We start from the raw sequence: 71151 nt of genomic DNA, 5'->3' as shown, positions 1-71151 counted from the left end.
ATATTTTCACTTTGGAGTCCACTGTAATCACATATTCTCTGTAAATTCGCAGAGCCTGGCTTAGACCAGTTCCTGCCCATGGAATCTTAGATGGCAAAGGGACCTTGAAGGGCTAAGGAGTTTCAAGGAGCTGGAGTGAATATGAGCTGGGATTTCCAGTTAGAATACTTGACTGGCACATCCTGTGAGGAGAATGGCTCTGAGCTCTCCCTGCTGAAATGCTGACAGCAATCAGTTTGTCTCTCCTCTTCCCCCTTCCAGCCATGGATTCCCTGAAGTTGCCTTCTCTGTTCAGGCCAGGGGATAGACACCAAGGAAGAAGAGGCCCTCAGACTGGGAATCAGTAGAGGTGACTTTGAGTCCTGGCTCTGCCATATGGCCCTAGGCAAGTCTTTGGTCCTCAACTCCTCCTTCTATAATGTAAAAAATCAGGCTAGATGACCACTAAGGGACCTTCCATTCTGACACTTTAAGGAAGTCCAAAAGTTCAGAGGAAGGAGAAATCAGGAGGAATAAAGGTAGATTGCCAATAGGTGGTTAGGAAATAAAAACACTAATAGTTAATATTTAAGCTTATCATGTGCCAGGCACAGTACTCAGTGCTCTTAAGTGAATTATTTCATGCAGCTCTCTTAAGAACTGTATAAGACTGGTACTACTATTCTGCAAAAGAAGAAATGAGGCTTCTAGTGAGTTAAGTCAACTGCTAATAAATGGCACAAGTAGAGTTCAAACCCAAGTAATGTCTCCAGCGCGCATGTGGAGGAGATGAGACCTATGCTGGATCTTAAAAGAGGGCAAAATTTGGATATACGCAAGGAAACTCTCACGGGACCACTCTTTTGATACAAAATTATCCAGCCCTACCTCACCCATTTTGACATCTTTGGTCTTGCTGCTGATGTTGTAGGGACAGGATTGGGCCAGTCTCTTAAAAGCTATTTGATACTTATTTAGGGAATGAATGAATTTGACTCTGTGAGTTTCCTGGTTCACCAATTCTGTTGAAAGTTCCCCAAGGATAGAAACTCTTCATGCCATTAGCCCAGGATTTGCAGATTTCTGGACCCCATCATAGAGCTAAGAAATCAGACTCTCTAACGAGGGGATCCCGAAAGGCAGCAGTTTAATTAAACTCCCTGATACTCCCTATAGAGTTTGAGAAGCCAAAACTCTCTGAGCTGGATCTTCCAACTCCAAAGCTAGAATTATCTGCTCACATATAGGCAGCCAGGTCGAACTCACTGTCAGGAACCTGAGGATGCGTTCACTTCTCTGAGTCACCCAAGCATGAAATCTATGATTTTTTCAAAGTCCCACTCAAGCCAGTGAAGTTACCTTCTTATCTGAACTTTGAGGACAGGCAGCTAGAAGAGGTCAGAGAATCACAGTTTTTCAGATGTCTGCTGGCTCAATAGCCTACCCAGAGCCAGCACATCCTCCCCCACCATTGGCAAGTGGTCAGTCAAGTTTTGCCACCAAACTTCAATGACGGAGAGCTCACTACCTTACAGGTAGTCCATTGCATTGTCAGTTGGCTCTTATTTAAAGCTCAGGTCTGCCTTTTTCTCCTTTGGATGAGTGCCTACCAATGGCTGACAAATTCTTCCAAGGCCATTCATGATCTAGCCTCTACTTACCATCCCTTTCCACTCTAACCACCCCTAAGGGTTCCTCAAATGTGCAATGGTGCAATCTCGGCTCACTGCAACCTCCGCCTCCCAGGTTCAAGTGATTCTCCTACCTCAGCCTTCTGAGTAGCTGGGATTACAGGCACGCACCAACACGCCCGGCTAATGTTTTGTATCTTTAGTAGAGACGGGGTTTCACCATGTTGGCCGGGCTGGTCTCGAACTCCTGACCTCATGATCCACCCACCTCAGCCTCACAAAGTGCTGGGGTTACAGGCGTGAGCCACCATGCCTGGTCTTCCTTTCTGCTTCTTTTGGCTTCCTTGCATGTGCCTTGGCCGCTGGCTGTAGCACCTCCCCCCACTGTGCCCTTCACCTGGCCAATGCCTACTTATTTTCTCTGTCTCGACTTAAGTGTGCCTCTTCTAGGAAGTTTCCCTGACCTTCCCCATTCCTGCACTCCCCTCCAGACCACAGCAGGCCCCTCGTTCTGCATTTTCAAGCCCTCCCTTTCTCTCTCTCTGCAACTAGTTGTAATAAAATGATTATTGGTGCAGTTAATTTAGCATCTGATGAGAGAAATGGTTTTCAACCAGGGATGATTTTGGCCCCCACAGGACAACTGGCAATATCTGGAGACATTTTTCATTGTCACAACTGAGGAGGGAGTATACTACTGGCATTTAGTGGACAGAAGTCAGGGATGCTGCCAAGCAGCTTACCATGCACAGGACAGATCCCCATAACAAAAAATGATCCAACCTAACACATCACTGGTGTTCTCAACATGTCCATAGAGAAAACTTGTGCTGGAGTACAAGCCCAATGTAGTCAGGGACTATTTCTTCTTTGATTGTCACAATTTCACCAGTGCCTAGCAAACAGCAGACAATCCATGAATGCTTGTGGAGGGAAGGAGAGAAGAAGGAAGTGGGTCATAGAATGAACTGCTAGAATCCCATCGAGTGAGGCTGATGCATACAATGTCCCTGAGGTTGGGGAGAGTAGAGGACTGGGGAGACACATGTAAAGTGAGCTGAGACTGGGCAGACAGACCTCAGGAGCCTTGAACACTGGGTTAAAGAATGTTGCCTCTGGCCGAGCGTGGTGGCTCACGCCTGTAATCCCAGCACTTTGGGAGGCTGAGGTGGGCGAATCACAAGGTCAGGAGATCGAGACCATCCTGGCTAACATGGTGAAACCCCGTTTCTACTAAAAATACAAAAAATTAGCTGGACGTGGTGGTGGGCGCCTGTAGTCCCAGCTACTTGGGAGGCTGAGGGAGGAGAATAGCGTGAACCCAGGAGGCAGAGCTTACAGTGAGCCAAGATCATGCCACTGCACTCCAGCCGGAGCAACAGAGCAAGACTCTATCTCGAAAAAAAAAAAAATTGTCACCTCCATTCAATAAGCAATGGGGAGGCCATAGGAGTCTTTCTTTCCACTAATATTAACAAAATATTTTTGTGGCCAAAAATGATCTGATCAAATTGGCACCTCAGGAAGAGATCTGGGGACAGTGAGAAGTATGTCTTGGGAAAGGGGATTTGAATTGTTAGTGACAGAGGCAGGTCTTAAATCCACAAATATCCCTCCTTATTTTACTGGTGCACATGGGGTAACCCTGATTGCAAACAGCTGTCTGGAGAGCCGGCAGCACCCTTTTTCAGACTATGAGTAAATGGACAGGTCTCAAACTTTGAGGCCACAGGCATCTGCTTGGTGCCAGGCCAGCTGCTGTTACTGACTCACCTTGTGGCCTCATCAGTACTTCCTCTCTCCATCCCTCACCTTCCTCATCTGTAAAAGGGAGTACATTCTCTTCGCCATTTATAACACTGAGCACAGCTGTGTGCACACAAGGGCATCCATTAGGATAATTTCATAGAGAACAGTATAGGCCAGGGGTTTGTTAACTTTAGTGTCCTTTTACGAGGGGTTCTCAGTCCTGACTGCACATTTAAATCACCTGGGGAGCTTTCTAAACACACAGCCCCTCCAGGCCCCACCCCAGATTAATTAAATCAGAATCTTCCGGGGGTGTGGCCTGGGCATTTATTGATAAAGCTCCTCAGGTGATTTTAAGGTGTCAAGTTGTGACCACTGACCTAGAAGTTGCCTTTTTTTTTTTTTTTTGAGACAAAGCTGCCCTTTTAACAGCTGGTTCTGATGCAGGTGATCCCAAGACCTTACTGTCCTTGAGTCACTGTGGTCTCCCAACTTGTTCCCTCTTTTTGTATCAGGAAGGTGACTTCTCAATACCAGGATAGGGACAACACATTTCAGAATGTAGAGAGAATCCCTCTTTTGGGGAGTCACAGAACATATGATGAGTGTGAAAGGAAAAGTTAAAACGCAAGCTAAGCCACTAAGTGGAGAGGAGGTTTGTGTAATTCTATCAGCATTTGAAAAATGGGATTCAGGGAGGCATTTTGCACAATTGTGCTTCCCAAGGAAATTGATAGAGGGTGGTATGTTGCAAGATTCTTGTCAGAGGAAGAGGATCCAAGTACAAATGTTGCAACACTGTGCAGCCAAAGGAAGTGGAAGCAAAGGAAGTGGCTTCTTAGTCTATCAGATCAGGAACAAAGCTTAGAGATTATCTCGACCAATCTTCTCACTGGATAGAAGGGGAAACTAAGGTTCAGAGAAGGGAAGGCTCATGCCCAGGGGCAGCCAGGGAGTTACTGATGAGTTCAAATTGCAATCCAGGCTTCCTATCCACCACCTACCTGCTGCCCTTTCCTCTTCTCCCCCAGTCTCTATCCGCTCACTGTTTTACTCTGGGTCCCTAGCCCAGCCTCCACATCCCCACCCTCTGGACAGCACCCAAGGTCAAAGGATGAGCCTAAATCTGTGTGCCGGGATCTAACTCTGCCAGATGTCAGGGGCGAAAGCCAGCGGTGACAGTGGCAAGCTGGAGAGGAAGGAGCAGTGTCTGATGATGTGGCCTGACCTCAGAAAGGAAGCCTGGTTGGTCACCAGGGGGAATTTCCCCGGGTGAGGTCTCATGTCTATGCAAATATGACACTGCAATTAACCTGGACTCTGGGATGGCAGAGAGAAAAGAGGAGAGAGGACACTGGGAAAGACAGAATGGCAGGTAATAGGACCTGGACATCCCCAGGGTACCAGGCACTGTGCAAGGCTCCTCATGAAATTAATCTCCTTTTGCCTCTACAGTATCCTCCAATGCAGGAGAATTGAGAGTCTGAGGCCCAGTGAGAGGGTGTGTTGCCCAAGCAAAATCAGCACATTCCTACCCCAGTGGGAGACCAGGCCTTAGGGAGAAGTGATGATGGTGATGATAGATTTGGTGCTGCTGCTGCTGACAAAGGTGACGGTAATGAGGCTTGAGTCCGGGAGTCTAGCAAGGTTTCATTTTAGGTTTCCATCTCACTCACCAGGGGAGTTTTATCCTGGGAACAGCCAAAGGCAGCAGGAAGGTAGTGACCCTGACTCACCTTGGGCAAATCCCAGCACTCTGGTTTTTCATAGCCTTATGGGGGCAAGGGATGTGGTAGCTGTCACAGTTAACCCCTTCACCACCAGTTTCTAGAATGCTCCTGGAAAAGTGAACGGAATGGGATCCATGCTTTTGAAGGAGAATCAATCTTTCTCTGCTACCTCTTTAAATTTCACTCACTCTGTGCCTCACCATATCCACAAAGCCTTCCCTGGGGACTTCGCTCCTTTCCCAAGGCTTGATCTCCATTTACTGCCTGGTTCTCCAGGGAGCTAATCTTGTCTCCCAGAACAGGATGCCAAGTAGGATCAGAGTTCAAGTTAGGGCTGTTGGGCTCAAAGTCTGCCCTCCACACAGCCTGGTTGATTGTTCTCCTCCAATGGGCCTACACAACAACAGGCAGACTCCTGATTTCTGGAGGTGTGTGGGGCACACTAAGGCTGTGCACTAAGAAAAGTGTGAGTGTGCACATGCCTCAGTGTGTGTGAAGAACAAGTTAGGATATATACGCGAGGTGTTTCCCATGCGGACAGCAATACACACACACACACACACACACACACACACACACACACACACACACAATGTCTGTATTTTTGGATGTTATCAGCAAATTTAAAAAGTTATTTTCTCTATATGGTCAACAATGTGTGTCTCTGTATGTGTTACCAGCAGAATACCTTACATTCCTTTGTATTACCGGCAATGTGTTTCTCATTCTACTGTGTGCTCTGCGGGTATGGCTGGCAGTGACTGTAATTCTGTGTGTGACAAGCAGTATTTATGGGCCTTGAGTGGATAGCAGGCACATGGGAAAGTGGGGGAAAGAAATGTCAGTTCCCCACCCTCCCTGCTTTCCTTTCAGACCCTGCCAGGTCAAGGTCCATGGCCTTCAAGAGGGCCAGGGAGGGGTTCTGCATGCAGCTGGCAGCGCAATAGCCAGATGGTGGTAGTTGGGAGGAAGGGGCGGGGCCATCCCACAGAGGGAAATGCATGTTCTGGAAACTTTAACAGCTGGGCCTGTGTGTGTGGTGGGGGGACATTCCCAGATGGCTCTCGTTTAGGGTTTTGTCAGTCCTTACCTAGATGAGAGGAGGGCAGTGGGACAGCCTACATCAGGGACCTCTGTTCTCATGTCCTTCTCTGGGTTCTTAGGGAATGGAACCTGGTTTCACATCTGCTTCCTCCCCGCTCACTCCCCATAGCACTTTAGGGCCCTTTTCCCTGTTTTCTTGCTCCCCAGTGTCCCTCTCTTTTCTCCATCTCTGCTTCCTCTGTGCTGGCTTGTGTCCTCATCCTTCTCACACCTAGGGACCCCAGCTGCTGGTCCTGTCTCCTCCACACTGGTCCCTGGGGACATCTTTTCTAAAGGACATCTCTGATCATATACTCTTCCTCCCTAGCATATTCAGGGGCTAGCCAGTGCCTGGAGGATAAAGTCCACACTCCAGCCTGGACTCAGTGACCTTCCCAGAGGGCGTCCTCGCACAGCTGGTGATGGGCTCGCACACTCCCATGCACCTCTCCTTTCCCAGCTCAGCACCTTTGCTTCAGCCGTTTCCTCTGCCTGGACCCCACCTCCCTCCTTCAGTAGTTTCTAATGTGAGAGCTTCTCTAACCATCTGTTGAGGGGCTCTCAAATGTCCCCTTCTCCAAGGAGCCTTTGTTAGTCCTCCCTGTGGTTAACTCATTGCCTGTGCACTCAGTGTCCCTTGCTTGGTTGAGATTTTTCTTTTTTTTTAAGACAGTTTTGCTCTTGTCGCCCAGGCCGCAGTGGTGTAAGCTTGGCTCACTGTAATCACCGCTTCCCGGGTTCAAGCGATTCTCCTGCCTCAGCATCTCAAGTAGCTGGGATTACAGGTGCCTGCCACCACACTCAGCAAAATTTTTTTGTGTTTTTAGTAGAGACGGGGTTTCACCATGTTGGCCAGGCTGGTCTGGAACTCTTGACCTCAGGTGATCCACCCGCCTCAGCCTCCCAAAGTGCTGGGATTACAGGCGTAGCCACTGAGCCTGGTCTGGTTGAGATTTTTCTAATAATCTTTCCCCACTTAGCTCTCCATGTAGCAGGCATAGTGTAGAGCATCAGACTCCCCACTCTGACCCTGACTACTCTTCTCTAAAATAGAATCCTGCCTACTATTGATAATAAAGAGCTGATATACTTACTGAGTCCTTCGTATGTTCTAGACAGTGTGCTCAGAAATAAATGTGTATTGCCAGTACAGACAGGTCAAGTTACTTATTTACTTCTATTAATAGCGGTGGATGGGATTTGAACCCAGGCCTGCCTACTTCCAGACTTAACCACTGAGCAGAGGGCTCAGTTATGTAACTACAATTTCCCACTTGCCTCATACCAACGCTAAAGTGGGGAAATCTGTAGGAAACCCAAGTTCTGGTGGGGAATGAGGAGGCATGTTAGAGCGCTGGTTTACCGTTTCTGGGTTCCAAATTTCAGGTTGAGCAACCCGACAACACTTCTCCCTCCCATGCTCAGCTCAGTCTGGCTTCCTCATCAATAGGTAAAGGAGGAAGTGTCAGCAGAGAGAGCAGAGCCTGGAATCAGCACAGCTGCATTCCAGCCTCAGATCTGGCCCTTACTACCACCATGGTCACAGTCCTGTCTCTGGCCTCAGTTACCAAACCTGTGAAATGAGAGGGTTGGTTGGCACCATCTCTAAGACCATTTCCAGCAGGCCAATCCCCGATGCACTGCCTATGTCTTCAGGCAATTTGTTTCACTGCTTGGAGCCCAAGTTTCCTCAATGGTAAAATGAGGTGATCACCCCTTTACTACAGCAAAGGAAGTAATGGCCATGGGAGCAAAGTTTCTCAAGCGGGATTATTCTGGTGGCGACTTATTGCTTGCAGCTGTGCTGGGGCACCATGAATATAGGGTTTGTTTTTTTTTTTTTTTTTTTTTTTTGAGACACGGTGTCCCTTGGTAGTCCAGGCTGGAGTGCAGTGTCACGATCATGGCTCACTGCAACCTCGGCGTCCTGGGCTCAAGCGATCCTCCCACCTCAGCCTCTCGAGACTGCAGGCATGCACCTCTACTTCCAACATTTCTTTTTTTCCTATTTTTTTTTTTTTTTTTTGTAGAGACGGGGTTTTGCTACACACAGGCTGGTCTTGAACTGGGTTCAAGCGATCTGCCCACTTTGGCCTTCCAAAGTGCTGCAGTTACAGGCATGAGCCACTGCACCTGGCTATAGGGAAATTTTAAACGGCCAGTGGTTCCACACCACCGCCACGGGCAGGAGGCTGAGCGGCAATTCCCAAATAACTGCTCGCTGCTCAGGTTAAAAGGGCACCCCCCTCCCAATGGGCAACTTCCTTCGGATGTTTCCTAGTGGCCCCAAAGACCATGATCGGCCTATCCCAGTCCAGAGCTTGGGAACAGTTTGCCCTAAAGGGAAAATGCAAGGCTCAAGGCAGGCTGGGGAGCAGTGAGGCGCTAGGGAGTATTGAAGCCCACCTCCATGGGTGACGACACAAGGAGAAAACACAGGCTGCTTCTAAAAGCACCGGCCCTGGCCGGGATGGCAGTGCCAGTTCTGTCTGCTGCTATCTTGCTACGTACCCCGGGCCGGTTGCTTCCTCTCTGGAAGTGACGGTTGTTTCATCGGCAAGTTAGAGAGGGAGGTGAGAATTTCTGAGGGCCCCTTCCACCCTTAGAACATCACAGCCATCCTCCCTTTCTCCCACTTTGAGACAGCAATGGTTTGGGCTTCTGCTTTCTCTTTCCTTTTAGTTTTAAATTAGCCCCCATCACTTCTCCCGATTAAACTTTGGCCACAGAAGCACTCTCCAGTGTCATTTTGGAGAGAGCTGAGCAGGAGGGACACTCAGCGGAAGCTCCTTAAGCACCAGAACACATTGGTTTGTATCTTTTGCACCTAGCACGTGACAGGGAACAGAGGAGTCACTCATTAAGTGTAAACTGCATGCATGCACAAATGGGGTGCTCCGGTTCAGAGCAGTGGCTTCTCTCCTCCTCTGCTACAACTCTCCGAGAAAAAAATGTGGTTTGTTCAGCAGGCACCTGGCTCTTAGTAGGACTGTTGCAAAAGGTTCCCAACGGGCACCCTGCCTTCCTACATTTGTCCTGAGAGCATAGCTAGACGCACACCTTCCCCACTCAAGAACTCCAAAGGCTTCCCCTAGGTTATCAGAGAAAATCCTGACATTTAAAGTCCTCCTTAATTGGAGACACACTGTCACTTCTCATCTTGTCTATCTCACCTCGCAAACTCTTAGGGGTTTCCTTCCTGCTACCGACTGGTCCCAGAACACAACTACCTTAACTGAAAATTATGTGGAAAATGCATGTTGAGGTATTAGGGCGGCATCTGATACACAGCGAGTGCCCGATTTTAGCTGTCCTCAGTCCTGCTTTCTAGGCCTCCTCTTCCGTGTTCCCCTCAGCCCCATGGGCTCTCCTCACTTCTATTCCCTGATTCCACTCTTCTTTCCTTTCTGTCCCAAGCCCATTTCCCTCAGTATATATTTTAAGGCACTTTTCTTTCTGGGTTCAAATGTCTTTGTGATCTGCAGCTGACTGATTTCATGAAATCAAAGCCATAAAGCATCATGGCCTCCACCTTTCAGCCCCTACAACTGAGCCTGGTTCAGGGCAGGTAGTGACACTGACTCCGAGCCAGGCAGGCACCCTGCCAAGCACCTCCAAGTGGTACCTCCTTTTACTCCCACGAGGCTACAGCACAGGTGGAATTGGAATGAGGAACCCTGTTTTACAGAGAAGGAAACTGACGCTGCTGTGCTCACCGTCAGTTCGTTCCAAAGGTCTTAATCCAAAACTCTGAACCATTTTGTTAATTTATCTTTCAGTAACAGTTCAATGAAGTTAGACAAATATCCCAAAAAGCTCTTAGCTGGCCCTCAAGGCACTTGAGTTCATAGCCCAGAAGAAAGGAAGTGAAGACACGGTAAGGTAAGTTTTCTTTGTTTCAGACTCATTATGTCAGAGATTAAGAAAGAGCTCTTCAAAATCGTTGGATCCAACCCCCAACTATAAAGATGGAGTAACTGCGGCCCAGTGAGGGCAATGGCTGGTCTGAGGTCACAAGTGAGGGAGGGACAAGACCAGATTCTCTCACCTGCCTGTTGCTGTCTTCACAGCTATGAAAACAAACACACGTTGGCCGGGCGCGGTGGCTCAAGCCTGTAATCCCAGCACTCTGGGAGGCCGAGACGGGTGGATCACGAGGTCAGGAGATCGAGACCATCCTGGCTAACATGGTGAAACCCCGTCTCTACTAAAAAATACAAAAAACTAGCCAGGCGAGGTGGTGGGCGCCTGTAGTCCCAGCTACTCGGCAGGCTGAGGCAGGAGAATGGCGTGAACCCAGGAGATGGAGCTTGCAGTGAGCTGAGATCGCGCCGCTGCACTCCAGCCTGGGCGACAGAGGGAGACTGTCTCCAAAAAAAAAAAAAAAGAAAAGAAAACAAACACACGCGCCGGGCACAGTGGCTCACGCCTGTAATCCCAGCACTTTGGGAGGCTGAGGCAGGCAGATCACCTGAGGTCGGGAGTTTGAGACCAGCCTGACCAACATGGAGAAACTCCATCTCTATTAAAAATACAAAATTAGCCAGGCGTGGTAGCGCATGTCTGTAATCCCAGCTACTTGGGGGGCTAAGGCAGGAGAACTGCTTGAAGCCGGGAGGCGGAGGTTGCAGTGAGCCAAATTCGCGCCATTGCACTCCAGCCTGGGCAACAAGAGCGAAACTCTGTCTCAAAAAAAAAAAAAAAAAAAAAAGAAAAGAAACACACACTAACCTTCAATAAACTAGTCTGGTCAGCCAGGGTAGGGAATTGCGCCTTTTGGACAGCAGCCAGCCCCATGCCATGGTCATTGGACAATCTGAGACCGAAGCCACAGACCGGAAGTAGGGCTGGGGGCAGGAAGGCAGAGGAACTGCAGTTGCGCCTACTTGCTGATCAGTGACCTGCATGAAGGAAACTTTCCATGCATCTCTCCAGATCAAGATCGCATCGGGTGCCCTTGCACAGTTCAAAACAGGAAGTTTGGGCTTGGTTGAAATGGATGAAGAGCATACAGAAATGTCCAGGCAGCGAGAGGGGATGAGGGGGACCTGAGGCCCAGAGCACAGCTGGGCCAGCCTTCCCAGGCTTGCTGCAAACTCAGATTCTCCTGTGCGCTTCCCGGGAAACACCTTGCAAGAACTGAAAGACATGACTCGCTCCTGGACAGACTTTACAACCTCAAGCTCTGATGAGGAAAATCCTGTCTCCTGGACAGACTTTACAACCTCAAGCCCTAATGAGGCTCTAGGCAGAAGACACTGGAAATGTGTTTATGTGTTTGTGCATCTCTTTTTATTTCTTCCTTAGAAATAAAAAGTGTCAAGGGAATGAATTGGAGGCATACTTTAGGGTGTTAATGTTAGAAAGGAAGCCAAGATTTTTTTGTCCAACTCTCTCATTGTAGATAAGAAAATAGAGACTCAGGGAGGGAAAGGGGCTGGCCTAAGGTCAGAAAGCAAGTGCATGACAGATGCAGATTTGAACCCAGGCATCCCAATGCCTGGTCCAGTACTCTAGCGTGGCCTGGAAGGGGATGGGTGGTGAAATGGATGGGAAGATTTGTCAGTTTGCCCCAGCACATTTACTACCCTTTCCACCACCCCGCTTAGCACATTCAGCTGGCCCCTGCCACCACCCGCATCAAAGTACGGACACAACTCATTTTACAGACAGAGGTTCAGGATGTTTTTGGATCTGACATAGCCCAAACCAGGGCAGAGGCTGTAGCAAGGGGAGGAAGCTGGGAAAGGCTGAGGAGTCAGAGGGGAGTGGAGGTGGACAGGATCTATGGCTACGGTTTTTCAGTCGCTCAGTCGTGCTGGGCCCTCGATGGCCCGTGGGAGTGGGAGCCTCTCCTAAGCTCCACTGAAGATAAGAGCCCAACCCCAACCCCTCCCCCCACCCCTGCCCCTTCCTTAGTCTCTGGAGCTGGAACAATCAGGCTTGGCCGTGGCGGCTGGTGCTGATGACCATTTCTTGGCAGAGGTGCCCACCAAAGCTGTGGCCCTAGTCCTCGCCACCACAGAGAGCCAGCAAGGCCTTCAGGAAGTCTCCGGAGGTGTCACCCTGGCAGAGGCAGAGAGCAGAGTGAGTGAAAACAGTCCTTCCAGCCTCAGTGCCCCCTCCTCCCGGCTGCCCATCTGTCTGGACATCTCCCTCGGCTTCTCTCCATGGCCAGCATAACTGCCACATGTAGGCCAGAGGGATCTCCCTGACACATAAATGTGACCACATCCCTTTTGTTTATCCCCAGGAAGATGTGCAAGCTCTCGGCCTGGCTTCAAGGGCCTTTGGGATCTGACCTGTGCAGAGCTCTGCGGCTTCACCTGTTCCTTTCCCCCAGGAGCATCTCAGTCCTCTCTCCACCTGCCACTCCCCTGTCCAGCACGCCCCTGTGCACCCCCAATACCGTCTGCCAGCGGGGCCCTCTCCTCTGAGAAGCACCCTGACCACTCTCTTGCCTTGGGAGGCAGAGTGAACTCCTGCCTCCCGTGGTTCCTCTGGCACTCTGCTGATACCCTCCACCTTGGCATATCGTGTTAGGTGATTCCTTATTTGAACAAACACTATTGAGCACTAACTGCCAGGCCATTGCTGGGAATGGGTGCGAACACCATCATGCTCACCACACATCACAATGGTCTGCCATACGTTCAGACTGGGGAGGCCAAACTTCCTGACCCATATGGTATGGATCTCCTTTCTGAGGTACTCCCATCGTTGCTATGAGACATGGTTTTTGGGATTTTGTTTGTTCTGGTATTTTTTGAGTTTTTGGGATTTTGTTTGTTCTGGTATTTTTTGATGTATGATTTTAAAACATAATATAGTATCAAAATGTGCTAACAATTTGCTGACATTCCTACTAAGTCTAAGAGACTGCCTGTGAGATGCCCATAGTCTTGTTAGCCAAGTAGAACCAAGCATCAAACTTTAAGATCTTGGCTGATCTCAAAGAACAAAAATATAAGCTCCATATGTCAAAAAAGTCAGACACAGCCAGGTGTGGTGGCTCACACCTGTAATCCCAGCACTTCGGGAGGCCGAGGCAGGTGGATCACTTGAGGTCAGGAGCTAGCAACCAGCCTGGCCAACACAGTGAAACCGTCTCTACTAAAAATACAAAAATTAGCCGGGCGTAGTGACATATGCCTGCAGTCCCAGCTACTCAGGAGGCTGAGGCAGGAGAATCACTTGAACCCAGGAGGCGGAGGTTGCAGTGAGATGAGATGGCACTGCTGCACTCCAGCCTGGGCGACAGAGCAAGACTCCATCTCAAAACAAATAAACAAACAAAACAAAACAAAACAAAAGTCAGACACAAAAGGTCACATATTAGGTGATTCCATTTATATGAAATATTCAGAAAAGGCAAATCTACAGAGACACAAAGTAGCTTGGTGTTTGCCTATGGCTGGGGATGGAACTAGATAAACAGGTATGAGAGAGCTTAGTGGGATGAGAGAAGTGTTTGGAAACTGGCTGCATTATGGGGATGGTTGTATAACTCAGTAAATGTACTAAAAACTGTTGAATTGTACCCTTAAAATAGGTGAATTTTATGATTTGTAAGTTTTTTGTTTGTCTGTTTTTGAGACGGAGTCTTGCTCTGTTGCCCAGGCCAGAGTGCAGTGGCATGATCTCAGCTCACTGCAACCTCCACCTCCTGGGTTCAAGCGATTCTCCTGCCTCAGCCTCCCGAGTAGCTGGGATTACAGGCATTAGCCAACACACCCGGTTAATTTTTGTATCTTTAGTAGAGACGGGGTTTTCACTATGTTGGCCAGGCTGGTCTTGAACTTTTGACCTCAAGTGATCCACCCGCCTTGGCCTCCCAACGTGCTGTGATTACAGGTGTGAGCCACCGCACCTACCCATGATATGTAAGTTACACTTCCATAACATTGTTTTAAAAAAAGCAAAAAATGGGCTCCTGTTTTATTTGGAAATCTTTAATTATAAACCTTTGATTCTTCTGGAATTGATTTTGGTATAAACAATGCAATACAGACCCCCTTCATTTCAATATCATGGCTGTTCTAAGCAGTAACCCACTGGGAGAAAGTCCATGGGAATGAAGACTCCTAATCTTACATTAGGGATCTGACAGTCATCCCCTTCTCGCTAACCTCTAGCCCCTCCGCTTACCTCAATGGCTTGGTGGAGAGACTTGTCGTATTTCTCAATGAATTCCCGCCGGATGTTGAGCAGGTCAATCTCACTGCGGGAGACCATGATCCTGGTGAGAGTTTTCTCATCTGTGCCAGCACCCTGGTGGAGCCAGGCAGGAGGGAGACACAGGCAGAAGGAGAGACAGAGCCCAGTCAGGCAAGAAACAGTGGTATCCCATCTGCCTCTCTCCCTTGTTCCTTCCAACAACAGGGTGTATGTTCTCCCTCTGTCTTCTGCAAATAGTCCTGACCAAAATCCCCCCGTGCCCAGGACTGGCCAGACTGACATGCAAAAAAGACGTGTATGGGTTGAATAGTGTCCCCTCCAAAATTCATGTCCACCTGGAACCTCAGAATATGATGTAATTTAGAAATAAGGTCTTTGCACATGTAATTAGTTAAGATGAAGGCATACTGAATTAGATTGAAGCCTAAACCAATAACCAATATCTTTATAAGAAGAGGGAGAGCATAGACATACAAACAGCAAAGAGATGAGGTGAGGATAGAGGCAGAGACTGGAGTGATGCATTCACAGCCAGGAAACACCGGGGACTTCTGGCAACCACCAGAAGCTAGGAGAGGCAGGGGAGAGTTTCTCCCCCAGAGCCTCCAGGAGGACCCAACCCAGGCAACACCTTGATTTTGGACTTTTGGCCTCCAGAACTATGAGAGAATAAATTTCTGTTGTCACCCGATTTGTGGAATTTGTTATACCAGCCCTAGGAAATTACCACCGAGCCCAAAGAGTAGGCACAGGGCATGGAATGTGTAGGCAGCCAGAGCTGCCTCTGCCCCCAGGGAGCTACAAGCACCAGCCTAGGAGTCAGAGCTAGGTTCGAGTCCCAGCTCTGCCTCTTAGGAGCTGCGTAAATGTGGGCTACGTTTTACCCTACCTAGGCCTGAGTTTCCTCCTCTATCAAATGAGGATGCTACCACAACTTCACAGGACTGCCATGAGGGTCAACTGTGGTCAGAGAGATGAAGCCCTTAGCACAGGCTTGACGCACAGTGAGTGCTCAATGAATGGTTGTCACATTTGGAGACAGTAGGCTGAGAGTCTCAGGCTCCTTCCTACCCTCCTGCCTGCCCAGGCTGTCAGCAGTTGAGACTCCAGTGGTGGAGAGGGTGGTCAGTGTGGCTTGGGCTCTCCCGGAAGGGCAGGCCTAGACTCAGAGGGGAGCGCCTGTGACCTCTGATGACTATTTGTCATAGGAGATCCTGTGTCACCTGGTAGGCTGTGAGCTCTGAGAGGGCAGAGACTATGTCCTACCCAGCCCTGTGCAACCAGAGCACATTTCTCAACTTTGGCATTTGGGGCTGGATCATTCTTTGTTGCGCAAGCTAATCCTGTGCGCTGAGGCTGTTTAACAGCATCCCTGTTCTCTCTCCATCAGCATCCCTGTTCTCTCCCCGCCAGCATCCCTGTTCTCTCCCCGCCAGCATCCCTGTTCTCTCCCCGCCAGCATCCCTGTTCTCTCCCCGCCAGCATCCCTGTTCTCTCCCGGCCAGCATCCCTGTTCTCTCCCCACCAGCATCCCTGCTCTCTCCCCACCAGATGCCGGTAGCAACACCCTCCAAGTTGTGATGACCAAAAATGTGTCTGGATATTGCCAAATATCCTCCGGGGGGGAAGGCGGGGGAAATCACCCCCAACAGGGAAATACCATCCTACAGCCAGAAAAGGGCAGATGCTGACAAATGTCAAATGGGAAGAAACAGCTGCCAGGAATCCTGATCTGGGGGACGGTGCACATCTGCGTGTGTGTACATAAGTCAGTGCTTGAAGGGAAAGGAACGCCAGCACGTTTTCTTACCTTCATGGATTTGTAAAGTTTGTCGGCAAAGAAGAGAGGTTTGTTCTTGACACTTTGAACTGGTAAGAAGAGCAGAGAGATGCGGGGAATGTGGTCAGAGGCTGTGAACCCAGACTCTGGACTGGCCTCCCCCATCTCCCCACCTCGTCTATCCTTTCATGGGTCTGCAGATCATTGTCAACCCCAGGGTCATGCTCAGGCAACACCTTCGCTCCCCTTCCCCATGCTTCCTCCTCTGGCTCATCCCTAGGCCTGGCTCTCACTTGGTCGCAACTCTCTTCCTTCTAAGGTGCTTACAGCTAACCAAGGTTAGGAGAGGATTCAAAGGTAATTAACTCCTTACGAACCCAAAGCATAGGGCCTCAAAACTTTTAAATGCGTCGGAATCACCCAAGAAGCTTATTTAAAACTCAGGGTTTAGGCTCCACCCTGAAGACTCAGATTTTAGAAAGATCTTGAGCAGTGGTTCTCAAAGTGTGGTTTCCGGACCAACAACATTAGCATCGCTTGAAAACTTGGAAGGAAGGCAGATTCTCACGCGTCACCCCAGATATGCTGAATATGAAACTCTGGAGGTGAGTGACCAGCTTGTCCTAGTTTGCCTGGGACATTCCAGGTTTTGTTAGGTTGGTGCCAAAGTAATTCCAATTTTTGCCATCACTTTCAATGGCAAAACTGCAATGACTTTTGCACCACCCTAATAGCACTGAAAGCCTTGTGCGAATCAGGATGGCTGGCCAACCTGCGTTGGTGCAGCCTAATGCTTGAGAGTTACTGATGTAGAGACATACTGCTCCAAAGAATGGCTGTCCGCTGGTAAAACTTAAGGGACCATGCAAATCCCTGGGGCTGAGTGTTGCCCCAGGGCCTGAACAATCTTGCAGTATTGGCAGCTGCTGCTCCCTACCTTGACCCCAGATAATGCCTGCCTGGTTTCACCAACCCCGCCCTTTCTCAAGGCCTAGGGTTCTCTAGCCCTTCACAGCTGCTTGACTACAAGGCTCCAGAGCCCACGCACGCGTGTCTCAGACAGCTTAGAAAGGAGAAACCAGACACCAGTACTATAGCTGGAATGACTCTGGATATAACGAGAAGAGATGGCAAGAGGCTGGAGTTGTGTAGTCCAGTGGCAGAGTCAAGCAAGAGACTCCTCTGCCACAGGCTCAGGAATCCTGTGGGAAAGATCACATCACACATCTCCCATCTCCAGCTCCTTACATATCTCCCTACTACCTCCCAAACAAATCCCAAGCTCCTTGGCTTGAACGTCAAAGCTCCTGGCCTCCTTTGCAACCTCATGGCCCTTGCTCCTCCATTCCCAGAACTGCAAATTCCTGTGTCCCTCTGTCCTTCCTGGATAGATGCATTTCCTATCTGTCCTTCACTACACTCTCTCTCTAAATCAAGTCCCATCCTGCAAGGCTGTACTTGATGTCCACGTCCCCAGTCATGGCACCACCTCCAGGAAGCCTCCCCTGACTTCAGACCTAGGGCTTTATCAGTCTGGCTAAGAAGCACGCTGGGCAGAAACTTCTCTCCTTTGTAACCAACCCCACAAGCCATCCTAAGAACTGAGCCTGTCCATCTGTCACAGGGGACCCTGATGCCTGACACTAGATGGAGGGGTGTGAAATGGTGTTGTGGTGTGTGTTTGCATGTGTAGACCTGTTCAAGGTGGGAGGAGAAAGGAAAGAGGGAAATACACGAGGAGGGTAGGAATCTCAAAGTGTCTCCAAAGGCTACAGAACATGAGCTTTGGATGTAGGCAGCCTGTGGTTTGAGGCCTGGTTCTACTACTACAAACCTCTCTGAATGCAGTGTCCTCTTTGTAAGATAAGCTGGTAAGAGCACCTGGTGAGAATGCAACTAAACCTGTGTGCAACTAACTTTGCACAGGGCTTGGCGTGAAACAACAATAAAAACTAACCCTTGCCCAGTGAGTATTACATGCCAAGAGGCACCGTTCCAAGTGCCTTACGTATAATTAGCTAATTTCAGCCTTACAAAATCCACCATATGGGCTGGGCACTATTGTTATCTCCACTTTACAAAGGAGGAAATTGAGACACAGAGGTTTCGTGACCTGCCCAAGGATACACAGTGTGGAAGTGGCAGAGCAGAGATTCAACCTGGAGTCCATGCTTTTACCCACTGGGCTATCCCGCCTCCTAGATATTGGTCCTGGGTGGTAAAGGCCCATCACATGCTAAACAACCCCCTACCACCATCTCTACTTCACCCAATCTAACACACCTTTCCCCCACATTTTAGTGTCTCTGAAATCAAGATGTGTTTTATAATTGATGGCAATTATGTGAAAATCTTCCCCCGACACCTCTTGGTAAGATTTTAAAAAAGTGCATTGATGCAATGCGTTTTACAGTAAATGAAACAAGATACCACTAATGATGAATACTAATGAGAATAACTTCAGCCCCAACCCATATCCACTCATCCATATTTATACACGGTGAAATTAAGATCCAAAAGGAAAAAACCTTTTCAAAGTCAAGAGCTCAAATTATATAAGTGTAACCAAAAAGCCAGGTACTGAGACGAGGGTGTGTGTGTATGTCGTCTGCATCTAACGTGTATGTGTCTTGTATGTGTGTGCATGTGTGGTGTGTATATGTGGTGTGCATGGGTCATGTGTGCATAGTGTGTGAGTGGTGTGTGTGTGCAGGTGTAGTGTCTTGTGGGGGCGTAGCATGTATGTGTATGTATAATGTGTTCTGTGTGTGAAGTATGTGTGTATGTGATGTGTGTATGTGTGGTATGCACCTGTCACATGCATATGTAACGTGTTTTATGTATAAGTCACATGTGAGAATGTATGTACAGTATGTGTCTTGTACATGTTAAGTGTGTGTGTCAAGTGTGTGTATGGTGTGTGTGTGTACACACCCTAGTTGTGCAGGACAGCGTGCCCCTCCCCTGCCTGCCCCAGTCTTCCTGGTCCTTCCCCAGCAACAGCTATTTTCTCACCTTCTCCTGCAGCCTGGAACAGACCTCATGACACTCCTGCACAATCACACATTTGGCAGCACCCCTGGAGGTGAACTGTGGCAGTGTTTACTTTCCAGTACTAGCTTCGGAGGCTGCCAAGGTTCTATTCTTCCAGAGAATCTGGGCAAGTTGCCAGTGCCCCCAGCCCTTCCCTTAGTCCCTGCCAGTTACCAATGGCCACGAATGCGTCCCTGACATCCCCAGACATCTCCTTCTTGATGGTGTGCTCCACGTCATAGTTGGTCATCTTGATGAACTCCTGGAAGACTGGCCACAAGAGAAGCCCCAGAGGTGGGGGTGAGCTTCAGTGCAGGAGGGGGAGGACCCCTACTCAGCCCCACCCAGTGCCTCCCACAGGCTGTGCCTGAGAAAGTGGAAGGGCAGCAGATATGGCCACAGCCCAGGCCTAAATGCACTGGGCAAGATCATCCTGATAGAGAAGCTCTGACATCAAGGCTGCTGTGAGCTCAGAGCCAAATCTGTCCCAAGTCAGTCCCCGTGCCTGGCCAATGGCCTCAGAACCTCGGCCAAGTTCTGGCAACCCAGGCTGGGGTAGTAAAAGGAGCATGGGTCCTAGTCATGGTTCTGCCCCAGCTCACTGAGGGACCTTGGGTGAATCCTCTCCTTTCTGGGCCTCCTCTTCCTCCCATGTCCAGTTGGGATAAAGACACAACGATAATACTCAGGAAACACTCACTGAGTCAGGCATTGCGCCAGTGCTTTATGTGTGTTGTGTTTTTTGTATCTTCACAACCGTCATGTGAGGTGGAACTAAAACCCTGATTCCTACGTAAGGGAGCTCAGGCGCAGAGATTTGGTAACTTGCCTAAGGTCACATGGCTGTTAAGTGGGTATTCAAATCAAGGCGGTCCAGTGCCCAAGTCCATTCTTTTAGCCACTATGCTAAAGCACCTTAAATACTGCAAAGTGCTAGACAAATGCATATTAAAATGTAAATGTCTCAGTGCAGGACACTTCATGATCACTGAGCACCAGGGTCACTGCATACAGGTGTGCCCTGTGCATGTGGCAGTCTGTGGTTCAAAGACATCTATGTGGGTCTTGTGCCGCCACCACCTCTCACTGCCTTGCTCCTGGCAGGCATCGCCAGTGAATCATGACGCGGGGTCCCAGAATCCTTCTCAACCCAGCATTCTAGGCAGCTGCTACCACTCTGTCAGAGTTGGCCTTTGAGGTGAAATCCAGTTGCTATCCCTAATCCCCGCCATCCCACCTGCTTCCTTAAGGAGGAGAAGGAAGGTGAGGTATAAGCGGTAGAGCCAGGACTAGAATCCAGGGCTCCAGAGTCACCGTCACCCATGATACACTACTGCTGGGTTAAGGAGGGGGTGGGTGGGCAACTGGCTCCTCTTGCCACAGAGAGATGAGAGGCTCTCATCAGATTCCGGGCTCTTCCTGCTGAGCTGGGAAGGGAGGAGGTCAGGCCTCACCTCTCCGGAGGTGCGGATAGCTCCGGGTACACAGGATCGTCATGAACCGTGTCTCCAAGGAAGTTTTGTCTCCGCTGGGTGTGTCTGCTATTTCCTGCAGAGCCCCGGTTGGAGCAAGGATTTGGGAGGGGAGACATGAGAAAGCCTTGGTTATTATTCACTTTCATGTCTTTGCCTGGGCTGAGGGCAATCAGAAGCTGGGCTCACACAGCCATCCAAGGGGGCTGAGACTGGTCCCCTCTTCCTTCCTCAAGCACAATGGCTTCTACATTCCCCTCTCCAGTTCACAAGGACCCTGTGATCTGACACAGATGGGCTTAGCACTGGGAACTTCCATCCTAGCCTCGGGGCCATGGGACCGGGGCTCCTGGGAGGACCCGCACAGGCCCTGAGCGTAGCAACTGGGAGTTCCCCTTCCATCCCTCAACCTTTCCGCAAGGCCCTCTGGGAAGTGTGTATGGGGTCATATGCAGGGAAGATGGCCTGGCCAGTGTTTCCCCAAGCGGCGTCAAGGGCAAACATACCCAATCACACTGCATATTAGTGTTTCCACGGTTGTCTTCTAGCCAGCTACTAGTTCTATTTATACTGATACTAAATTCCCCTTAACTCATTTTGGGTTTAAAAGTGAGTCGATTTAAAGATCAGTATTAACAGTTGGTGGTTACACAGCACAAATCATGCCAGAGATGATTAGCTGAAGTTTGGGAAACACTTGCCTGGCCTATCTTTTACCAAGCAGGGTCCTTAAGGCGCCCTGAAGGGGAGAGAGAGAAGCCGCACAGCAAGCTCCCAAATCACTGCTTGATACTGCCCCGCTTGGCCCAGTAAAGGCGGACTTTACTCAGAGGCCGTTAAAACCCAAATGAAGAACAGGACACTCACCAAGATCTCAGCAGCCACCTGAGAGCAGGGAGGGGAGAGAGGAGGGAGAGAAGGGAGGCAAGAGTCAGAGGAGGCCGGGGAGGCTGGTGCTGGGGCCCTGGGGTGCAGGGTGAGGGGCCTGGCTGGGAGTGGGAGATGTCCCAAGAGACTGGAGAGAACCCGGGATGCGATGGGAAGTGGGGCAGGGACAACAGAAAAATACCTTCCTATGACCTTTTGGGCTGGAGCTCAGAATGGGGAAAGGCCTGGCAATAACTAAAAACGTGTTCACCTGAGGGATAAGAGAAAGACACAGAAACGGGGAACACTCTGCTCTTCGCACCCCAAAACCTAGAGCAGATTCCAGGCCTCGGTTTCTTTGTCTGAAAGTGGAAAGAAATAATCGCTGCCACTTCCTTACAGAACCACTGAGATGTAAATGTGAGCAGTGCAAAGTTCTCCGCACCCTTTAGCATATTCAGAGTTCCAAGGCAAGAGACATGTAATTTTAGCTTTCGTGTTAAAGACAGGAAAGACCAGACAGCTGAGGCCTTGAGGGGAGCTGACCTGCCTGGGGGCACACAGCAGTGATGGGAAAGTCATTTTACAAGGGTTACTTTTAATCACTGCACTATGCAGAGCGCAGAATTCTGTGGTTAGGACACAATTTTGTTAGGCAAATAGCTGTGACTTGGAGAGCCTGGGAACAAAATACCCAGGCTCGTGTACCCAAGCTGCGTATTGCTTTCGCCTTTCCCCCAGAAACTCTGCTGACTTTATTCTATTGGATAGACTGAACTCTTTATAAACTTCACTACAGCCTATGCTCTGGAAACCTTCCTCTTCTTTTCATTGCATAATTGGCAATGTCCATTAAAAGTTAAAAGGCCTATGACATTTGATCAAGCAATTATATTGCTAGGAATTTGCCCTACAGATATTCTGGCAAAAGTCTTCCACGATAGAATACAAGACTATTCACTGCAGCATTCTTTCTTCTTTTTGGAGACAGGGTCTTGCTTGCTCTATTGCCCAGGCTGGAGTACGGTGGCATAATCACAGCTCACTGCAACCTTGACCTCCTAGGCTCAAGTGATTCTCCTGCCTCAGCCTCGTGAGTAGCTGGGACTACAGGTGTGTGCCACCACACCCAGCTAATTTTTTAATTTTTTGTAGAGAAGGGGTCTCACTTTGTTGTCCAGTCTAGCCTCAAGCGATCCTCCTGCATTGGTCCCCCAAAGTGGAGATCATAGGCATGAGACACCGCACCTGGCCCATAGCAGCATCTTTCTCTTCTCTTCTCTCCCCTTCCTCCCTTTCTCCCTCCCTCCCTCCCTTCCTTCCTTCCCATGGCAGCATCTTTCTTTCCTTCCTTCTCCTTCCTTCCATTCTTTCCCTTTCTCTCTCTCTCTCTTTCTCTCTCTTTCGTCTCACTCTGTTGCCCAGACTGGAGTGCAGTGGCACGATCTCGGCTCGCTGCAACCTCCACCTCCCAGATTCAAGCGATTCTCCTGCCTCAGCCTGTAGCTGGGATTACAGGCATGTGCCACCACGTCCAGTTAATTTTTTTTGGTATTTTTAGTAGAGATGGGGTTTCACAATGCTGACCAGGATGATCTCCAACTCCTGACCTTAGGTGGTCCACCCGCCTCGGCCTCCCAAAGTGCTGGGATTACAGGCTTGAGCCACCACGCCCGGTCAGCATTTTTCGTAACAGAGAAAAACTGTAAACCATCCTGAGATTGACTTGTTAAACAGGCTATGGATTATCCAATCAATGGTAACAATCCATGCAATTCTTACAAAGGATGAGATTAATCTACAATGCTGATAACGAGAGTTTCCATTTAAATTAAGTGAAGAAGTAAAGTATAGCATATTTTTGTGTAAAATAGTGTTTCTTTCATCTAGATTCAAAAATAAATAAATAAATAAACACTCACTTTCTCATACTTCCTGGGAAGTACTTAAGAAACTGTCAAGACACCTTCGAGGAGAGGTACTATGCAGGAAAGCTTCTGCATTTCTTTTTATTCTTCCTGAAGTTTTATTTCTTAAATATGCAAAAATATTATTTCATTTTAAATCTTAAATAAGAGTTATCAAGGCTACTAGGATTATAGGCTGTTTCTGGTTTTTTAAATATTTTTCTGTATTAAAAACAACCTACACCAGGTGCAGTAGCTCACACCTGTTATCCCAGGACTTTGGGAGGCCCAGGTGGGAGGATCACTTGAGCCTATGAGTTTGAGACCAGCCTGGACAACATGGAGAAACCCTGCTCTACCAAAAAATTCGCTGAGCATGGTGGCGCACGCCTGTAATCCCAGCTACTTGGGGTGCTGAGGTGGGAGGATTGCTTGAGCCTAGAAGGCGGAGGTTGCAGTGAGCCAAGATTGCACCTCTGCACTCCAACCTGTGTGACAGTGTGAGAACCTGTCACCCCGTTATGTCTCAAACGTCACAAAACAAAAACCTAGTTGAACCCCGAGGACATCATACTAGGTAAAGGAAGCCAGTCATAAAAGCATAAATACTGTATAATTCCACTTACATGAAGTCCCTAGAGTAGTCAAATTCACAGACATAGGAAGAATGGTGGTTGCCAGGGGCTGGGGGAAGGGAGAATGGGAAGTGACTGTTGAATGGGTCCAGAGTTTTGGTTTTGCACGATGAAAACAGTTTTTGAGATGGCTGGTGGTGATGGCTGCCCAACATGTGAATGTACTTAATGCCACTGAACTGTATACTTTAAAATGATTGGCCAGGCATGATGACTCATGCCTGTAATCCCAGCACTTTGGGAGGCTGAGGCAGGTGGATCACCTGAGGTCAGGAGTTTGAGACCAGTCTGGCCAACATGGTGAAACCCTGTCTCTACTAAAACTACAAAAAAATTAGCCGGGCGTGGTCGTGGGTGCCTGTAATCCCAGCTACTCAGGAGGGTGAGGCAGGAGAATCACTTGAACCCGGGAGGCGGAGGTTGTAGTGAGCCAAATTGCAACCTTGCACTCCAGCCTGGGCAACAAGAGGAAAACTCCATCTCCAAAAATAAATAAATAAAATGATTAATATGGTAAAGTTTATATGTATTTTATCAAAAATTTGTAAAAACTTACGCTAAATAAAACTGTATCATTTTTAAGAAGAGAGGGAGAGGGACATGTTTTAAAGATTTAACAGAAAAGACTCAAAAGTCCCAATCCTTCTCACTTACACAGGTCAGAGAACCCTAGACATATTAGGTTTTTCAAAGCATCTTTAAGATAATAATATCTGTAATGTAAAAAAAAAAAAAAAAAGTGGTGGGGCACTAAATTAATATTCACCACAAAAGCTTGTTCTTATTAGCCTAGCTACTTCATGCAAAAATTAATCTGGACAGTTCTTCAAATGGTTAAACTTACAGTTCTCATATGACCCAGAAATTCTGTCTAAGAGAAATGAAAACATATGTGCACACAAAAACTGGTACACAAACTTGTACACAAATGTTTAGAGCAGCATTAGTCATAATAGCCAAAAGGTGGAAATAACCCAAATGTCCAACAGCTGATGAATGGATAATGGAATATTATTTGGCAATGAAAAGGGAGTCCCAACATGCTACAACATGGGTGACCCTTGAAAACACTGTTAAGTGTTTAACACAGTGTTTAAATTAGTGTTTTCTTAAGTGAAGAAGCCAGTCCAAAAGGCCACGTATTATATCACTGTATTTACATGAGATGTTCAGAAGAGGCACATCTGGAGACACAGAAAGTAGATTAGCAGTTGCTTAGGGCTGGGGGGTTAGGAGGACATAAGGAGTGACAGCTAATGTGTATGGAGTTTCTTTTGGGGGTGATGAAATGTTCTAAAATTGATTGTGGTGATGGTTGCATTAAGTCTGTGAAGATACTAAAAACCACTGAATTGTACACTTTAAATGGGTCAATAGTATTGTAGATGAATTCTATTTCAATATTTTAAATGGGTCAATAGTACGGTAGATGAATTCTATTTCAGTAAAGCTGGTCAATAGTATGGTAGATGAATTCTATTTCAATAAAGCTGGTAAATAGTATGGTAGGTGAATTCTATTTCAATAAAGCTGGTCAATAATATGGTAGATTAATTCTATTTCAAGAAAGCTGTTATATTTTCAAAAGTCTGGTCCGAGCATGGTGGCTCACACCTGTAATCCTAGCACTTTGGGAGGCTGAGGCGGGTGGATCACTTGAAGTCAGGAGTTCGAGACCAGCCTGGCCAATATGGTGAAACCCCGTCTTTACTAAAAATACAAAAAAATTAGCTGGGCATGGTGGTGGGCGCCTATAATCCCAGCTACTCAGGAGGCTGAGGCAGGAGAATTGCTTGAACCCAGGAGGCAGAGGTTGCAGTGAGCTGAGATTGCACCACTGCACTCCAGCCTGGGTGACAGAGCAAGACTCCATCTAAAAAAAATGAAAATGAAAAGAAAAAAGAAAAAAAAAAAAAAAAGGTCTGAGTATTGATTATCTAAAAATGACCACAATCCTTCATTTCATGGTGGGTCTATAATAATTAGTTATCTATAATTTATTGCTCAAATTGGATGACAGAGTGAAAGGGGAAGCTATTAACAATTACTGTGGGGCCACAGGTAGAAACTGGACATATGTTCAACTGGTTAATAACAGACCCAGACTTCTAAGAGCTTGAGGGTGTTCTAGACATCCAGAGTGAGAGACCGCCAGGGAGTATAAAACAGGCAAATACAAACTGCCAAGTACTCATGTGCATTATCTAAGGAGGAGCTTGACTCAGCTCTATCAAATGCCCTTAATTTTTATACACATTTTGCTCCCGCGTTTCCATTTCATCTCTGGAAATTCATTCTAAGGAATAATTCATGAATGTGATAAAAGAGTTTGCTACTAGGAAGAAGCCTGGTTAAATAACGTGATAGATTCAGATACGAACAGTATACAGCCATTAAATGATATTGTTGATTAAAAAGTGCAACAATATTCACATAGTATTAATTTTTAACTGTCAGAAATAAAGAATCCACTTTTTTTTTTTTTTTTTTTTTTTTGAGACGGAGTCTCGCTCTGTGGCCAGGGCTGGAGTGCAGTGGCCGGATCTCAGTTCACTGCAAGCTCCACCTCCTGGGTTCACGCCATTCTCCTGCCTCAGCCTCCGGAGTAGCTGGGACTACAGGTGCCCGCCACCTCGCCTGGCTAGTTTTTTGTATTTTTTAGTAGAGACGGGGTTTCACTGTGTTAGCCAGGATGGTCTCGATCTCCTGACCTCGTGATCCGCCTGCCTCGGCCTCCCAAAGTGCTGGGATTACAGGCTTGAGCCACCGCGCCCGGCCAAGAATCCACTTTTATATATACATAGAGAAACAACTACAATAATGTATACTACAATACTGACAATGGTTATTACTATTAGGTTATGGAGTCTTTTTTGGCTTCTCTTTATTTTCTAGTTTCTATAAAAGAATGTACTGCTAGTTATAAGAAAATGAGCTGGGGTCTAGCATCCTAAATCTGGAGAAGTAGCCGAGTTGGGCAGGGATCTGGCTCAAGGGTCCCTTAGCTATTTCCACCCGGGTTCTCTCTCTCCACTTCTCTCCTTTTGCGAAGCAGCTATCAGCAAGGCCCACCACTGCCCCCTGCTAGCGGCAATTGGAAGCACAGCCTCATTGGCAAACCAGGCACAGGCAGAAACATTCCCCGGAAGATCAATTTAGGGTTGGAGGACAGATTTGGGGTGAGAGCTGAGATTAAAAAAAAAAAACTCTCAGCAGCACACAAGGCTGTTCACAGTAATACTTAATAAACATCCGTTGAATGAGTGAATGAAATGTGGTCTCAGCAAGCCCCCCTAGTATCTGGCTGGGTTCTCAGCCTAGCCCCCATCCATGTGCCCACAATGTAGCTGAAATACCATACATTTAAATGTAACCCTGCAGCTTTTGACAACCATATTCCAAAGCAAGGGTTGGACAACTGGACAACAACAGCTACTTGATGTGGAAGCTGCAGGAGACCTTAACTGTACTGGGTCTTGGAGGATATTACTGTAAATGGAATTAAGCATAGACTCTGGAGTCAGGCAAGCCTGAGTTCAGATCAAACCACCACCACTTAGAAACTGTATCCTTCAATAGGTTAAGGAGCTTCATTTTCCTCTAGTAAAAAGGGGGAACATAAAAACATATAGAATAATCTTGGCATCGTAGTATGCATTCTAATAATTATAATTACAGTTCTGTAACTGTCAGGTTCCAGTTCAGATGCTGTTGTAATATACCACACTTCTGTTATGGGACCTGGGAACAGAAAAGTTGGTTCCCTCTCAATCCATCAGTGCTCTTTTTAACTCACCAACTATAAAATATGGGGGCTGGATTCACAGTCTGTGGTATCTGTTCCCCCACATCTCTGGACACAGCTTTTGGGGGTGGGAGGATGAGGCAGGCAGAAGAGATGGAGACATGGACCTGGGTCAAGCTACTGGGTGCTGGGATCAAGGTGCAGGTCAGTGGGGGACAATGCACTGGCCTCAGTAGGGACTGCCCAGCCACAGGAACCCTCAGGGAAAATGAATTTGGGGTTGTCCAACTTCCGTAAGAAGCCATTTCCAAACCTCAAGCTCACTAGGCAAGAGACTCCTAGAGAACCCTTTTCCCTGCTATTCATTCAACAAATATTTATTGAGTACTGATCATGTGTTACTTTGGATATATTAGTGAACAAAATGAAGAGTCCAGCCCTTGAGGAACTTACTTTCTAGGCTTGTCCCAGGACACTCCCTCCAATCTCAGTCCCATTTTACAGATAATAAACCAAGACCTTTAGCCCCCTTCTCAGCAAGTTCCCAGACCAGCTTTCTAGGGGTCAATTCTACTGGGGCCACTGACTTGTTGTGTGACTTTCAGAAGTCATTTGTCCTTTCTGGACCTCCATTTTCCCACTGTAACATCAGGGCTTTGACCTGGGTGATCTGCAGGTCCCTGCCAGCTCTGAAGGTCCTGCTATTCCCCTAGGAAATGTCAGTAATACCAGCACCACACTCCTAAACCTCATTTCTGCAGTCTAAGTATCAGCCAATCAAACCAACCACGCCCCTGCCAGGAGCCTTCACTTGCAGACAGGGCCTGGCGTAGACACGCATAAGCTGGACCTACTTCTCAGGGACACCCAGCAGAGGTGACTGGGGTGGGCTGGGGGTCTTACCTGGGCATCTTCCCGTGCCTGGTCCAGGTTTTCTCCTCCCTCCTCACGATTCCCCTGCAGCAGAAGCAGCAAGAAAGGTCAGTCCCCAAGCATCGACCCATCTCCATCTCTGCACCACCACACACCCTGCTCATTTCCACCTCTCTGAATGCTCTTCCTCATCAGTTACACAGGGATGAAAATCCTGCCTCCATAAGTAGGCTGTTGTGGTCATTAACTGAGAATGTGTGCAAGGCGCTCAGCACCAATGCCCGACACACAGGAAGCTCTCAGTAACCATCAATGAGGGCCTGCCATTTTTGTTATGGGAATTCAAGAGATGGTGACAGAAGCTCCCAGGTAACAACACAGGAGAGGGTCACCCACATGGCTTTGTTGTGTGAGCTGGGGGCCCAAAAACCCAGGCCAAGGGCCACCAGGGAGGACTGTCTGGAGAAGGTGGTACCACGCCAGCTCTGACAAGTCAACACCAGGGGTAGGTGGTGGGACTCTAAGGAGGCAAGTGGGGAGACACTCCCTCTCCATCAACTCCTTCTAACTCCCCTGTACCCTCCACTCAGTGAACCTTCCCTTCCTCCCAGGCCTCCAGATGGGCAAGCAGACCTGAGGCCCATGAATTCACTCACCGTGGCCAGAGAAATGAGGATCCTCCTGAAGTGGCCGGATGTGTCTGAGCTCAGAGCATCCTCCAGGGACTTGTGATAGTCTGAGACAGAGAAAGGAGGTGTGGGTAGCTGCTGGCCAAGAAGGATTTCGTTGTGGGGAGGGAGGTCCAGGAAACTCAGGCTTGAGCCAGGGCAGTATTGGCAGGGGGAGGTGGGAATGAAAGGGTTTGTAACTGGCTCAGGGGGGCATCCAGCCATCCTCCTGCTGATTTTGTAAGACAATGGGCATTCTCATCAACCCATCACCTCCCCTCTATCCCCTCGGCGCTGTGCCACTTGAGGTCCCATTGCATCTCGCCTTTAATATTTAACAGCCTCTTAAGTCACCTCCCTGTTGTCATTCTCTCTTCCATCTTCCCTCCTGCATGGCAGTTGCTAAACCCAAAAGCAGAGCTCTGACTATGTCACTCATGTACTCAAAAATTCTACCATTTTAAAGCTGCTTATAAGATAAAAAATTTAAACTTTTTTTTTTTTTTTTTTTTTTTTTGAGACAGAGTCTCACTCTGTCACCCAGGCTGGAGTGTGGTTGGTATGATCAAGGCTCACTACAGCCTCGACCTCCTTGGGCTCAGGTGATCCTCCCACCTCAGTCTCCTGAGTAGCTGGGACTATAGGCATGTGCCGCCACACTTAGCTAACTTTTTTTTTTTTTGAGGCCGAGTCTCGTTCTGTCACCCAGGTTGGAGTGCAGTGGCGTGATCTTGGCTCACTGCAACCTCTGCTTCCCAAGTTCAAGTGATCCTCCTGCCTCAGCCTCCTGAGTAGCTGGGGCTACAGGCGCATGCCACCACGCCTGGCTAATTTTTGCATTTTTAGTAGAGATTGGGTCTCACCATGTTAGCCAAGTTGGTCTCGAACTCCTGACCTCAAGTGATACACCCACCCTGGCCTCCCAAAGTGCTGGGATTAACGGAGTGAGCCACTGCACCCAGCCAATTTTTATATTTTTTGTAGAGATGGGGTTTTGCCATGTTGCCCAGGCTGGTCTCGAACTCCTGGGCTCAAGCTATCCACCTGCCTCAGACTCCCAAAGTGCTGGGATTACAGGTGTAAGCCACTGCACCTAGCCAATTTAAACATTTTTGACCGGTACTCAAGATTCTTCAGAATGAAAATATGGGGCCACTTGCTTAAAAATTAAGAATTTCTGGACAGTGAGAGCATAGCATGCAACCAAGTGTGGGGCCCTTCTGGCTGTGGGGCCATGTAGAACTGCATGGACTACACACCCCTAAAGTTGCCCTCCCTCTCTGGAACGTTCTCTCCTCCCACTTCCAGCCAAGCCTTCTTATACCTCCAGGCCTTTGTCCTTCCAGGACACCTGTCTTTCCCTAGACACAGGAATGGGCACACCCAAGGGGCTTATCAAATCCTCAAGGACTGAAGGAAAGGAGACAGGCCAGAGTCCTGGGCAGAGCTGGGGTTGGAAGCTGGGGGGCCTGGCTCTTCTCCCAGCATCTGGGCCAGGCCTCCCAAACTCACCCTCCTTATAGGCCTCGTTGATGGCCCGAATTTCGGCATTGGTCCGAGTGGCCAGGATTTCAATAAGAGCCTTTTCATCTGTGCCGGCTCCCTGGAATGTCAAGACAAAGATGATCTCAGCCATAGTTCTGACCACCTGTGCAGAGGTCCATGGGGCCCGGATGGCTAAAGCTCAGGCCAGGCCTTCCTGGATTTTCTCCTCACCTCCAGACATGGCCCCCAGGCCCAAGACCGTGGCACAACCAAGGCTGACTGTGCCAGCCTCTCAAGATTCCCAGAACCTCCCAAGGGAACTGCTTTGCCTTCCAGCCCCCCAAAAAGAAAAGGTATATAGCCGTGTGTGTATAACACCACATACACACATGAACATCTGAATGGAAATATCCACGTTAGTATCTGAAGAGAACAGAAGGACACGCACATGCTCACGGTGTTAACTAGTGGTGTGCTCTCTGCTTGAGTGAAGGATCACAGACGATTGCTATTTTCTTCTTTTTTACTCTATATTTCTTCAAGTCTTCACAGTGGACATGTATTATTTTGTTAGAAGAAAAAAAGTTTTGTGCTTAAGATAAAATGCTACATTATTTTTTCTTTTGAGACAGAGTCTTGCTCTGTTGCCCAGGCTGGAGTGCAGTGGCATGATTACTGCAGCCTCAACCTCCCAGACTCAGGTGATCCTCCTACTTCAGCCTCCCAAGTAGCTGGGGCCACAGAAGCATGCCACCATGCTTGGCTCATTTTTATATTTTTTGCAGAGACAGGGCTTCACCATATTGCCCAGGCTGGTCTGGAACTTCTGGACTCAAGCCCAAAGTTTTAAGAATACAGGCGTGAGCCACCATGGCTGGCTTACGTGTTTATTCTTGTATTTGAGGAGTGATTTGTGAATTGAGACACTACACGCCCTGGACTACGGCAGGCTGGGGACCTGTTATGCAAATATCTGCATACAGGGAAGTGGGGAAAACTGTCAGGGAGAGAAGGCAGGCAAGATTGATTGATTGATTGAGTCAATGACTAATTCACTCATTCAAATACCTGTTAAGGCACCTATTATGTGTTAGCCACTGTGCAAGGTGCTGGGGCTACAGCTACCAAAAAGGAGAAAAAAAAAAAAGTCCAGGCATGGTGGCTAACGCCTGTAATCCCAGCGCTTTGGGAAGCTGAGGCGGGTAGATCACCTGAGGTCAGGAGTTCAAGACCATCCTGGCAAACATGGTGAAACCCCTTCTCTACTAGAAAGACAAAAAAAATTAGCTGGGCATGGTGGCAGGCGCCTGTAATCACAACTACTCAGGAGGCTGAGGGCAGGAGAATCACTTGAACCTGGGAGGCAGAGGTTGCAGTGAGCCGAGATCACACCATTACACTCCAGCCTGGGTGAAAGAGCGAGACTCCATCTCAAAAAAAAAAAAAAAAAAAAAAAAAGGGCAAGAGGCAAGACATGTTCTCTGTCCTCAAAGAGGTTACTAATGGTCCTGCCTTCTCAGATCCTAGGAGACTCATCCTGATTGAGATCTTCAATCATTTCTTTGTTAGAAGCAGGTGTGTAGTGAGGCAATCAAGAAAGTCCTGAGACTAGGGTCTAGCCCTGGTCTCCCCCTAACTCACTGACTCTCTGAGCCTCTGTTTCCCACTTGGAAACTTTGAAAATGGAAAGGATTGAGTTGGGTTAGCTCATTGATCTCTTCTATTTCTGAACCCCATGTCTTTAGATCATTTGCTTTTTGGCTTAGGTATTTTAAAAAACAATCACCTTAATCTGCTCAGCCTAGGAAACGTTTTTATAAAGTCCTCTAGCTCCCCATTGCTGCCTTCCTCTTAATGCTCAAGGGGCCAAAAGCACTACTGGTTTTATGTGGTTGTCAAGACAGGCTCTAGAGTCAGACAGACTGGTCTGAACCTCAGCTTTGCTACTTCATAGCTCTATGACCGTGACCAAGCAACCTAACCTCCAAGTCTCAGTTTCCTCATCTGTAAAATGGGGACAAAATAAGAGCCTTGCCTTGTGGCTCGAGGAGGCAACTAATTGAACTAATGTACTGAGCCTGGGATACTTATCATATGCTCCTTATAAACAGTATCCACTAGTACAGCTGGTACCTTGGGAAGCAAAGCAGTTCTAGCAACTTCTGGGCCAGGACATAATGCTTTCTTGTTTAATGTAGGGTCAGGTCTTCAGAGTTAACAATGCCCTTCATACCTGTGACTTTGATTGACCTGTCCTAGTTTGAAGGGCAGAGGTGACCATTTCCATTTCCCAGATGAAGGCACAGAGGATTGGGAAATGTAAGGAATGGCCCAGTCACACAATGAATGAGTGGCAGGGCTGGGCTGGAGTACAGACTCCAACTGCTGCTGCTTTCCTTTGAGACCCACCCCACTTCCTCCAGCGGCTCCACGAGACTCTTCTGACACCAGTGGGCGTGTGACTCAAGTTGAATCAACTTGGAGTAAATGCCAAGACTGTTGTTGGAACTCCTAGGAAGAAGGAACTCTTTCTGCTGGAGCTGCTAGCTGGCAGGACGGACATAAGCCACCCTGCCACCATGGGGAGAAAGGCTGCCTGAGAGTGAAGCCGTAAGAGAGGACAGCAGATCCGAGACAGGGGTGAGCCAAGGGTCCACAGAACATCATTTGAGTCTCTGGACTCAGATCTAGTCCTGTAGTTTTCAGTTATAGGAGCCAACATCTCCTTCTGTATTTATGCCAGTTTCAACTGAGTGTGGGAGGAGTTCTACCAAGAAGTTATGGCTAATCCACCTGGGCTTCTGAGGACCACCTGTATCCCCACCGGCACCCGCAGACACTAGACCCTCCGGTGCCAACTGTACCTCCATGGCCTTCTTCAACTGCTTGGCATCGTAATGGGCCGGTGGCATCATGAGCCCCAGAATCAGCCTTGCCAGGTCTCCAGAGATCTCAGACTTCAGGTCACTCATTAAGTCCTGCGAAGGGCAGAGCCCCAGTCATGCCAACATCAACACTTGCCCACACATGACCCAGGATGGGGGAGATGGAGAGAGAAAACAGGGGTTCCACATGAGGGATCGTGGAGGCTTGTGTCTGTCTTTGCTGATGTTGCACTTATTATTTAGATGAAGCCAAAGAGGGTAGGGGAAAAACAACCAGGAGGAAGACCCACTCTCGTTGACACAGGAGACAGGAACAGGAAGGGAGCACTGCTGAAGGACACTGTTTCCATCCAGGGGGAAACGCACCCACCTAAGCCAGATGCCACCAATGTGCAATAATCACTGACACTCAGTTGGGGCCTTGAAGCCAGCTCTCTCTGTGCAGAGGAACTGCAAGACGCCCAAAGCACACTGAAAACAACTCATAGCCCTGATCTTGGCCCCATGCTGTACCTCTGAGACCACTGAGCGTCTCACACACGTGTTGCCCATCACAAGGAACTGGGGGAATGGAAAGATACGTCTGCCCAAACCCAGTGCTGGAGACACTCTGAGATCACGTGACCACACAGGGTCCCACTGCCATGAAGACCCTGGTGCCCAACTGTGCAGAACTGATGGGGACAGGCTGAGCTCAGTGAGGCAAGGTGCATGCATGTCGCACCCAGAGCCCAGGAGGAGGTCCTTACCCGGCCAAAGTGAGACTTGAAGGTCTGCCGGATCTGCTGCCGCTGGGCATTGCTGCGGTGTGTGATGATATCGATGATTGTATCTTCGTCAGTCCCTGAGTCACCAAAGCCACATGCCTCAGAAGAAGGCCCGTGGCTCTCGGCTTTCCCCATACACTGCCCGCTGATGGTCCCTCGTCAATCTTTGTCAGGATAGAAGCCTGGCTAGGCGGCCATGTGCTTCTGAGTCCCTGCAGTCTGCTTGCCTATGGCTCAGGTCACTGATTTCTGCTGGGCTCCTCCCTCTCTTTCCTGTTGACACGCTAAGGAACAAGGACAGCTGGGAGGTAGAGAGTACTGGGTTGGGAGTCAGGGCCTCTGAGTTCTAGGTCTGGCTCTGGCAATGGCTACCCACCCTGGGCAAGTCCCCTTCCCTTGATGGGACTTGGTTTCCACATCTGTAACCTGAAGAGGCTGGAGTCGTTACCAACGGATCCTTCCAACCCTGACAGTCCAAGTCCTGTTAGCGACTCTATGTCCTTTCTCTTCAACTCTCTGGGAGCTGGACCCTGAGTCCCTCTAACCACAGCAGGTTGACTCTGGAAGGCATTAGGATACCACTTCCTGCTTCTCAGATTAATGCCATCAACCGCAGACCCAGCATGGGGGTCCTTCACGGCATTTTTACTTCTATCATCCTACAGTCCCAGGCGAGCTTGGCAGATATCATCATTCCCATGAGACACGTGGAAAGGAAGCCCAGGAGGTGATGGACTTAACCTAAAGCCTCCTGGGAGTTGCTGTCAGACAGACAGGGCAGAAAAGGCAAAGAAAGCCAAACCCTACATGGCCAGTCCGAGGCTGGACTTTCTGAGCACAGGCCCAGCTGATCTGAACCTGTGGGTGCAGTACTCCTCCCACTGGTGCCAAATGTAGGTCTGAAAGACCTGCCCAGCAGGGCACACTCCCACCATAGAACTGGGGCTCTGGGGTTCCAGGGTCCACAGTCCTATTTTACACGTGGGGAAATTCAGACCCAGAGTGGCTGAGAGGCTCACCCAGAGTCACATGGTGAGTCGGCAGCAGAGCCGGGGCACCGCACCAATTCTATGACCTGGTACTTTCTTCAGTGCCAGAATACTGCTCCCAGGAGGCTGGGGGACACCTTGGTCCCTGGGAAGGGCTTCTGTCAAGTTCCTTATGAACCCTCTCCTGCCCCTCCTCCTTATACTCCAGAAGCCAGGAGGGTGGAAACTTGAGATCAAGTCTTCCTCATCCTGCAGACTCTAATTTGAAACCTCACTCTGTCCTCTGCCAGCCCATGGCCGAACCCACCAAACCTGCTGACCCAAGACCAACCCTGCTCCCTTCCCATCCCCCGTACCGAGTCCCTTCATGGCTTTCCGCAGCGCTTTGGCATCTGCATCAGGGTTGAAGTCATTGGCTGGGCGCACAGTTCCCTTCAGCTGTGAGAAGCAGAAAGAGACTCAGCAGGTGTCTGAAGGCCCCCCTGGGGGCCAGGCTGAGAGGCAGCATGCAAGGGTGGGAAGCTCTCCTCACAAGCCCAAACCAAGCGGCGTGGGTGGGGAAAGAGGCAGAGGTGAAGCCACAGCAGACAGACCCTGCACAAGAGCTGAGAGACAGAGAGAGAGAGAGAAAGAGACAGAAAGATAGAGAGAGGGAGAGAGGGACTCAGGGCTGGGAGCAGGGCAAGTCCTGGTCAAGGGAAATTGGCTAGGCTCCTGCCTGCCACAGGATCTGCCTTGGTTCTAGTGCCCCTTGGCTACTTATTCCACCGGAGCCTCCCCAATTCTTCTGAATCCTACCCTGCCCCCGAGACCCCCTCTGCCCCTTAAAGAGTCATTCCCCCTGAAAAGGCAGCAGAAATGTTCTGAAATACCAGAACAGAGTTTCCCAAATTTCAGTCACTCCTGAAGGACTTTCACTTTTCCAAATCAGCACACACACTATGCCATCTCTTAATGGTTTTATGTAATTCAACTTCTTTTCTGACTTAAATACATCCATTTTTGAAGTGCATTTAAAATTACTCCCAAAGGGCAAGGAATTGTATCCGTTTTATCCTGTTATATATCCCAGGTGCCTACAACAGTGTCTGACATATAATAGGCACACTTAAAAAATAATTGTTAAGTGAATTAATGAGGCTTGGCACAATGGCCCATGCCTGTAATCTCAGCACTTTGGGAGGCCAAGGCAGGAGAATTGCTTGAGCCCATGACTTCAAGACCAGCCTGGGCAACATGGTGAAACCCTGTCTCTACAAAAATTAGCCAGGTGTGGTGGTGTCCACCTGAGGTCCCAGCTACTTGGGAGGCTAAGGTGGAACGATCACCTGAGCCTGGGGAGGCTGCAGTGAGCCATGATCGTGCCCCTGTACTCCAGCCTGGGTAACAGAGTGAGACTGTATCTCAAAAAAAAAAAAAAAAGGATGAAATTACTTCATATTACTACCATGAATTAGGAAGTTGATACCATGTATCATAAACTGAAATTTACCACAAAAATCAATGTAATAAAAACAAAAGAGGTGAAATACCATGAAATTGAACATGATGCCTCTGCTTGCTAGAAGCTCCGAAACTTAAAGCGAGCTCTCTCAGCTTTCTCTTTGTGAAATGGGAAAATCAGCAAGTGTTGCAGAGATGGTGGCACCAAACCAAGACTTCCTCTTTGACATAATCAGAAACGCTGATGAAATTGAAAAGGAGTGCCTTTCTCATTCACTATGTGGAGTTCTGCGTTATTCAACCCTGCCAAACTAAATTCACTTCTCACATCACCTATGATCATCTGCAAAGATCTCTTGACTTATTTGGGGAACGCTGTCCTAGAACATCAGAGCCCAAGAGCCCTAAGAGATCACCGAGATTGCCATGTTAACCCCTCACTTTAAAGATGGAGACATAGGCCCAGAGGGAGGGGGCATCTTCCAAAGGTCGCATAGTGAGTAAGTAACAGAGAGCTCCAAGGTCCTGTACATTTTTGTGTGGGCCAAGCGTTGCAGTCTCTGGAATGGTTTGCCTAAAGTACTTTAGTGAAACCTCCCATTCCTGTCCTTTGTGGACCCCCAGTCTGAGGATGCTCAGGAGGACAACCTGAAATCCTCCAGTGCACCCAGGGACGCCCATCTGTTCTCAGCTTTCGTGTCTCTGAGGCCAACTCTTTGGACCCCGGGCAGGACAGGCCCCTCCATGGAACCAGCCAGGTCTCCATTCCAGCAAGCCTTGTTAGTAAGTGGGCCAGAACCTTTTCCAGCGTGTCAGAAGCTAATGCAGAAACCAGGTGCACCCCTCCACCGATTCATCCCTCCAAGGGAGAAAAGGAAGCTTCAGATGTGAGAATTAACGTGTCGGGTTGGCCGCCAGGGGGCAGCTGGGTGCCAACCAGAGCAGCAGGAAGGCGCAAGCAGAAAAGCTGTGGTCAAGAGGTCAAGCAGGAGGAGGGGAAGGTCTGACCTCTACTCGGGCCACTGCACTAAGTTCCCACATCTGATAGGCCACCTGCGCTGCCTCCGGGAAGAACTGGCCAGCAGCACTGGAATGGAGGGTTTAGGGAGAGGACAGGAAGGAATGTCATCACGGGCAACGCTCCACACAACACACACACACACACACACACACACCCCCCAACACATACACACACGTGCACGCACCACACACACGTTAAGCTTTCTTTCTCTCCAGCCTATGCCTCCTCCATTCACCAGGGTCCTCCCTCTATTTCTGAGAACCTTCCATCTCTCGACACCCCCTGCAATGCTGCCTCTTTTTTTGAGATGGAGTTTCGCTCTTGTCACCCAGGCTGGAGTGCAGTGGCGCGATCTCAGCTCACTGAGACCTCTGCCCCCCGGGTTCAAGCGATTCTCCTGCCTCAGCCTCCTGAGTAGCTGGGATTACAGGCCACACGCCTGGCTAATTCTTGTATTTTTAGTAGAGACGGGGTTTCACCATGTTGGCGAGGCTGGTCTTGAACTCCTGACCTCAGGTGATCCTCCCGCCTCATCCTCTCAAAGTGTTGGGATTACAGGCGTGTGCCACTGCGCCTGACCAATGCTGGCTTTTAAGGGCAGCCTTTCTTGCTGCAGGGTCCAAGCAGGATAGGATTTTTCCAATCTTTCAGCCTCCCCTTTCTTCCTTAGAATTTGAGTGTCTTCTATCCAACTCTCCCCTCTCAAACAGGCCAATGAGCAGCTATGGCCATGCAAGCCCTACATCTCCTCCTGCAAAGTGCCTGGATGTATCAACTCAGTAATATCTGCTGAACTGCATCAATCTCTATGGTCCTTACCAAAGGTTCACAGGAAATTCTTGCATCCCTTCCGTAATTGGATCTTTTTAAGTCCCAGAGAAAGGAAATCAGAGTGCCTCCTGTTCCCTTTCCAGCACACAAATTTGGTCAAGTAATGCCCCAATTTAATACTCTGGGAAGAGGCCCCCAGGTCCTCCCACTTCTCTGCCTTATTTCTCTCCCTAGTACTCCATAAATGCGTGACCTGGGACATATGAAAGAATCAGGCTGCTCCTTCTCACTCCTAGGCTTTTCTATAGGTGATGTCCTCCACCCAAACACTGTCCCCAGACCCTCTCTTCACCTGGCTCTTCCCCTTCCTCCTTGGGTGTCACCGTGTATCTCCAAAGAGCCTCCCCTTGATCTGGGCTAGGGCATCTCTGTGTGCTTTTATATACGCTTTCTACATGGCACCGCCAGTTCTCCCCAGCACAGGACTGCTCCCTTCTGGAAACTGGTCTGTATCCCCTTCTGGGCTATGGCCTTCATCAGGGGCTTCCTCACAGGGTCTGCACCCAGAAGGCACTTAACACACATATGCTGCATAAATGAATATGCAGAGCAGGAATGTTTCCTTTTCCCATTTAACAGGTGATGAAACCGAAAAACGGCTATGAAATAGCAGGGCTTGGACGCTCATTATCTGGTTCCTGGTCCACAACCCCAGACTGACTTTCCAGGTTCACAAGAGCAGACATCTCCATATACAGGAGACCACGCTCACGTTCAGACCACCACACGCTCAGACACACAGATCCACAAGCACAAAAGGTACCAGCAAAGGCCGCCTTTCACTTTTGCGACGCTCCTGGCTCAAGGGAATCCCCAGCTCATCCAATTCACCCATCAGGATGCGAGCCAGGAGAGTCCCTGCCTGCCACCCCAAGGCCATGCCCTCCAGCCGGGGGCCAAGAAGCCACTTACTCATCATCTCCCCCACACAGCTTCAGTAGAGACTTCTTGTACTCGCCAGAGGTGTCATTCTGGAGAGAGAGAAAGAAAGGTTACCTCTCACCCAGCCCTGGGCTCCTCTCAGGCAAGGAGGTGAAGGTTCTGCACAGCCTAAAAGAGGGGAAGGCTGAATGAACACTTATTCATAGCAGCCCTGGCCCTCCTGTGCTGGTTAATATTGAATAACCGGTTCTTAGCGGGAGGTTGGGGGAAGCCTTAATTTATAGCATTTGCCAATTTCTGTGGTGTAAATACTTCTAGCAATGGACAATTTCAAGTTACCAATATGACTTCACTACCAATATGCGGAGTTGAGAGGAGACGCTAGCTGCCCTTTCAAGCCAGTGCCCCAGCACAGCAGTGCCACCAGACAGTCCCCAGCCCAGCCCTTCCACGTGAAATATGCATGGGAATGGGGTTCCATGAGCAAAAACATTGGGAAATGCAAAAAATTAAACAAATATGTATATTACACAGATGCACATATCCATATAGATGCATATTCCATATCCCTCTTGGGGCTTCATAATGGACTTCAAAATATGAAAGGCTATGAGAAGCTCTGAGGTAAAGAAACTGGCTTATTTATCTTTGCTTATTCTGGTTTATTACGAACTTATTTTCCCATAGAACATTTTGCACATAACACCTAAAAAAATTACCCTTTGGAAACATACTTTGGAGAACACAACTTGGATCTCTTTCTCTGTCACCCCATAAAGCTTTATTTCAGTCATCCAAAAAAAAGGGAAAACTTCCCTAACTTTACATATGTCTCCTGATAAAGCCTCAGGGGCCGGATGTCCCAGGGTCATCACCAATCACCCGCTCAGGCCAAAGGTTCCCCATTAACCCTTCCCCATTAACCCTCATTTGTGTTCTTCAGCGTTTCCCAGCCTTCCTCCAGGAGACTGTGAACTCTCACTGCCCTTGGGGCAGAGTCCTCGCCCTTAATTCAGCTTGTGTGTCCTTCATGACCCAGCCCCTGCCTCCGTCTGTAGCCTTAGCACTCACAAACACCCCTAACAGTTGCTTTTCTGTTGAATATCCTTAAATTGCCTGAATGACCCACAAGACAGGGGCTCCTGGAATGTCCAAGAGACTCCCACTTCCTGGGACATTTCCTTTTCCTGGGAATAGTCCCTAAGCCCTCTGTCTTGGCGAAAAGCTCTATGCTCCCTTCTCTGCCCCCATGAGCTCTGCTGACCTTGATCATGCTGTAGAGGGACTTTTCATACTTGGTACGGAAGATCTCCCGAATGTCGAGCATGTCCAGCTCACTACGGGAGACCATGATGCGGATGAGGGTGTTGTCCCGAGTCCCCAGGCCCTGCAAGACAAGTGGGTTTGGGGAACATGGACTTGAGAGGAGGCTAGAGTGCCGATAGCTCCCAGCCTTGTTGAAAATCCTACTTTCATAATAAAAAGTTAAAAATTAGAGCAAAAGAAGCAGACATTGCCACTCCCATTGAAGCTCTATCTATGCTCCTCTTACTGTTGTTGTTGTTTTTTTTTTTTTCTGAGATAGGGTCTCACTCTGTTGCCCAGGCTGGAGTGCAGTGGTATGATCTCAGCTCACTACAGCCTCTGCCTTCCAGGCTCAAGCAATTCTCCTGCCTCAGCTTCCCGAGCAGCTGGGAGTACAGGTACCTGCCACTACGCCCAGGTAATTTTTGTACTTTTAGTAAAGATGGGGTCTTGCCATGTTGGCCAGGCTGGTCTTGAACTCCTGGCCTCAAGGGCTGCCTTAGCCTCCCAAAATGCTACGATTACACACGTGAGCCACCGTGCCCAGCCCTCTCACTGTTATAAACCTCTTCTTCTCTCTTCATGCATAATTTTCACACTTGATTTTCCTTATAATTTTACCATAGCTTTGTAACTCTAAGCAATACACTTAGATTTACACATTTTGGAACTTTGCAAATATACCGCTGTGCATTTATTTTTTTTGCCATGCTATTCTTGATGGTCACTCACCGAGTTGTTTCTAGCTTTTTCCTAATATAGGCAATACTGTTATAAGTATTCTTTTTTTTTTTTTTTTTTTTTGAAGAGACAGGGCCTCACTCTGTTTTCCAGGCTGGAGTACAGTGGTGCGATCACATAGCACACTGCGTCCACTGAAGCCTCAAACCTAGGGGCCCTGTGCTCCAGAAATCCTTCTGCCTCAACCTCTCGAGTAGTTAGGACTACAGGTATGTGCCACAGCCCCTGGCTAGTTCTAGTTTTCATTTTTGTAGAGACAAAGGTCTTACTATGTTGCCCAGGCTGCTCTTGAACTTTGGGCCTCAAGGGATCCTCCGACTTTGGTCTCCCAGAGTGCTGAGATTACAGGTGTGAGCCACTGCATGCACGCAGCCTGTGATGGGCATTCTTATGAATTCATGCATATAGGCAAACATCTCTCTAGGGCTGAGCTGCCCCACCTCATTATGGCATACTGGTGGGCAGAGAATGGCTGACAGTCTACTTTGCACTTTTGGAATGGCCAACCAGGGCCAGGAAAGCCCAAGCTTCTGGGTCTCGGGCCTCTGGCCTCTGGCAGCAAATGACTATATTCATTTCCTCCAGTGCATCACAAAAATACCAGTTTCTCTGTGTGTCATATGTGTAAAAGCCTGGGAAGCTTTCTCAGAAACACACCCAGAGTGGAACTGTCATGGGGTGAACATGATGAGTCTTAGCAGGCAAGGCCAAAGTGGTCTTGCCTACATACGCTGTATATGAACATTCTGGTTAATACTTTTTCAAAGTCGGAACCGCCAACCCATTTGGCTGGAGGGATCAGGTGCAGGCTGCCACCCTAAGTCCATCTGTTGACTCATGACATCAGCCAGGTATGCAGATGGAAGGACATGTGACCAGCAGCATTCCTGGCCCTAGAGCTCGCCTGGGATGCAGCACCTTCACCAGGGTCAGCCCTGTGGCCATCCCTGAAGGGCTCTCTTTGGCCACTGGATCCCAAGGACTTGTCAAAGAGGCCAATAGTCCTCTCCCCAAACCTCATTCACATGAGCCCTGCCACGCACCTTCATAGCCTTGAAGAGCCTTTCAGCAAAATATTCCGGGGTGCTCCGGATACATTTCACTGTGAAGAGGGAGGAAGAGGTAGAGTTATTCCGGCTTCCTCTGACGGGGGATGGGATGGCCTGACTCCCTCTTTGTTTCTGTTCCTTGAGGACCACCTAGCTCAATACAGGAAGAACCGTGGTTCCTGATAGCTCACAGTCCCAGAGCACCCCAGACCACTCCACTTTCACTGCAAACCCAGGGAATAAACAGGAAATAATCTTGTTGAAATAATCCTGTTGAAGTCCATCACAAAGACAGACCCCCTTTATCTTTCTAGTCCTTTTGGTTTTCACAGGGAATTGAGCTGGGGTGGGGGAAGGGTCTGGGGTGAAGGAGGAAAAGGCATTTGTTTAGACCTGCTACACCAGAAAGGTACTGGCAGCTGAGTCATTGTGAATCCCACTGAATCACTGTGAGTCCCACTGGCTGACTACTTCAAACATGGAGGGCAGGGGATGGCTCTGGGAGGGACAATAAAGGAGCTGCAGGTTTCCCTCAAGAAATACAAACACACAACATATTCCTGACTCAGACATGCTAACTGCTGGAATGCTGGAATTGCAAGGGCTTCTGGGGAGGCAATTAAGGCAGTCCATCCTTCCTGCCCACCCCCCACCCCACTTAACAGACGAGGAAACTGAGCCCAGTAAGCAGAAGTGACTTGCTCCAAGCCAATTTGGGAGAAGCCCTGGTTTGAATCTTGGCTCCACCACTGACTAGCCAGCTCCTCACATCCTCACATTCTCAGTACCCTCAACTCATTACAAAACTACCCCTCAGCAAATGATGAGCCTTGGTGAGACTCAGTTTCCTCATCTGTGAAATAGAGATCATGGCAGTGGCCACTCCTGGGTCTTTTTTAAAGATTACACACTCAGCACAGTGCCTGGCACGCAGCAGACGCTCCACAAGTCAACTATTATGATCATCATTATCCTCAGCCCAAGTTCAGAGCTCTTTGTCACCTGCCATGGTGGAGAAGGGAGCTGGAGGAAGTCAGTACCTGAGGCTCAAACCCCTTTCCCTTGCCCAGCCTCAGCCACGCTGCCCTAGAGAAACTTTTAGAATTCACGGCCCACCTGGTTTTCTCCTTCCCAATTCTATACCATGTAATTCCCCTTTCCATTCTCAGCTCCTTGTTCCTAGGCCAGTGTTCCAGAATCCCCTAAAACCCGCAGGAATCCAATGTCAGGACATACCTACGGCCAGCATCAGCTTCTCAAAGTCCCCAGACAGCTCCCCTCGGATGCTGGCTTCGATCGGCTTCCCTGTGGTCTTCAGATACTCATCGAACACTGCGTCAGACAGAGAGACAGGGAGGTTTGAGAATGCCTCTGTAACCCTGAGAAGAAATGAGGACTTCAAGAGCAGGGGGGCGCAGCGGCCAGGACCTGACTGTCCACCATGAAGCTAGGGCTGGTGCTCTGATGGAGGCGCCTGGGAGATCACGCACATCACCAGCGTTGTGCAGATGAGCTTCACAGCTGGTGAGGGACTGCACCTCATCCCCTAACACGGAGGCAGGACTGGCACTGGAGATGGAAGGCCAAGCATCCTGTTAAAGACTTTGCTGAGGGACTGTACAAACCACTGTCTAATATTAGGTTGGTGCAAAAGTAATTGCGGTTTTTGCCATTTTTAAAAGTAATGGTAAAAACCACAATTACTTTCGCAACAACCTAATAAACTCAGGACTAGAGTTTGAATTGGGACTGAAGTAGCTGTCATGTTCCATCAGTGGTAAAGAAAAGAGATAAAGAAAGGAATTCTTGGCATAAACCCAAGGGAGCAGCTTTAGGTCTTCTCTGGAGCTTACCCAACCGAAGATGCTGCTTGCTGCGATTTCCCAAGATGTAAATGAACTGGGCTTCATCTGTTCCCCATTTCAGTTCCCCTGCCTCGTATAGGTCCTAAAGGGGAAGAGGTGGCACTTGACTGAAAGTGGAAACCTCAGGAGACAGGACACGCTGACCAGGCCACTCAGAACTGCTGCCTGATCCCTGAACACACCAGTAATCGGTAGCCTGAGGACCTCTGCGTATAAAACAGTCATGCATCTTTTAATGATAGGGATACACTCTGAGAACTGCCATTGTTAGGCGACTTTGCCATTGTGTGAGGATCGTAGAGCACGTACACACACCTAGATGGCATAGTCTACTACACACCCAGAATTCATGGTATAGCCTATCGCTCCTAGTCAGCACACTTGTTTGGCATGTTACCTTACCGAATACCATAGGCAACTGCAACACAATGGCAAGAATTTGTGTACCTAGACACACATAATCATAGAAAAGGCACAGTAAAAACATGGGATTATAATCTTATAGGACTAGCATCATATATGTGGTCCATAATCTATTGGGACTAGCATCATATATGTGGTCCATCATTAACCAAAACGTCATTACGTGGTATATGACTATACCTATATGCCTTTCTTCCTTTCTTTCTGGAGAAACTCCTACTCAACCTTCAAGGCCCAGATTAAGTATTCCATTTTTTCTCAAAGTACTTCCCGATGCTCCCAGGCAGAGTTCTGTTTCCCTCCTTTCCTCCCTCTCCTAGGCTCCCATAGCTTTCTGCTTCTTTATCACTTTGATCTACCGTATATGATAATGACTTCTTCACATGTCTATCTCCACACTATTGTATGAGCTCCTTAACAACAGGGACTCTGTCATAGCATTCTCTGTATCTGCCCCTGTAGTGCTGCTGGCATGTACTGGGTACTCAAAATGCCTGCAATGTACAATATATTGATAGAGAAGGTGTTAGTGTGATTAATGCATACCCGTCTCTCCCGGTACCACTTGATTTTGTTCATTAGTGATTTCCCAACGCTTGGCAGAGTGCCTAGCACATACTACGTATTTAACTTCAATAATATTAAATAACTGAATGAATAAAGAAAGCTCCAAAGTACATCTCACCAATATTACATACGGAATATACCTTTGAAAGATAACATATCTTTTCTTCAACAAAGCACCAGTATACATGATAGCTGTGGCTGGGTTATTTCTGGTATTTGATGCAAAGGACTTCACCTCCAGCCCTTCCCAGGGCCCCAACCTCTCCCCTCCCGAGGCTCTTCTGCTGTGCCTCAGGGACTTTCAACGGTGCTTGTTTACCTGGACATCCTGTTGTACCAGATCCTCGCTCACTACATCATCCTCCTCCCTGGTTCCCTGGGCAGAGAGACAAAGAATATGTGTTTCAAACACTGCAAAGCCAAGCCAGGAGGGAGGCCTGAATGCCAGTGGTGGAGACAGGGAAAGCAGGGAAACCTGGTGGCCCAGGTGTGTCCAGAAGCAGTGACTGCTATTGCATGAAGACCACAGTATCTATTTTGTGAGGCAATGAAAGGGTCCCTCCCTCTGGCCTTTCCCTTCATCGTCAGGGCTGGGTCCACACAGGAGAGTCCCAAGAACAACCGAGGTTCTTCCAGGTGTCCCCAGCCCAGAGGTAGGCAGAGCCTTGTCCTGAGGACATCTCTGAGGACAGGGCCCCAGGTTCTCGAGGGTCCCTGCCACAGATCCTGGCATGGCCCATGACACTCCTCCAGCAATGATTCCACAGGGGCAAAGGACCTGAACATTTGCATTCTATTAGGAGCTCTTATGCCTAACTTAAAGAATTCACCAATAAGGATTTGGGCCCAAGATCTGAGCTCACAAGCTACAAAGTCACCAAATCCTAACGGTGCTTCTGTTGTTCTGCCCAAGCCCTTTGCCCCACCTGATAAGGAGGCTTACAAATAGAGGAGGATGCACAAAGGAAACAGGGGAGAGCAGTACTCAACTCGTTCTTACATGGGCAGAGGTCTGCAGGTGGCCTGGAGAGGTCTACAGCCACCCCTTCTTCGCCCTGGATTGTGCATTCTAGGATCTCAAATCCCCTGGGTTCTCTTTGGGACTGAGCAGAAGACAGGGCTGGCAAGCTTACAACGTGTGCCACGCTGCTGCTTACTGTCAGACCTTGAGGACACAAAATGCTTGACTCCAAGATACAGGGATACAACGCTCCTCTCCAGAAGAAGCAACTTTGAAAATGGGGCACAGGTCACACTATCTCACTCCTGAGGTTTCTCCTGATCATTCCCCAGCTGGTTAATATGGTATTGTTACGGCAATGAGAGGAACAGAGTTGGGAGGAGCTGGTATAAAATGGGAAATGGGGGAGAGAGGAAACATAGTGGTGGCTTAATTTATACACAAAGTATAAGTCCTTGGAGCTGAGCTTGAGACATCTCAATGCCTGTTCCCACCGTGCCTGTGGTCACAGAGATACCTAGAGGGCCAGGTAGACAACATTTGTGGTGAAGCGGGCAGGAGGCATATGATCTCCAGCCCACTGCAGTCATGCAGAATGCAGGTCTGCTGCTACCCCAACTTTCAATATATCAAAATGATACAGAAATTTGGTTTTTAAGCAAAATCTCACAATTTCCAAATGTTAGCAACTAACTCAAACTTGTTTTGCTTTGCTTCTTAAAACACATTGCATGGGGAAAAAAAATCCAACTTGGCAGGTTGAATTCCGCCACAGACACCAATTTGTAGCCTCCTAATAGTCTCTTTGTGATATACTTTGGGCGGGCTGTTAGGAGACAATAAAGCTCAGACGTGGGAGACTCCACACAGCAGCCCCAGGAATGCTGGGGTCCAGAAATGCGACATGTGCAGCTGCAGAAGCCACGGCAGGAAGGAGGCCCAGAGAGGAGCGGGAGGAGTGAGTGTGGAGAGAGGAAGAAAGTCACAGCAGAAGACGCTCCTGGGCAAGAGAGGGCTGTGTGCCAGAGGGAAAGCACATTAGCCAAATACGCCTGCCTGCACAAACCAGGGGAAGCTGACCAGACCCCTGGACATTCAGATCTACACCCAGGTGAGCCAGACAGAAGCCATCCCAAACTCCAGAGGAAAAAAACAGGCTGTGAACCAACCTGGAGCAGGACCACAAGCATCTTCTGGAAGTGGCCAGAGGTGTCGCCGATGATGTCAGCCTCCAGGTCCCGCTCGTAGGCTGCAGAAAGGAACGCAAGCTCTAGTCTCATCCCCAGAGACCTCAGGGATCCAGGATAAAGGCCCCTGATGCTCCCAAAATGATCAGATATTTTTAAAAAATTCCCAAACCCAGTCTACGCGACCATCATGGCAAGACCCAGGGTGTATTTTCACAGCTCTTCGTACTGACCATGGTGTGATGAAATGGAATCTGTCCACTCTCTCTACCCCACCTGTACCATGATGGCCCACCTGGACAGTGGCTATAGTTTTCTGATGGTTCTCTCCTCCCCTATTCTCAATGCCTTTACAATTCATGGCAACAAGGGTGGCTGTCTTAAAACCCATAACTGATCATGATACTCCTCAACTTCTCATTAGACTCAGAATAAAACACCATCTGTCTCCTGGCCTGCAGGCCCTGTGTGATCCTGCCCTGTCTTCTACCCGTCTAGCCTCGTACCAGCTACCAGGCTCATTTCTATTTCAGGGCCTTGGCACTTGCCATGCCCTTTGTTGGAAAGATCTTCTCTCTATTCTGTATATAATTGGTTCCTCATTTCCTCCCAAGACCTCACTGTTAAAAGTTTGATTCTTGTTACCTTGTTTCCTTCGTAACACTTAGCTAAAATACATCATCGTGTTTATCTGTTTATCTGTTTACCTGTTTATTGTCTGTCTCCTCCATTATCTCATTATCTCATTGGTCTAAGAGAGAGGGACCCCTTTGGTTTTATCCACCACCATATCCTGAGAATCTAGCACATCACCCAGCACAAAGCAAGTACTTATTGGATAGATGAATGGGTGGACAAATGGATCAGAAGGAGGAGAGAAGGTAGATGGCTAGAATCTTAGTGTCTCCACCCTTGCAATCATCTTCATTTCATATCTGAAGATCCTAAGTGGCCCCTCCTGCCCATCTCACCATCTTTGTATGCTGCCACCAGCTGGTGCATCTGCTCATTGGTCCGGGAAGCCAAGATCTCAATGAGGCACTTTTCATCAGTGCCAATGCCCTGGGAGAAGAAAAGGAGTGCATGAGTTAAGGGCAGGGATGGGAGGCCACTGGACACAGGCTGAGATCAGGTCATAGCCAGGGCTATGACACCCCAGCACTCAGGAGGCTCCTCTCAAGCTCTTAGGCACCAATTGGGAACTGCTGCCCTGAGACTCCTAAGACACGGTTATATGATTTGGATGAGTATCCTCACCAAATCTCATGTCGAAATGTAGACCTGAATGTTGGAAGTGGGGCCTGGTGGGAGGTGATTGGACCATGGGGGCGCTTTCTCATGAAGAGTTAGCACCATCCCCTTGGTGCTGTTCTCACAATCATAAGTTCTTGTGAGATCTGGTTGTTTAAAAGTATGTAGCACTTCCCCACCTCCCCACTTGCTCCTGCTCCCACCGTGTGAGATGCCTGCTCCCTCTTTGCCTTCTACCAAGATTGGAAGCTTCTTGAGGCTTCCCCAGAAGCAGAAGCCACGATGCTTCCTGTTCAGCCTGCAGAACCATGAGCCAATTCAACCTCTTTTCTTTATAAATTACCCAATCTCAGGTGTTTCTTTATAGCAACAAGAATGGACTTATGAGTAAGAATGGACTATGAGAATGGACTAAAACACATAGGTTCTAGTTCTGCCTCTTCCAGCTTTGTGAATTCTCTTCAGAAACTATCTTTCTGGGCCTCAGTTTTCTCATCTGTAAAATGTAGATGATACTAGTTGCTCTGCCAAACTCACAGGGAGGAGGAGAAGATAATAATCTCACATTGCTAAGTTCATCAGTTTATAAAATGAACTCATGCTTAATAGCTCATAGAAGACAAAGATCATAGCACTTTATAGACTGTAAAGTGCTAGATACACCTGAAGGGCTTTGTCTCTCTTCTTTCTAGGGGGCAATTCTCTACCTCTACTTTAACCAGGCTGAGCTACTCCTCGTACCCTAAACACAGGACCACAACTTCTCCTGCCATTTTTACCCCCTGCAATGACCTTGACACTCCTATCCACCAAATCCTCTCTGGGATTTGGGGCTTAACTTGATCCTATTATCCTTTAAGATGCCCTCTTAAACAACCCTTGGCCCAGGGTCGTGTTGATTACCTTTAGTGTGCCCTTGGCCTCAGGAGTGTTAGACACAATTTGTCTTCATGTCCCTATAACCTGCATCCTTGGACTACAAGCTCCTGGTAAGGGGGTCTGCGCCAAGGGCCCCTTTCATGGGGTGTGCATCACGCTGACATCGGTCTGCATCTGTCTGTGTGAAGACCGGGATGCTCCTCTGGAATAAACTGAGATGTGTCTGTGAAGCAGGACACATCTCACATCTGCTGGGCGGCTATGGGGCTCACCAGTTGCTTTTGGAAGAGCCCACAATCTTCCCATTAACCACATCCCCACCCCAGCACACACATACACCCCCCACTTCTTACTGAGATGGCATCTTTAATTTCTTTGGCATCACAATAGGCAGGTGGTCTCATCAGGCCCACAATCAGCCGTTCAAACTTGCCCGTCAATTCATACTTTAAATCAGCAATGAGGTCCTGGCGGGTGGGGAGGAAGAGGAGAGAGAAGAGGAAACAGGAAGAGTAGTTACAATGGTAAGAATTACACTTAATGAGCACCTACTCTGGCAGGTGCTGGGCTAAGTAATCTCATTAAATCGTCACCCTCGGAGGTATGTATTGTTACCAACCCTAAGAGACAGGCTCAGAGACAACAGGGGTCTTACTCCAAGTCATGCTGCTAGCAAACGGCAGTGCAGGGCCAAGTCCACAGCCCTGTGCCACTTCCCCACCGCTGTCTGCTTCCTCATTTACTGTGTATCTCTCTCACTATCTGGCAGTCCAGAGTTGATACCTCAACCATCTTATTCACTACTGCAGCCCTAACCCCTAGCATGAGCCCAGCATACAGCAGGTGCTGTGGGTATATGAAGGGCTGAAAGACCCCAGCTGATGAGAAGAAAAAGAGCAGGGTAAGGTGTCAGCCCACAGGCTGACCTGCAGTGCCATATCCAGGAAATAACCTGAATGAGCACACAGGTGAACGAAATCATTCTTCCACCCCCCCACACCCCATGGGCCCTCCGGTTGCCGTGGTTACCTTGCCGTAGAGGGACTTGTAGCTCTGACAGATCTCCTGCCTCTGCCTGTTGCTCCGGGAGGTGATTATGTCCAGTATGGCCTCCTTGTCACTGCCTGGAATAGGAGACAGCAATCATCATCCTACCCACCCTGCCTCCAGGAAGCCCACCAGGGCCGCTTCCTTCCCTGGACACAGGCCTAGTAGCTCCCTGCAGGCCTCAGCATGAGCCTTCCACTCATCAGGTGCTGGTGTCAGGGGAGAGGGTCGGTGGGGACTTATTAAGTCACGACTGAAAGCACAGCACACACACTATCTGTGCTCAGAAGACCCCCATCCAGCTCCTCACTGCACAAGTCAGGGAATTAAGGCCCAGAGAGGGGAAAGAACTTGTCCAAGGTCTCACAATGAACCTGGCTTAGAAAACCCAGGAGTCCTAACACCCAGTACAGGGTTCTTTCCACCACAAGACAAAGAAGAATATAAGCACCACCTTCAGACTGTGGCTATCTCTAAGCAAAGGCAGCAGGCGGCATTACCAGGAGGGGGATCTACCAAGGAAATTTCAGCTACACGAATGAAGCACTAGCTCTTAAGTTGGGTGGTAAATCTATGGGTGAAATTTCTATTACTCTTTATACCTTTTTTTCTGAAACATTTTATTATAACATCATGAAAATTAATAAAAAGAGGAGACCAAAAACAATGAATAAGTGCACTTCACCATTTCACAGATCCTACCACCACCACCAGAAGGGCTCTGGGCTGTGTCTACATTTGGGGGATACCCCCCAAGCTCCCGTGAAGCCTGACACCCACCAAAGCCCTTCATGGCAGTGTACAGAGCCTCAGCATCCTGGTTGGGGTCAAAGCCTGGGAAGTCATGGATGGAGCCCCGGTATTTGGCACCCTGTGGAGAGAAAAGTAGAGGGTGAGCTGCCAACCCCGGACTGAGCCCAAGCACCCAGTCCCCCAACCTCGGGTCAGATGCCTACCCCAGTCCAGGCTGAGCTCCTTTCCCTGCAAAATCGAGTGCTGGCCACATACACCCCGGGTAGCGGTGTGGATGACTCTCTCATACCACCTGCTGCAACCCACCCAAAGGACAGTGCCATTTCCCCAAGGGAGAGGGGCTTGGCCAAGGCCTGCAGCCCTGTACCATCTTCCAAAGCATCCAGGAGAGGGTAAAAAAGCCTGGCTGAGTGTAGGAGATGAAAATGATCCCTGCAAAAATAGCAAGAGTCATATATATATATAATTTTTTTTTTAAAGAGATGGGGTCTCACTCTATTGCCCTGGCTAGTTTTGAATGCCTGGCCTCAAACATTCCTCCCACCTTGGCCTCCCAAAGTGCTGGGATTACAGGCATGAGCCAGTGCACGCAGCCAGCCCCTCATATTTGTACAGCATTTTATGTTTACACTTTCACCTCTGTGAATGTGATTAGTGTAGCCATTTGTAGATGCTCTTAATTTTATTTCTATTGCGGAAGCCAAGCCCAAAGAAGAGCCACTAGTGGGAGGTCACACAGAACCCAGACCTTTTCCCCCTGCTCTCCAGCTCCAGGAAACTTGCAGATGTCAGCTACTAAGGGTGGGGTCCTGGGCACAGGGGGTCCAGAGACACTCTCAGTTCAATGCCAAGATGAGGTGCTGCCCCTCTGGGCCCAGTAAACTGCGCTGTGAACCGGCATCTGAGGACAAGCTGGCTTGGTCTTTGAGGGGAAGGAGAGAAGCGGCAGAGAGCCAGGGGATCTTAGATATCGAACCTGAACCTGAATGCACAATGGGACTGGTTCACAGAGAAGTCAGATGTGGGTCAGTTACACGGCACTGAGAAGTGGGGGGTCTGGGAGAGCAGCCGAGAGCTGGCAGAGTGGAGGATGCCAGAGCCTGTCACTGAGCACACAGCACAGTGACAAGGCACTTCATCTGTGCTAGGCCCTACGCTAATGGCTGAGGAACTGGGGATAAAGGGGACCCAATTCCTGTCTTTCACGAGCTCCTGGCCCAGTGGCAGAGACAGACAAGCACATCAATTACTATAAAGCTTGTAGTAAATACACTAAGACAAAAATAAGGTAATGTGGGAAAACAGCAGAGGCTGATCCAGCTGCAGGAAATCAGGAAAGAATCCAAAAAAGAGGGAATTGAGGGTGGTTCACATAGACCTTGCCTTCAGGGAGGCAGAGGTGGAGCAGAACAAGCCCTGGACTTGGACCTGGACTGGACCGCCTCCCCGCCTCCCCGCCTCCCGGTCTCCCGGTCTCCCGGTCTCCGTGCCTCCCAGTGTCTGCACTGCAGGACCCGGACCGGGCCTCTGCTTGCTCTCTGGTCTCTGTCTGCAGAGGCTGGCTCCTCTGAGGTATGCATGCGTGGGCGTGGAGTTACTATTTAAAGTTCTGACCAGAAAGGAACACAGCTGTCTTCCTGCCACCTGGGAATCCCCTGCAACCTGATCACGCCCCTGGGTAGAGATGTAAAGAGTAACACATACCCAGAGCAGGGCGCCCAGAGCAGGGCGCCTTGCAAAGAGCTGGGTGAGTGCAGGATGGGGGCTTTACTGCCAGCGCTCCCCTTGGCCTGACTTCAGACCTCACAACTGGAGCCTGAGACATTCCTGCTGCCTCCTCCACCCCAGCAGGCAGTTTGATCCAGAAACCTCTGAGAGCAGACACCAGATCCATTCTGCCCACTGCCCAGAGACTGACCAAAGGGGGCACTCAAGTATTTGCCACATGAATAAATGAACAAGAACATGGAACAACTGGGGTCCTCTAGGAATTTCACTTCTAAATTCTTTTCTCTTTCTTTCTGGACACCTCCAGCCCAGCAACATCAAAAAGGTACAGCAGACAAGATTAGCTTCTCAGATGGATGGGGAAACAAGAGGTGGCTGGGCGCAGTGGCTCACGCCTGTAATCCCAGCACTTTGGGAGGCTAGGCGGGAGACCACTTGAGGTCGGGAGTTAGAGACCAGCCTGGCCAACGTAATGAAACCCTGTCTCAGCTAAAAATACAAAAATGAGCCAGTCATGGTGGCAGGCACCTGTAATCCCAGCTACTCGGGAGGCTGGGGCAGGAGAATCACTTGAACCTGGGAGGCAGAGGTTGTAGCGAGCTAAGATTGCATCACTGCACTCCAACCTGGGCGACAGAATGAGACTGACTGTCTCAAAAAAAAAAAAAAAAAAAAATGAGAGAGAGAGAGAAACAAGAAGGCTCAGAAGATCAAAATTATTTCTTTGCAAGGATCCTTAAAGACCTTTTAATTCAGCTTCCCACTCAGTTATTGAGTCCATGGAGAACGGAGACTGTAGAGAATAAGACAAATCATTCTGCCTAAGAAGAACCGTGGAGCCCCAGCTCTAGCACGGGCTTGGCACAGAGGCTGGAAGGAACTGTGACTGGGCTGAATGAATGGATAGAGACACCCATGACGGCCCAAGCCCTGAGATGGAGGACGCTGAAGGGGAAGACGGTGAAGGGAGACCTCGCTGGCACTGGATCCCTAGCAATGCTGTCCCCAATGCCAGGGCCTCCTGGGAGCAGTGTGGAAATATTAAGCTTTGAAAGATGCCACCAGGGGCAGGTTCTCCAGGGTCTGTCCGGGCCCTCTGCAGACTGGCCTGTTGCCATGATTCATGGCTGTTTTTCCTTCCACCTGTCTGGACCAACCTGTCCTAATCCACAGTAGCACCAGCCTGTAATCCACCTCAGTAGTAGGATGTCCGTCCCACGGTTCACTTGGAAAAAGAGAGGGAAAGGACTTTGAGAACCACAAGCTGAGAACTAAATGAGGAAAGTTGGTCTCAATATTACCACCTGTGGCCCAGAAGACCCAGAACAGAGAGGGCAGGTGACATGTCAAGACCACACAGCAAGTCAGAGGCCCAGCTAGGAAGGGAATCCAAGGCTCTTTCTAACAGACCAATCTCTCCCTTCCCCTCAGATTCCATCTGGGTGGGAGATGGATCCCACATATCAACCAGAGCTGGAGATAAGAAGGGGCAACCACCACACAGCCCAGTGCTTCCTCCTGGTCAACCACACCAGCCTGCCCCTCTCCTTGAATACTGAAACATCTGAGTTATTGCCCTGTGCTGTTTGCCTCTATGCCATTTTGACCCTATATTCAAGGCTATAAAAAGGCAGTAATGCTGTCCAATCCACAGCATCCTAAGTGCTTCTCACACTCACATACTCACACTTCCAGGGCAGCTAGGGCTACCCTACCATTCATTCAATCAATCAATCAAGCAAGCAAGTGACATTTACTGAGAGTCTACTAAGTAGATGCTTAGGACCAAGGACCACTAAGAGCTCAGAATCTGGTAGAGAGATACATGACAACTTCAACTACAAGACAGTGTGGTGGATACGAGGCTAAGGGCAGCATGGGAGATGGGAGATATTTCCCTTAGAAGCTCTGGGAGGACAGGGACTGTGTCTCTCTTGCTCACTGATGCATTTCTAGCACCAAGTACAGGGCCTGGAGCAATCAAGCACTCACTGAATATTTGTTTCATGAATGGATGGATGAATGACTGTGCATATATTGCAAGCAGATCAGAGAAGGTTTTCTGGGGGTGATGTCTAAGCTGAGTCCTGAGGGATGAGCAACAGGCTAGCCCCAAGGAGTAGAGGAGGGAGGGGAAAGGTGAAGAGGAAGAAGGTATCACACAGAGGAGACACATGGCAAAGGCCTGGAGGGAAGCAAGAGGCACTTGGGAAAGCCAGCCCAGAGTCTCCAGTGCTCAGAGCAGACGCTGGGTGTCACTAAGATCATCCACTAGAAGCGGGGAAGGCAAAGGGATGAGGCTGGAGAAGATGTTGGGGATAAACAATTCAGACTCTTGTAATGCTGGCAAGGGCAGCTCTAGCCCTGCTGGGCTAGCCTGGGCGCAACACCTAAGCCAGGATCTGGGTAAGGCAAGGCTCTGGCACCCTGGCATTGTTTTCCTTATGTATTACACAAAGCTGGCCACTCAAAACCCTGTCCCTAGTATTTGGCATTCTTTACTAGGTTGAGCCATGTAACTTGCCTTGTAGGTAGATTAAAAACAGTCAAATAGCAGCAGATTTCAAATGGTTCAAATCAATACCTGTCTGGTTGATATGTAGCATCTAGAAACTATTTTAACCTGTCTGCTGGGGTGGAGGTGTGTTGGTGGTGACCAGCACCAAGATAGAGTGTGAGTCCAGATTCTTCAGAGCTCACAGCCAGATGCCCAGAGTCGCTAAGGTCATGGGATTGTAAGCTGCCGGGAAGGGATGAGGAGAAGAGGGAAGCATGTCCCCAGGAGGAAGGGCGGGGGATGAGGCAGCACGCAGACCCCCTTTCCTATTGCCGCTCCTCCCCCTCCACTGTTCTCCCCCTCATACAATGTGGGTGGTCACAGCAGTGTCTGGGGAAGGGGCTGAAGTGCTACGCTGAGGGAAGGGCACCTAATGACCTATACAAGCCTTGATCAAAACGCTCACTTAGAGACAAGCTTCTCAAGAAGCAAGCTTGGGCTCCTGCAGAGTTCTTTGCACAGGACTAGTAAGATCTTCCAAGTGAGGACCTACTAGATTAGTCGTCCTGGGACCCCCCAGGATCATAGCCACTAGAAGCAAAGGTAGGGGGCTTAGCACTGGTCACATTTGGAGACACAGAGACAGCCCCTCAAATCATCCAGGCCCAGGCTTCCCACCGTGTCATTCTCACACCAGCTTCGTGAATTCTTCATCTCTAAGCGCCACCTGCGCAGCTGCACAGGCTTCTCACCCACCCCACCCCGACTGCCTGTCGCACCTGGCTGCAGGAACCCATGATCAAGGCAGGGGACAGCAGAGAAGGGACTTTCCACCCTGAAATATTCAGCAGGTCCTGGTGCCAGATGGTGAGCAGCCGGGCCCTGGGGCTCTGCGGGGCTGGGCCCTACCCAGGCTGCTGCTGGAGCAGGAGTCTTGGTGGCCTCTTGGGAGAAGAGGCAATGTCCCCAGAGAGACAGGTACATGGCCAGGACTCCAGCTGAGAGCTGCCTTGGCCGGTCCTGACCCAGGCCTCACCTCCACAGCCCAGAAGTCCCAGGCACAAGCACCTGCCTATCCTGCCCTGTCCTCAAGGTGTTTTTACGTTCATTATTGCATTCAAACCCAGAACGTCCCTGTGAAATGGAGGCCCCAGCGCCATGCCTCCTGGGTCTTCCATGACACCACCCTATTTCTTCATGTCTTCGGGCCTCAAGTTCTCCTCTTCCGAAAAGAGAGATAGGGAGAACAGCACAATAACCACAGTGGAAGGAACTGGGGGGTGTGACTAGGCCAGAGAAGAGGGAGCAGTTTGCTGTGTGCATGCACATGTGTGTATGCATGCATGCATGTGTGCGTGTGTTGGGGTTTTGGAAGACACCAGATTCAAGCTAATAATTAAAAACCCAGCTAAAAACTGGAAGCAACAACTTCAGCTCAACGGCAGGGAGGCTTTTCTCACATTTCTCTGTTATTGTCTTCTGCAACCCTCCTCTCCCCCAAACCACTGCACCCCAAGCACACCAAATTACTTTTACTCCCCTGAGCATGCTGCATTTGCTCTCCCTCTAGCCTGTCCCAGTTGTCCCTACCTAGACCACTCTCAGTCCCCTTGATCTTCCCCTGAGTAGCTCTCCCTAGGCAACTTCCCCTCTCGCCTCAACCTAGGTGGGGTGCCCTCCTGCGTGCCCCAGAGCTCCTTTACTGCCCCACCAGAACACTGTACATGGAGGGTGCCAACTCACCCCAAAGGAGGAGGGTTCCCTAAGGCCCTGCCACCCTGGGACTTGCTTGCAGGAGGTCTGCTGGCCCCCGGTCCATGGCAACAAGAAACCATAGATCAGCCGGGCAGAATGCATGGCCCAAGAGCACCGGACCAAGGTCCAAAGATCTGCACCCTAGGTCGTGGCCTCTCTGATCTCCCAGGGCCTGTCCTGTCCACTTCAATCATCTAGAATCCTGCAGTTCAAATGCCCTTCAGGAAGTAGCTCTAGTATGACTCCACATAGGAAATGGGGAACAGTGAAAGTTTCGCCTTGGATTTTTGCCCATAATCAGTAACAGTCTTTCCTTCTAGGCAGAGAGGCCACTTGTACACACAGTGCACTCCTCAGTGGCTGAGATGAAGGCCATAGCTAGGACTTCTCTGAAGGTACTGATCCTATAACATCCTGTGCTCTTCAGAAACTGTGAATATCCTATAAGCCCAGGTTCACTGGGGGCAGTCATGATGTCAAGGATGGATGGAGTTTTGGTATTACTGAGTTCAACCATTCCATAAGGGGAACATGAGGCCCAGAGACCTCACAGACAGCTTCTGTCTGTGCATTCTGTGGCCAGTAGTTCTGGGTTGGTTGGAGTAAGGGACAACGGGGCCAAGTCCCATGATTTTCTTCAAGATCCCTGAGTTTTTTCTCCCTGCCAATCCCATCATCACACTGACTGCATCACTTTCTCCAAGGCCAGCCAACAGACAGCACCCTCAGGCAAACCCCAACAGAGGGCAGCGGGGTTTTTTGTTTTTTGAGACTTGCTCTGTAACCCAGGCTGGAGTGCAGTGGCATGATCTCGGCTCATCACAGCCTCAATCTCCTGGGCTCAGGTGATTTTCCCACCTTAGCCTCCTAAGCAGCTAGGACTACAAGTACATGCCACCTTCGTATTTTTTCTAGAGATGGGGTTCCGCCATATTGTCCAGGCTGGTGTCGAAATCCTGAGCTCAAGTGATCTGCCCACTTCAGCTTCCCAAAGTGCTGGGATTATAGGTGAGAGACACCGTGCCCAGCCTCAACAGAGTAGAGTCGAGGTCAGAGTCCTACCTCTGACCATGGCCGGAACCCAGTCTCAGCCACATGGGAGTAAAAGTTCTCATGTGCCTCCAATTCTATTGCCCGGCAGAGTGGTCAGACATGAAAGACTGAGGTTAGAGTCTCCCAAGCCAAGGAAATTCAATCCCAAATGGGTGTGACAGAGAACATTTGCATATCCAGAGGAGAGAAACCCCTCTATTGCCTTTTTGCCTGTCAAGTTTCTATTTCCCTTCCTCAGGCCAAATAGTTCAGGTGAGACCAACTCCACTTCCTCGCTCCAAGAAAGAACAGGTTACCCAGGCCCAGCCAATGAGAACCAGGCCTGGGCCTTCCCCTGGAATCACTGGGCGTGAGTTACGTTGTTTTCTCCCTGGGCTGCCAAGACAGCAGAGTGGAAGCCTGGAGCTGCTGATGACTACCACGTCAATGCGAGGAAGAACCTACCCAAGAATGAAGCCACGAGAAGAAGCCCAGCTCATACAGGCAGAATCTTGACACTATCATTTGAACCCCTGGATTCAACCAGACCTGAAGCCCTGGGCCTCTCTGTCAGGTAAGCCAATATACATCCTTTTCTGCTTAGGATATTGTGGGTGATATTGCATTATGGTGAGCTGCATCTGAAGAGCCGAGACTTGTAACAGGAGCAAGCAAAGCCTAAGAACCTTTCCTCCTTCTTTCAAGCTGAAGGTACTAGGGGTCTCTGCAGCAGGCCTAGTGACTCCAGGAGGATCCCAGGCCCAGAGAAAGCAGAGTATCACCTTCAGGAAAGAGAGGCCCCTCACCTGTGCTGGTTTGGCCATGGTCTCCGGTTCTGCAGCAGAATCCACTGTGGAAAAGAAAGAGAGCGTATGAGACTCCCCCCAGATCTAATCAGCCCCTTTCTTTCCCTTACATTTCCTCCCTCTGCTGTTTTCCAGCTGCCCCCAGCCCTTCAGGTTAAATCAGACCCAATGACCCAGCTCAGGACCGATCGCATTTTTTTCAGAAGACAATGGACAGACTAGATGGTGTCCAGACATTCATAGCAGTATGGGAAAGGGACGTGCATCCCCGAGGGAGGGCGGGCATGGCACTGACCCACCACTGACCCCTTGACTCCTCCAGACTAGGCAGGGTACCTGTCTCACCACCGTCTCAGTTAACACTCACAGAAATCCTTCCACACATCAGATTCTCCTTTTTTATAGAGAGGAAACTGAGGCTGGAGCATCACAATAAATGAGCCAAGATCACACAGCTTAGAACTGAATTCAACAATTTCTAGATCCCAGAGTCTATACTATCTGCACCATGCATGCCCTCTTTTCAAGTCAACAAGGATGGTTTCAGAACCCAGAGCTTGACTGCCTGCAGATAGGACTCAAAGGGCTTCCAACCACCTGCTGCAGTATCTGAAGGACTGTCATTCCTGAACAAGTCGATATGCACTCATTTAGCACCTACTCCGAGTCAGGCATTGCTCTGGGCACTGTGCATACAGAAATTATGAGAGATTTTTTAAACTCGGTTTCTCTGGAGCTTATGCTGTAATGGGAACGAATAACAAATGCACTCATCAGGCTGAGATAAGAACTACAGAGAAAAGACAAGAGTTGGTGAGGAGAGTGACAAGGGGTGTAGTCCCAGGTGGAGGGGGTCAGAGGATCTCACGAATGCAACTAGGGGCACACCAGGGGGCAGTGCAAGTGAGGAACCACCAGGAGCTCAGTGTGGCTGATGTGGTAGCAGGGAGTGGTGTGGTAGGATGTAGAGTCTGGGACCAGTGCCTGCGGCCACCGTAAAGACTGGATTTTTCAGGCTGGTCATGGTAGCCCATGCCTGTAATCCTGGCTCTTTGGGAAGCTGAGGTGGGAGAATAATTTGAGCCCAGGAGTTCGAGACCAGCCTAGGTAACATACTGAGACCTGATCTCTATTTAAAAAATTTTTTTTAAATAGCTGGACGTGGTGACACATTCCTATAGTCCCAGCTACTTGGGAGGCTGAGGCGGGAGAATTGCTTGAACTCAGGAGGTGGAGGCTGCAGTGAGCCAAGATTGCACCACTGCACTCCAGCCTGAGCAACAGGGCAAGACCCTGTCTCAAAAAAAAAAAGACTGGAACACACAGGAAAACAGGACACATATCTCATTGAAAATGGATAAGGAATGGGGGTGGAGGTATCAGGAGACGGGGTCTACAGTGAAGGAACAAAGATATGATATGTAAAAATAAATGCAAAAAGAGATGTAACTGATTTGGGAAGAAGAGAAGGGGGTGGGGAGCTGGCTAATGAGCACTCAGGAGGGCAACAGATGAAAGTTTAACAATCGTCTTAAGACAAGGAGAAGAGAAACAAAGGACCACTACTTTCCACTTTAAGCAGTTCTGGGCAATTTGATCTCTTCCTTTTTTGAGATGGAGTCTCGCTCTGTTACCCAGGCTGGAGTGCAGTGGCGCAATCTCAGCTCCCTGTAACCTCCACCTCCCAGGTTCAAGCAATTCTCCTGCCTCAGCCTCCTGAGTAGCTGGGATTACAGGCGTATGGCACCATGCCTGGCTAATTTTTGTATTTTTAGTAGAGACGGGTTTCACCATGTTGGCCAGGCTGGTCTCGAACTCCTGACCTTGTGATCTGCCTGTCTCAGCCTCCCAAGTGCTGGGATTATAGGTGTGAGCCACCAAGCTCAGCCTGATCTCTTTTAACAATGCCTATGCATTGCTTTTTAAAAGTAAACATAACAGAGTCCACAAGCAGTGGCTTGTGCCTGTAATCCCAGCACTTTGGGAGGCCAAGCAGGGAGGACCACCTGGGACCAGAAGTTTGAGACCAGCCTGGCCAACATGCGAAACCCCGTTTCTATTAAAATATACAAAAATTAGCCAGATGTGATGGTGTGTGCCTGTAGTCAAGCTAGTCAGGAGGCTGAGGCAGGTGAATCGCTTGAGCTGGGGAGGCAGAGGTTGCAGTGAGCAGAGATGGCACCACTGCACTCCAGGCTAGGCGACTGAGTGAGACTCTGACTCAAAAAAAGAAAAAGAAGGGAGGCCGAGACGGGCGGATCACGAGGTCAGGAGATCAAGACCATCCTGGCTAACACGGTGAAACCCCATCTCTACTAAAAAATACAAAAAAAAACTAGCCGGGCGAGGTGGCGGGTGCCTGTAGTCCCAGCTACTCGGGAGGCTGAGGCAGGAGAATGGCGTGAACCCGGGAGACGGAGCTTGCAGTGAGCTGAGATCCGGCCACTGCACTCCAGCCTGGGTGACAGAGCCAGACTCCCTCTCAAAAAAAAAAAAAAAAAAGAAAAAGAAAAAAAGGTAAACATAACAAAGTCAATCAGATTTACCCAGTAAGACCTAAAAGGAACAGAACTAGGAGAGTAGAAATCATGGAGACATTTCAGCTGAATGCCTTCCAGTTCTCCACATAGTCCCTGTTCCCCCAAGACTTAGGGAAAATCTTAGCCATGTGACCATGGGCTTATTGCTCATTTTTGAGTTCAAGGTGATCTCAAGCACAAAACTGAAGCTTTCTCTTTCCTGCTTTGCAGGGTTGTTGGAGGATAAGACCTAAGTTATGTCAAAGGCAGCACATAAGAGGCCCAGGCGCGAGACCCCCTCTTAGTAAATGGTGATATTCACTGTGCTGGTGGGAAGTTGAGGACAGGGGCTCTGTTGTGTTGCCTCTGCGTCCCCACTGGCTGATTATGAGTCCCCCAAGCTGCAGTCAGTAGAGGACAGTCATCAGATGGGGTTGGAAGTGAAAGGCAGAGGACGGATCTGCCTGCAAATAAATGCAGCTCAGCTCAGCTCAGCTTGAGGAAACCCTGCGGTTTCCCTGGCAACCGGCGGCCCGTTGGTACAACTGTGCAGCTCTCACCAGGAAATGGAAACTGTACCCCCCTTTCCAGTGTGTGTTGGGGGGAGGAGGGGGCCCACATCTACCCCAGGATATGGCTGGAGGCCAGCTCTGGGTTTCCTCTGACCTGGGGGATGGTAGGGAGAGACAGTGAAGGAAGCCCAAGGCTAGCAGAGAACCAGGGACTGAATGAGACCCAGGAAGTTAGTTGACACAGGCAGAGGGAGGCCTGAGGCCTGTCACCTGCACCTCCAGCCTTGAAGCATTTTCCTCTGGGCTTGTTGCTGGAAATTTCAGCTGCTGGCTGCAGCCCAGGCCCATCTGGAGGAACACCCCTTTCCAAGGAGAGATGGCTCCAAGGAGGTGCTTCCTACTTCTTGGGAAGATATTCTCAGCTCTGAGAGCAGTTTCTATGTGCCTTGTGTGAGTGCACGGTTCATATGTAAAAAGCAAGCTCCTTTCAGAACTAGATGTTCAGACTGCAGTTCTGAGAGCCAGTTCCCCTGCTGATTCCACAGCCCCTCCTCTGAGGGCTCTGGGAAGCTCCTGAGCTAATTATAAATACACCATTTACTCTGGCTTTAAGATGGCTTCTGATCCCTTCCAGAGCAACCCAGACCATACTGCTCAAATGGGCTGAATATTTTACATCCAGCATTTCAGAATCCCAGAAAGGCCCTTAATAATCCACGACTCCAAGTCCCTCATTTTCTAGACGGGGTAAAGGCATCTCAGAAAGGGAAAGTGACTTGCCAGGGCCCAGGAAGCAGCCAACATCTCTGCCTAGCAGCCCTCGATCATAACAAGCCGCCACACAACTGTGGGTCTTGGCTGCAATGGGACACCAGGAAGAGTCCAAAGAACAAGACCCCGGTTCTGGTTCCCAGTCTGCCCCATGTAACTTCAGGCAAGCCAGATCCCTCTCTGAACCTTAGTTTCTTATCTCTAAAGTGGGAACAATACATCACTCCCTCTTTGGTAGGATCTATAGTTAGAGGCTTTTAGAGATTTCAACCGAGGATTTTCACAGCAGAATATCAGTCCTAGGAGGGTTATCTCCCAGGCCACAGGATTGCTCCCCATCTCCACCTGCCAATATGCAACGTTCATCATCTTGGTTAAAAGAGCTGTTCAAGACTAGTAAACGGGGTCATTCCAGACCTGTGCCTCTTTCCTCCCAGGAACCCTGATTCTCTCAGATCTAGATGAGATTCATTGTGACGACTTATCATGACTGATCATTCCTGAAACCCACACAAGAGCAGAAAGAATGGTCTGGGTGGCTTTGTGCTGCTCTGGCCACCCCTTGCCTCATCCTTTCGCCTGCAATCAATCATGTTTCTTCCTTCCCCTTCGAGAGCTCCAGGCTGACTCTAGAAGGAATGGCTCAACCACAGAGATGTGGATAGGGGAAGGGTTTTGTCCAAGTCATGTGAAGGCATGGGCTTTGAGGCACAGATGTTGCAAAGCAGTTTTTTATTTAAGTAAGTTACTTAAACCGAATCTCAATTTCCATGCCTGCAAAATGCAGACAGAAATACCCACAGATACTGAGAAATAAATGAAATAACACATGGAAAACACTTAGCACAGTGTCTGGCACACAGTAAAGGCTCAAGAAATGGTGGCTTCTATTATGATAAGCCCAAACATTTACAATGGAGGCAATGTGGCATTAGAATCAATGCAGGCTTTGTGGTCAATGCCCAAGTTCAAATCCTGACCATGCAAATTCCGAGCTCAGTAACTTGGGCAAGTTATGGAATTTCTCTGCCTCAGTTCCTTCATCTCTGAAATGACACTCTTGTTAAGGTTTCTGCGAAGATTCAATGAAATAAGGCAGGTGAAATACTAAGCATGGCCAGGTACAGATTAAGTGTTTAATAAACGGTGACTTCCGTTGTCACAATCATCATTATTACAGCAGCAGTCTCCAAAGTGGGGTAATGGGTATGACAATCCACTGGGGTGCAGGACAAGAATATCATCACTTTCCAAATGTTTTAATCTTGCCTTTTTATGTTCCATTTTTATTTGTTATACATGTATAAAGTTAAAGAAAATATTAGGGGTACAGGCTGATAGAGGTACACAGTCAAAATTTGGATTCAATGGAATTGGGGCGGGGCATGCCAGGAAGAATAGTAACACCAGGCTAAGAAAAAGCATTTCTGTCCTTGAAAGGTAGCTTGGGCTGTGGAGGAACAGAGTGCACTTTTGAGGGAAAGGAGATGTTGAGCGTAAGGGGGTGAAACCAGGTGTGGTGGGAGGGTGATTTAAGAAAAAAGAAATAGTATGGAAAATCATGCATGCAAACAAACAAACAAACAACCCACCCAGACCTCTGCCTCAGGGGAGTGCCTGAGGGGCTACAGCCTGAGCCACAGTACTCCTCTGCTCACAAGTCTCCAATGGTGCCCCTTAACATTGGGCTTCTAAGCTCAGCAGTCAAGGCCCTTGGTTCTCCTTCCTGACTTCTTTGGCATCACCACCTTCCTCTTCACCCTCTCTCCCCTGCTAAACCAGGAATGCCTTCCACCAATATTTTTAATCCAGCTTTCCAGAATCTATACCAGTGCTTCTCAATTCTAGCTTCACTAATAGAACCTGGGGAATTTTTCAAAATTACCAAAGATTTAAGGTCAGACCTTAGAGATTCTGACTCAACTGCTGGGGTGAGGCCTGGGCTTTGGTAATTTCTAAAAACTTTCCTAGGTGATTTTCATGGCAACCAAGGAGCCGCAGAACCACTGTTATCTGTTGGATTCAAATGCTACCATTTCTAACAAGCCAGAAGGTATTCCTCCCTAGGGTGCTCTGAAACCACCTTGATTTGACTGGCTTTGGTCAACCACTGTGGATTTATCATTTCTCCATTAGATAAGGGCTGCTAGCCTCCAAGGTATCATGGGAAAAAATCTGTACTTCAAAGGAAAACCCTCCAGGTTGTCTGACTCTAGACTTTCATTGTTTTTGAGCTATTTTACAGGTCAGTAAGTTGCAGATAATTGATGGTAACACAAAGTAATTCTAATATATACTCCTTGCCCTCTCTGGCAAAGGTCCAATTGATTTCCCACCCCCTCAGGTAGAAAAACCAGTTTTGTCTCTAATTGTACATTGCTTTCAATACAAAGGTGTCTTTTGAGTTGGTTATAACATCTGCCTGGTGCGGTCATTGATTAATAAGTAGAACAGCACATGATCATTTTTGTATCTGTATGAGTCATAATTTTACCGTTTTTAGAAAATTACTGCATATGCCTCTTTCCTGCACCCCCTCCCACAGGGCGTGGCTCCCAGGATGGTTGGGGGTAAAATGCACTAAATGACTTTCATGCTTTCTTTAGTGACCTCAGCAAATGGAACCATCTACTATTGGTTTTCGAACTGTGCTTTACTCCTCTTTCTATAGCCAGGAGATAAACTAGAGCGGTTAAGTCACTTACCCAACATCAGAAGAAAATCAGTCACTAAGCGGGGGCATGTTTTTCCATAAACATTTATTTGAGCACCTCCTGCAGACTAGGCCCACTGGTAGCAGTTGGGGGTTGAACAGAAAATGAGACAGACAAGGCTCCTGGCCCCACAAAGCTGGTGACGTGGTGATGTTATACAGCAGTTTGCAGTATATATATATAGATCCTATACACAACCCATAACCAAGGAAAAATTGAGTATGTACCATGATAAACAGAAATATACTTTTAAAATATGACATTGAAAGTACATTTAATAAAGAGTCCAATAGTTTCTTCCTGTACCCCCAAAAGATCATCTTCAGTGACTCCTGGGGTATATCCATCCCACTTAGAAGGCCCCTGGCCTATAAAATCTAGATCCTTCCCTCTTTCCCCCTTCTTGCTGGCTTCTCCCCCAGTCTGCAGGAAGACACTCAGGACCCGCTCCATAACCCTCCAGGAGCCTTGATTCTGATGAAGCTGGGGTAAATGCCATCCCCCGGCTCTGTGCATGCGCACACCCCCCAGCTCGACGCACTCGGCTTTCTTAGAGAGCAATGTCTTTTCCTCTCCTGACCCAGAACCATTGATCCTAGGGCTGGACAAGGCCTTAGGAGATCATCTATCTGCTTCAGGATTGGAACTAGTCTAGCCTAGGTTTGAACTCCAGCTCAGGTCACTTTTGTGAGAGGCAGCAAAGTAGTGTCTCACAGTGTAGAGGCTGGAGCCAGACTGCCTGAGACTGAAGCCTGAGGGCGATATTTAGTAGCTGTGTAGTCTTGTGCAAGTATTGAGCCTCTCTGTGCCTGTTTCACACTTTAAAAAAAAAAAAAATGATGGGATAAAAATAGCACCTCCCTCATAGGAGTTATGATGAGGATAAAAAAATTAAGACAAGTCTAGAGCTTAGAAGAGGACCTGGCACACAGGAAGCACTATATTTTATAAGCATTTGTCATTATTATTTCTTCCTTAAACTTTTAAGGGCTGGAGTTTCCACGTCTGCAAAATGGGCATTAATAACAGCATCTAACATATCAAGGCTTCAGCCGGGGCCTGGCAAGTTTAAGGGTTTGAGAGATAATAGTGGTTAGCATTTTTTTGTTCTTGTTAATTAACAGGTATTTAATACAGTTCAAGAAAATTGCACCTTTATATCTCATTCATCTCTGTTTATATTTTTTTCTTTTTTTTTTTTATTATACTTTAAGTTCTAGGGTACATGTGCACAACGTGCAAGATTGTTACATATGTACACATGTGCCATGTTGGTGTGCTGCACCCATTAACTTATCATTTACATTAGGTATATCTCCTAATGCTATCCCTCCCCTCTCCCCCCAACCCACGACAGACCCCAGTGTGTGATGTTCCCCAGTGGTTACCATTTTATTGCTATTATTTAAGGACCTCCAGGACATGGGTTTTTCAGAAGAGGAACCCGATCAGGTCACCTGCCTTCTTAAGCATCACACCCTTTTGAGATAACACAGCACTTTCATATCTGCCATCTTACAGCCTCCTGAAGGTATCAATCTCATTCTCATTTTGCAGATAGGCGGGACGTCCAAGGAACCTATGGACAGTCACTCCTCCATAGCCAGTCTCTGTGGGGGCTTCTCAGCTCCAGGAGGAAAGGGAATGAGGCTGGATTCCAAGGCAAGTTTATAGGCATCAAGACACCCCTCCGACTTCCTCTCCTCTACTGGCAGGAGAAGGGGGACATGCAAGCTCAGGAATCATGGTAGAGACCACATCCTGTGCTTTGTCGCCACCCAGGAAGTATGTCGGAGGGGCTGGGTGGGGTGAGGCTGGTGACTCCACTGGGCCTCCCCAGAAAATCCTAGAATGGTAGAGCAAGAACCATTCAGACCCAACCCATTTTATTAATACCAGTGAGGTGTCCTGCGTATATGTCCTATCCCTGTACAGAGGAAGGGGCTAAGCCCCAGAGGGGTAGTAGGTGTGCCCAGGGCGCCTAGCTGGTTAGTGGCAGGGCAGGGGCTGGGTCTGAGGCTGGATCCTGGCGGCCCAGGGCTCCCTCTGGGTGCTGCAGTGCAGATGTGCCAGTCGCTGGCAGCTTCCCAACACTGCAGTCTCCCCCGCCTCATCCCAGGAGTCAGTCTCAAGAGGCCAGGCCTTGGGCTTCCCTGGCCCCTCCTCTGCACACTCACGTCTACATTTTGCCCCAGCAACAGCTGGGGCCCTTATCCAGAAACTGCAAATATTTTCTGTATCTCAGCAGATGCCGCCTTAGGAACAAAGGGTAGATAAGGCAAAGAAGGATGGATGAATGATTGTCACAGCTGCAGAGGGGGATGAAAGCCTCTGCCTCCTGCCCTCCCCGGCTCCACCCAACTCCCAGAATCCTAAATTCAAACAGCTGAATCCTAGAATGTCTGCACTGGAAGTAGCAGGCAGTTCAGCAGACTTTGCTCCAGATGGGGCACAAAGGCTTAGAGAAAGGGCTTGCTCAAGAAGCCCCAGCACACCTGGACTGTAACCCGGCTTTCCTCTGACCCCAGGCCAGTGCCCTCTGCATGGCTCAGGGCCTACTGCTAGAAGGTCAGGGTCCACAGGGGCTGAAACTGGGGCAGCTGTTGACTTCACAATGAAGGGTTAAGCAGGTCAGGATATCCTGTCTGGGTCAGTGGGAGCAATTCCAAGCATGTTTTGGGCAAGGGGAAGGAATGATGGAGAGAAAAGGGCGGACTCTTGGGGGGAAACCAGAGTCCTTTCACAAACCCGGGAGCCATATGTCCAAATTTGGAATTGTCAGAGAAGACCCACTAGAATCTAGGGAAAAGAAGGAGGAGGCAGGAAGCCATGGCCAGATTAATTGTCCCAAAGGACCTCCTGCCCCTTCCCCTTGTAGGGCCTACAAGGGTTGTGCCAGGCTTCCCAAACCTATAATCAAGACTCCCAAACCTGCAATCATTCCATACAGCTGACAAACAAATCAATTTGCAAAGCCATTGTTTCCTTTGAAAGAGACTAGGTTTCTCAACTATGGACTTGGATAAGGAAATCCAGGCTCAGAGAGGGAAAGCCACCGCCCAAGGTCACACTGCAAGAGGGGCTGGGATTCCGATTCAGAGTATTTCGCTCCCATGCTGGTATATGGGGAATCATCTGAAGCCCCCAAACTCTGGGAAGGCCTAGACCTCTCAGGGGAAGCAGAAAGAAGGGTAATGCCCCTGCCTCACCATAGGAAGCCTCGGAGCCCCGCTGGGGGACTGCATTCATAGACGAGCAGTGGCCCAAAGGGGATGGGGTCCATGAGGCCTTGAGGTATGTACGGCCAGACGTTCAGCTGTCTGCACGCAGACAGCCCTCCCCCGACACCACACACAAGCCATTTCATAAGCAGCTGGAGGGTCCAACGCTCCAGCTCTCAGCCTTGGGCCTCAGCCACACCCTTCTCTGCGGGTCCTTTGACTGGCGTCCAGCTGACCCAACCCCGGACCTTCAAAGTCCCTTGAGCCCCCCAAGTTAAGGCCGGCAGGACCAGCCCCTGGCTTAGCCCCGGCGCCCCCACCCTCAACCAGACCCTCTGCGGCGCCAGGACTCCCTCCCTTCCCCTCCCCTCCCCTCCCCTCCCCTAGCCAGGGCGCCCTCCGCCCACGCCTCTCCGCCCCGGCCCCAGATTTGCTTCGCTGAGGCCCCCAGACACACCCAGTCCGCGACACTCTCAGGTTACCGCGCCCTCCCGTCCCCGCTCCAGGCGCGGGGCACGGATCAGCCGATGACTGGGCGCTTATTGCTTGTGTCCCTGCAGCCCTCGGGAAGGGGTTCCCAGAGCGACTCCCCTCTACAGCCTCAGCTCACTCACCGCGCAGCGGAGGCCTCGGGTCGCGGACGGATGCACGGGCGCAGGGACTCGAGGACGCAGCGCTCGCTGGATGGGAGCCCGTTAGCCCAGCAGCAGCCGCAGCGCGGGGCGGGCCGGGAGGACAGCCGTGGGCTCCGAGCCGGACACGTGGCGCGCAGAGGCCAATCCAGAGCGCCCGCCTCCCTCCTCCACCCCACCCCTCCAGCTCCTTTGCTCTTGGAATCTTAGAATGTCACTAACCCGAGGGGCTCGCCGGGAGAACCTCCTCAGTTCCCGGCCCCCGGACCTGAGACCGAGAAGGAGTAGGGGCTTCGGCCAAGGTCACGCGGCCCTTCAGGGCTAAGAAGTCAGGGCTCCTGACTCCCGATTCTGGACACTTCCCCGCAAATCCTTACAACTCGCCAAAGCTTTGTTGAGAAACAGAAAATTGAGGTTTGCCAGGGGCACTTTATCTGCCAGATCAGATTCCCTGCCTCAACAGCTTCATCAGGTCGGTGGCATTATTTACCCACTTTCAGGAGGAGAGCCCAGTCCAGTTCCTGGACCAAGGTCACACAAATAGGGAGTTGCGGAGGCACGCTCCTTCGTGCTCTGGGAAGCAGGGGAAGGCAGGCAGGGAGACCAGCAGTTGTAATTCAGCGCTAGAACAGGAAAAATTGATAAATAGAATACAGAGGAAACAGAATTATTGTCCCCAGGGTATTGGCAAGGCGATGAGGGAGTTAGAAGAATTGGACAGATACCTGTGGAAAGAGTGTTTCAGGCAGAGGAAACTGCTGGAGCAAATGCTCCTAGCAGGGGGCGACCTGGCGCCTCCGAGGATCAGCAGGGGGGCCAGTGTGGCTGGAATGGAGTGAGTGGGAGGGAGAGGAGAGATAAGAGGGACCCAATCAGGTGGGACCTCCCGGGCCCTTGAAGGCACTCTGTCTTTTACTTTGAGTCAACTGGGGAGCCATTGCAGGTTAGCAAAGGAAGGACATTATTTTTGGGCAGATGAAATCCACCTACCCGTTATTTTTGGGTAGATGAAATCCACATAACATAAAATTAACCATTTTAAAGTCAGTAATTCAGTGGCATTTTGCACAGACACAATGTTGTGCACCCACCACTTCTATCTAGTTCCAAAACATTCTCATCACGGAAAAAGAAAACCCTATACCCATTAAGCAGCCACTCCTGACTTCCCCTTACCCCTAGTCTCTGGCAGCCACCAATTTGCTTTCTGCTATGGATGTGCCTCTTCTGGATATTTCATACAAATGGAATCACGTGATATGCAACCTTTCTTGTCTGACTTCTTTCATGTGGCATTTATTTG

The 71151-nt window shown here is 49.2% G+C and overlaps 1 protein-coding gene across 2 annotated transcripts; it reads right to left on the bottom strand.

Moving 5' to 3' along the window:
- Nucleotides 1–11833: 11833 nt before the first annotated feature.
- Nucleotides 11834–69960, bottom strand: LOC105466854 (annexin A6). 2 transcript variants are annotated; one of them, XM_011715950.3, is made up of 26 exons: nt 69831–69960; nt 59480–59523; nt 51689–51779; nt 50891–50985; nt 50215–50328; nt 48703–48793; nt 47714–47793; nt 45903–45959; nt 44582–44675; nt 43965–44060; nt 42723–42781; nt 40898–41020; nt 39664–39722; nt 37908–37986; nt 35813–35894; nt 34450–34544; nt 33680–33793; nt 30843–30933; nt 29319–29398; nt 28693–28746; nt 21503–21520; nt 20618–20711; nt 19338–19433; nt 16161–16219; nt 14321–14443; nt 11834–12238 (listed from the first exon to the last, which is right to left on the bottom strand). In XM_011715950.3, the coding sequence occupies exons 2-26, from the start codon at nt 59495–59497 to the stop codon at nt 12179–12181; spliced, it is 2022 nt and encodes a 673-aa protein (XP_011714252.2). In that variant the 5' UTR covers nt 59498–59523; nt 69831–69960; the 3' UTR covers nt 11834–12178. The 2 variants fall into 2 exon arrangements, with proteins under 2 accessions (XP_011714252.2, XP_070954305.1); XM_071098204.1 differs by lacking the exon at nt 21503–21520.
- Nucleotides 69961–71151: the final 1191 nt, after the last annotated feature.

This window comes from Macaca nemestrina, chromosome 6 (assembly GCF_043159975.1).
Source record: "Macaca nemestrina isolate mMacNem1 chromosome 6, mMacNem.hap1, whole genome shotgun sequence".
In the NCBI taxonomy this organism is placed as follows: domain Eukaryota; kingdom Metazoa; phylum Chordata; class Mammalia; order Primates; family Cercopithecidae; genus Macaca; species Macaca nemestrina.
The sequence above is the reverse complement of the archived record's forward strand: the minus strand, read 5'-3'. Positions and strand labels throughout refer to the sequence as shown.

What these genes read in the sequence shown, in the direction of transcription:
- LOC105466854 (XM_011715950.3), bottom strand. An exon ending in TGGTACAACAGGATGTCCAG is followed by an intron (nt 44,676 to 45,902) that starts GTAAACAAGCAC and finishes CTTCCCCTTTAG; the next exon opens with GACCTATACGAGGCAGGGGA. An exon ending in GAAGCTGATGCTGGCCGTAG is followed by an intron (nt 42,782 to 43,964) that starts GTATGTCCTGAC and finishes CCCTCTTCACAG; the next exon opens with TGAAATGTATCCGGAGCACC.